The 72,089-nt window shown below is 46.2% G+C and overlaps 2 pseudogenes; both read left to right on the top strand.

The window, feature by feature from the left end:
• The first annotated feature begins 52,108 nt into the window (after window positions 1-52,108).
• Window positions 52,109-53,195, top strand: LOC144139810 (THAP domain-containing protein 2-like; annotated as a pseudogene).
• A 1,235-nt stretch (window positions 53,196-54,430) lies between these two features.
• Window positions 54,431-55,113, top strand: LOC144139562 (uncharacterized; annotated as a pseudogene).
• Window positions 55,114-72,089: the final 16,976 nt, after the last annotated feature.

Here is a 72,089-nt window from a genome sequence, read left to right as displayed (position 1 = left end):
TTGTTTCCGGTTGGATTGGTATGCACAAAAAACTTCTTCACTGCTTTTTGTTCAGTAGAAAGAAACAAGAAGAATGGCAATAAAACGAGGCTTGCGCGCGTGATCTGAGTGCCGTTTACGTAACTGTCGCATATGTAAACGATATTTTTTCTACGCCACTTTGTTATCTACAACACGAAACATGTAGTGATATCAAACTTCTGACCCTGGTAGAAAACTAATGGGCCTAGTAATAGGTCAAGAAAGGATAGAGGATAAACGAGATATGAAGGGGAAGACAAGCAACGAGGTCATTAAAAACAGCAAAACAGCAAACCTTCCTGCTTAACTACAACAACGCCACAGGACAGGCTGCTAACCGGGTTAACCGCTTAGGTCTGCGTCAGTTAGCGTTGTTTTCTGTCTGTTTTTGCGTCGTTCTGTCTTCTTATGCATCTAGGCTTCCTGATCACGTTGCTAGCTCCACTTTATACACTCCTCACGAACTCGTTTTTCTCTTTCTCACATTTTACCGGTCGACCTTCCTATAACGGGTCCGCCGGTAGAAGCGCCAGCCCCTAGGAGCAAAGCTAACGCCTCTAAACAACGAAGGCGGGGTTGTAATCGCGCCTCTAGCGAGACCGAGTGAGACAGAGTTTTTAAAGCAGTAAAGCGAGGGGTGGAAAGACAGAGAGAGGAAGACTGTTTTATAACGTATGGGGCTTATACCTGAAGTGGGAAGACGTGGAGAGGGCCGGAGAGGATGTTGAGAGAGACGGAGAGACAGGTAGAGAAAGAGAGATAGAAGACTTTCATTAGCCGCCTCTGCTCTCTTTAGATTAGCGCAGAAACCAGGCGGCGAAGGCTACCCAAAGGGACATGGGAAGGTCCATGTAGATGGCAGGGCGCGCGGGTGTCTCACGATAAGCCTCTACCAGCATCGAGTCGTTCGATTTAACGAGCGCCTCTTACCTTTCGAGCACTCTCTGTGAGGCGCGAGATTGTGTAACGACGAGGCTAATCATTGCCACTGCGCTCCCGGTGGAGGTTGGTTAGCTCAATCATAATTAGTTGTAATGTGTTCTCTAATATCACAGCAGAAGGAAACAAATAGGGACAGGGAGAAATTGTAGCTTGTAGATTGAGACCAAATAACCTTGGGGAGCAGCTTATCAAAATGCAGTACGGTTGGCTGCCAACTATAGAGGAACACGGTACGAGGATACGAAACGCGGGAGAGAGTGGAGAGGGTTTAAGCAGGGATTGAAACAGAGCGAACCCACGTGCGTTAAGGTAGTTAAGATAGCTGTAGCGGTTTCCTGATTCAGCACCAATAAAATTTGGGAATGGCGATAATGCGCTTTATCTTCCTTTTTTACTCTGGGTGAGAAGAACGCAGGATTAGGACCTCGTTGCCTCAAGGCGGGCGAAAGTTCTACCAGCTAAACGCTATAGACAGCGGTATTTATTTGTGCATCCAACAAATTTCATGACAATGTACACTGACAGATAACGCTGACCTGCAGACAGAGTGAGATGTCGTAGGCAAATCGGAAGCTTCTGTAAGCTTGGAGGCGAGGTCATGTGTGGAAAGGACAGAAATCTAGCTTTTTTACACCATACGTTATACTCTGAAGCCGCATGAGTGTGGATAACTCGAAAGTTAGTAGCAGCATGAAGAAGTGCGTTCTTCATACTGAAGCCGTGGCAGCTCCTATGGTTCCCGCTTCTCAAAAGAAAACACTGCACGTCAAACACTACAAGTGTACTCTTTTACATCGGTCGGCAAAAGATGTTTTGTAAGGTTATGAAATATGCTCTAATAAAGAAACACTTCAAAGAACAAGTCGCAAGTCTTCAGTGTGTTGCTTTTTGTTTTTGACTCGCATCTCGGCTAATTAAAATTTTCGGCATTGCGTAGCGTCTAAACAGGGCAATTGCCGAAATCAGATTATTCCTTCCCCTACCACTTTGAGAGGAAATGTGCATACATTTGCAAAGAAGGGAAAACGACGCCAGCAACGCCGCAACGTTAGAAACTGAAACGGGTCATTTCAGGAACAAAGCCACTCGCTGGCATGACAAAGCACGTCTCGTCCTCGGTAAAAGACGCTTAGTTATGAGACAAAGCAAATCGCTTGTCGAGCAAAGCAGCTTGCAGTTATGAAACAAAGGAGCGCTTAACCAGTGGTAAACACCAAACTTTGCATACGTGCACACTTTATACGCCCATACTTATGCCGAACCTAGGTCTTGCTTGCTTGTTATTTTCGATGACGTCAGAGCTGTCAGGGTAAAGGCTTGTTATGAAAAGGTCCTTTCTATGCCTCACGGGTGCCGTCCATCGTTACGCTGCAAAGCATTGCAGGAAAACCACCTAACGCAAGGAATGCCTATGAAAAAGAAAACCAGGCCATCTCTACTAACTGGAAACCTGAGGAAGGGGCGAATTATGCTGTGTATAAATGTATTTAAAGATTGTATGTCTCTCTTTTGCCACTCGGCGCGCGCTGATGTACGCCACGTCCCAATTACGAAGGCGGAGAAGTGAAATTCGAAGCGGAGAACTGCAATATTTAAAGTTATAGTGAGTACGGAGCGAAATAGAAGCAAGCAAACAAGTGCCAACGAAAAAAGAGTGACCCTCTGTGTATTTTTGTACGCCTTTTTGTCCACGCAGACGAAACGTTCCAGCGAGAGGCGTTAGAAAACGAGTGTCCCGGTGTGTTCTTTTAATGCGCGTTACGTTCAAGCGCGAGGCATTTGAGCATCTCGGTATTTTTTACCCTTACCACTAAGAATACCACAGCGAACGACGACGGTGGCATGAGAAACCGACAGCCCGAGCACTTAAGGTGCTTTGCCCATAAACCCGCTTCCCGTAATCCAAATCCAACTTGGGTTCCTCGCATTATGAAACCGGCATCTATCCGATAGCGTAATGCCCACATGGTGGAAAGTGATTGGATTTTTAACTTTGGCATTGACTCAGGTTGCATGGGAAAAACCGTTTGCGCTTTAATCATCATTCTCTTAAAAAGAGGGCTTTAAGTTTTGTTTCTTCGTTAACCTTTCCCCAACCATCCTCCTTAAGATAATCGCCGCAACGGAGAGCATGCAGAAGTCGTCTTCGGAGGGGAGGCGGGGGGGGGGGGGGGGTGTAGGCGTGCGATTTTTCGAATGGAATCAGATGCGGGTAGGGTGCATTCAAATTGAGCAGTAATTGGCTAAATACGAACAAAAAAGTTTGTTCTTGAATTGATTGAGCGAGCGACGGGCACTTAAAAAACGCGCTGCGAGGTTTCAGCGTGTCCCGCATTCGTGAGCTTTCGGAACCCCAGATATTAAGCGTATTGGCGTTTCAGGCTCATTGAGTCTTTCTCAGCACCACGCTCTAGGCTTCCGCAGCTGTCGTGCTCCAGAGTCCTGCTCCTATACCGTACTAGACATCCGCGGAAACAAAGTCGTCGCTGCGAACTTTAAACGACCACGGAGGGAACGAGAAACGAGCACCCCCACGAAGCTTCCATAGGGTGCAGCGACAACAGTCCTGTGGAAAGAGATTGACGTTCCAGTAAGCTCGGCAGCTACAATAGTTTGTTGACGCATAAGGATACGGGTTTGGGCCCGCGCCGCGCGTGCACAGTAGGGTTTGTTTTCCCCAGTGGGCGCGCACCCCGAGAGTCATTGTTTTGATGTACTGCTGCTATCACCACCCTTTTAGCTGACCTCCAACAGATAGAAAGCATGGAATATGAGTGCAGCAGCTCAATTCCCAAACACGCCCTCAACGAAAATCAAACGCTACCGCTGTCCCGCCCCTTCGTACCTAGAAGTAGAGGTTCTTTGAAACTTTTTAAACGCCTGGAATGTTTTTTTTTCTTCTTTTCTTCCCTACTATCCCTGGTTCTTTTATGTCAATTTTTGTCTTATCTTTATGCTTTTCTGGAAACTGATGAAATGTTTTGTTATCTAACCACCCAAGGTGTTATAAATCAGCTTAATAACAAAAACGCACTACAAACAGAAAACCGACAGTTAATTTTTTGGTCCCTGTCGGAACTCCTCCGGACGTTTTGCAACAAGAAGTCTTTGCTATTCTACTAGTGAATGAAGTCTGGAGAGTAAGTTCCCCACAGCGGGTAGAAAAAAAAAGATGGATAAAACGGTGGTACGCCCGTCATATGTGTATCTTCTGCGACAAACCACAAGCGAAGCTCCGAGGAAGGTCGTGTAATCTTTACCATGCAAAGAGTGCATCTTGTATGCATTGGTGGTCTTAAAAAACAGATAATATACGCCCCGTAGAAGATCTAAGCGAGGTGAAATAAATAGAAAACATGGCGTTATGTGCAAAGTATATAGTTCGAATTTGTTTATTGAAAAGTTCAAAGGCTATAGCGTGAAATATAGTCGTTAGTTTTTTTCCTACCAGACCAAGACCACCTAAACCTGTATGAAGGCAGCATTTGCTAATACCCCGATGAGGATACATATCTACTCCATTAGTGAGGCCCCAGTTTTTTTTTTCTTTTTTTTTCGACTCCACTATATTCAAGCTTTGGTTGCTCAAGCTTAGAAAACCATAGTTAGGAGAAGGTAAGATTCCAAAAACCAGAATTCCACAAAAAACGAGAGGTTTCATAAAAACATAACCAGCTTTCTTTAAACAGAACAAAAATTGTTCGTTTTCTGCTTTTAAAGCGGTACTTTCTATGCCTCACTGATGGCGACGTTTTGCAAAACACAGCACAGAAAAGCCAACTTTCTCTGACGGTAAGGATGATCGTTGGTGAAGTGAAAGATTTTTGAAAAGCGCAGCTTTCCTTCGTAAAAAGCAAGTTCGAAGCCAAAGTACCAAATCCAAATCGTTGCTCCAAAAACGCAAAGCAGGAAAAGCAAATCATGGAATGGGTTTCCAGAAAAGCACATTTAGCGCCTAAAAAAATGGGCACCATGATGGAAATCCAGCCTGCACGTCCCTCGCGTTATGAGACAGACGTCTATCCGATGCACCGTTTCGGCACTGTCGAAGTAGCTTGAATTTTATACTTTCACTTTGACTCAAGTTGCATGGGAGAAAGCTTCGCATTTTAAGTACTGTTATCTTAAGAAGGAGGTTGGTTTTTTGTGCCTGCCGAGCCAAGTGCTTCGATCCCAGAATGTCTTTCTAACGTATCAACATTAACACACATCCACAAAAAAAAAAGACAAAAGTAAAGATGCTTCTGCTTGTATCTGGCTAGCATAAAACTGGATAGCAACTTTTTGGTGGATAGGTGCATACCCAACAAGGAGCACAGTAGAAACACTCCTGCATGCACATCCTAAATGATGGCGTAGAAGGTGCCTCCCCACCACGCAATGGCAATGCGTCTTTATTTAGGGCAAATGGGTGGTATCAAAGCGGCAGCGTCGTATGCCAACAAAATAGGAACGATAAAATTTCGGGCGTTGATTAAAAGTTTGTAGACGTTACGTTACGTACCGGTTACGTCGCGGTTACTTCCCGGTTATTGGGAACCTGGTGTGAACCAGCAGGTGAAGGACAAAATAAAAACATCACTTATGGAAAACAGGGGACAGCTTGCAGCTCCCCGTGAGAGTTGAGGAGTTCCGGTCTTCAGACGCTGCAAAAATAGGAGGCCATTGTATGAGAGCGACGCTTATGGTAACTACTTCTGAAACAGGTATGAAAAATAGTGTGTAATAAACGAATGCACTCAAACGAAAAAATGCGAGCGGAAAGCGGCCTCTCGGCACCAACCATTGCCACCCGAAAAAGCGTTAACGAGATGCTACTGGGAGCATGTCCCGGTTGGGAGCAGAACGCACTTTCGGCTCGCTGGGGATTATACTCAAGCGATTGTTGCGAAACGATGGTAGCAAGTTTTAGTTTTGGTTGAAGGGCTCCATGCGTGTAGTTGGAGAAGACAAAACGGCACTATATTGTGAGCGATTTTTGCACGTCGGGTGATTTTAGGGTAAATAAGTTGAGTTTAATCAATGAAGGGTTCCTGTGTTGCTTGCACTGGATTTTAGGGTATAACAATCTCTTCACGCTAGGCGAAAAGCAGCTAAGGACGTATGCAATACACAAAAGAGGTTGTACGTTAAGTCATACTGATTGCTAGTTACCTGGAATACAGAAACGTGCGGAATTGAGTAGAAAGGAATCTGTGTTAAATACGATATACAGGCGTGTTACGAGCAGCGAATCAGATCAACAACAGCCCATCTCCCAAGTGACCCACTGGCCACACGAATGGCTCCATAGGAGAACCTCTGACGCCGAACGCGTACTCTAATACCTCTGTGTTCTGTTCTAATTCCCGTGACCCTTACCAGAGTAGAGTATGTTGTACTGCAAAGGTTTCGTTTGGGGATGCGGCGCCAGCATCAGACCGCGCGCTTGGATCGTAAAGAAACTACCAATGAAATTATAGATGCCCAACCCGCTCCGATGTACGATCACGGCAGACGTCGACCATCTATTATTGACATGCCCTGGAACCCAAGACATTCGAAGAAACCATGTTACGGTGGCAGGCCTGGGTTTGCGGTGAGATGCTCATTGCCATCGGTGCCTTGAAAGGCTATATCATAGACGCTCAAATATCTTCCTGTATATAGCTCGATCTCGCTGCTTACCTACTAAGCCTTGAGGCTATGAAATAAACGCAAACGTAACAACTTCAAACACGTCTTTCTATTTTTACTTTGCGTCAGCAGAAATTTCGGGTTCAACGCTGTAGAATTGTAAAGAATTGAAAAAAAGCCTTACCTTCTCGAAGGGCGACGGTCCAGGCAACGTATGTTCACGCCGTGTAGTTTGATCAGGGCTACTTCATAAGCCTCTACACGACTGTAAAAGATCAAAGGGAGCACTTGTTTCAGAAAAAAAATTCAACAGTAGACTTTATTTTAAAAACGTCTCTCGGGTCGAGTTTCCTCACCGTCGCCTGTCATCGCAGTGCCTAGTTCTTGATGCTTTTCAAAGTGACCGCCCTTCACGTGTACGTCGGCCATGTTAGATAAATCAGGCGCTGGAAAATGGCATCAAACGCTCCGTTGGCTATTACTTCTCTCCGCCTTCGGCTTGTGTGGAACTTCGCATACTTTCTTCTAAGAACACAACGAAGCCCACTGTTATTTTTAGACGACGCCGAGCGTGTCATCTGGGTACGCGCTCGGTTCAATGGGCTCAGGATTTCCTTAGTGACATTATTATGTCTACAGCGCGAAGTGCAGCTTGATGTGAAGGACATATTGGGTTTTTGGACGGCTTCACCACGCCGCTCCGTGAGCACCACCAGTGCTTTGAACGCGAAAGCTTTCTTAGTTGGACCGATGGCGTCCTGTCAAAAACTAATGCACTTCCCCATACACCGGTTAGAGGAGGATAAAGAGGAGTAACAATTTGTTTAAAACTAATTTAAAGGGAGAGGGGTTGCAAAGGTTGCGAAGTTCTCCGCGACCTGGGCGGCCGGGTTGGTTAGTGCAATCTGCACTTCCGTATCGAACCTCTCCAGGGCCTCCTCCCAGTGTGGTGGAGAGGGGAAAGGAGGTAATAGGTTGTGGGGACACTCGCAGAGGTAATGGTAGCGGGAACCCGGTGTAAAACATTTTGGGCAGATAAGCCAATGGTAGAGAATGGGCTGTTGCGGTGGAGGGTACTGCGGCAGTGGGTTGTATGGGGTCGAAGTAGCCGCCAGTGCCGAGCGTCGTCGTGGGTGAGGGAAGGGTGCCGGGGAGGATATTTGCTGCGGAGCAGACGGAAGCGCTGGGTAATGTCCCGGTACGAGACTATAGCGCCTTGAAACCTGGGGGTGCCGTGGGTTGAACCAAGAGAAGAGCCTCCTCGGGTGACAATTAGAGCTCGAACTGTACGGTGGGCAGCCTGATTGGCTTCGGTTCCAGTGTGGGCCAGGGTGTCAACCAAAGAGCTCTGATAGGATCTCTGGACCCGCAGCGCATGTGGGAAACCAGGCTTCCATTGAGAAAAACGGTTACTGGAAAATCACGAATAAGGAACAGTTCTAGATAAGACATTACACGCATCGATCATGAAGAGGCAGTACAAAACTATACCGTATTTCATTAACCATGCTTGGTAACTACACTTTCATTGTTCTTAGATGCGTTTACTGATCGCACCAAAAAAACATCTCATGAGTTCATTCTTAGTTTTCGATTTGTACCTTTGAAGGCTTGGCAATCGATTGAACGAACATTCAGTGAAGGTTGGACGCATCTTTAGCTTTCGCGTAACTCTCAACTTTCGTTAGGAAGAGATGGTAAATTTTTCTTCGTAACCTTACAACAAAGAACGTGTGTTTAACGCTAGGAACTTTTTAAAATAAATTATTGTTGAGCTTGTTGAGAAACGTGTAAAAAACAAAGCGCGCTTCCTTGACTGCATGCGTTTTTACAGCTAACATGTCAATGGCTGGTTTCTGAAAATTTTTGCTTCCGGAGACAGAGTTCTGGCAAGAAAAAATTTGAAATTCTGCAGCAAAGCAAACATTCTGGTGAATGCTCAGTAGGTGTCAATCTTATGTAGGTATCTTGAAAAAAATTATAACAACAGTATACTAAAGGGCGGCTCTACAATTACGCAGAGTTCCATTTGCTTGGCATAATTAGATCAAACTGAAGTTGTGAACGTTTCAAATTTCGCGTTTGGTGTCATTACATGGTCGTCAACGCATAGAGTATGGTTACAGAAAACCGAAAACGGCTGTGAGTCGTTTTGTGGAAACTACCTAGAAACAAAGTACGGCACTTAGACGCTTAGAGAGCTATAACATTGCGCCGAGTTTGCTGTACTTACAAATAATTAGTTCAGCGTGAAGTTGTAAGGGTTGTGAAATTTTGGTCTGCACTTAATACGCAAACTTCTACGGAAGTGAAACTGAGAACACCCCGTTTTCTCGCTACCACGAAACTGTAGCCATTTCAAATTTCTTTCAGCTAGGAGGTATGCTCAATCACGCTGTAGTGGAAAGTTCCAGGTTAATTTTGACCACCCGGATGCTTGACGCGTGCCGAAACCCCTTCAAGCGGACGTATTCGCTTTCCGCCTCCACCAAAAAAACGACCACCACGGCCGGGATAGAACGTGGTCCGTGGGACCTAAAGCAGAACGTGCACACGCACACGTGCATGTGCACGTGTGCGTATGCGTTTGCGTGCGCGCGCTGGCGTGTTCTTGTGCACGTGTGAGCATGTGCGTGTGTGAGTCTATGTGTGAGTGTCTGTATGCGTCTGTGTTCGTGCTTTTATGTGCGCATGTGTGCCTGTGCGTGTGCGGGTGCATGCATGTGTATGCATGTGTGGGTGGGTGTCCGTGTGCATGCGCATGTGTGCATGTGCGTTTGTGTTTGCGTGTGCTCGTGACTGTGTGTGCATGCGGGAGTGTGTTAGTGTGCGTGTGTACGTCTGCGAGTGAGTGTCTGGGTGTCCGTGTGTTTGTGCGTGAGTGTGCGTGTGTGCGTGCGCGTAGGCGTGCGTGTGTGTGTGTGTTTGTGAATGTGTGTATGTGTGTGTGCGCGTGCGTGTGCGTGTGCATGTGTGTGTGTGTGTGTGTGTGCGTGTGCGTTTGCGTGCATGTGTGTGTGTGTGTGTGTGTGTGTGTGTGTGTGTGTGTGTGTGTGTGTGTGTGTGTGTGTGTGTGTGTGTGTGTGTGTGTGTGTGTGTGTGTGGGTTACTATTGATCAAGGTTCACACTGCACCATATGACTAAAGGAATTGTCCTGAAGACGCTTATACTCGTACTTTGAGAGGGTGATATGACATGTTACACAAAAAGAAATTTCTGGCCTGCGCTTCATACACTCACTGCCTGGAAAGTATTTATCTCCATACGAAAACTTTTGATCCTCGGGTTTCTAATGGAGGCACTCTTTAGTCAAACCCCTGATAGGGACATCGGATACCCATTTTCCCGACCTGTGCGGCTTGTGTCCGCATTTAATTTTTCTGCTCAGTTTCTGTGCATGAACACGCCAGCAACCCGACGTACATAAAACAAATATCAGGGCTGGTTGTACATGACGCCCTTTATTCTTAGTAGAGCTGCTTCGTCTACAGGTCGGTCCTAGCGAAGGTCATGCTGATAGGAAGCGTTGGTTGTCTTTTTGTTGGTTTGGTTATATGCTTGTTTGCTTGCTGGTTTGTTCGTGCGTTCGCGCGGCTGGTTGTGTGTATGTTCAGTCATATCTGCGATGACGGGAATAGGTTAAACATTCATTGCGCCTGAAAAAAATTCGCGTCGTGGGAGACAATAACAGGTGAAGGAAGTCGACGTTTTGCCTTCTCGGCAAATTTCCTGCAGAGACCTTCAAGAGCGGACCGTTCCTTTTAGTACAGACAACATAACAACGGGACCTTCAGAAAAACAGCCTTCCATTGTCAAACAACTCCTCCCATTATCAAGTATATGTCGATCTGCGGCCGGAGCAGGGACAGTTGTTGACAGCCTTTCTCGAGACATTGAGAATGCTCACGACAACGTTTCAATCAGACGGCACTCAGGCGAACGCTGCCTAGAAAGCGCCTACCTTCCCACCGAGGCAGTTGTACTGCTATACAGGGGCTTTGCGCAAGCATAGAGACGGTAGAGTGGCGAGTCGTGTACTTAGAAAGACTAGTGTGCACAGGCATTAGGCGGGCTGTTCGCTGTCTAGGGCGGAGCTTCTCGATTGGATGAAGGGAGCAGTGTATGAGTGGCGTCCGGGCTTCTTATAAAAGAAGGGATGGTCGTGGATCGATAACTCCCAGGTGTCCTCATAGCGAACAACAATATACTTACCAAGCAGTCGGTGACGATCTTAGGGTGATTCTCTGATTGCCCAGTGGCTGAAAGCGAGAACGCTGGAACTGCACCTCGCATGCCCCAAGTGTGCCGATGGAGTGCTTAAAATTTCATGGATCACTTAAATCTATGTACAGCCTTTGCAGGCAAAACACTGCTGTTCTATTTTGACGGGTACCTTTTGTGTATTCATTCTTCGTCGACACAGGAGCCACGCTATTTAGATTTTACCACTCACAATTTTGTTTAACATACAATGCACAGCACATGGGCTCATTGAGTGAGATACCCTTCTCACAATCATATTCGTTATCACCACCATCATAGCCATCTTCATCATCATCATCCTAACCCTTCTGGTTGTGTCCACAGCAGGACGAACGCCTTTCCGAAAGATCTCCACCCACGTCTATCGAGTGCTAGCACAGCCCACCCTAAATTCATTTTGGAAGCAAGCAGCTGATGTTGCCTTCTTATAGATGATAGTCTTTGTTTGGCTGCTTAAAAGCGAAAAATTTAGCGTGGGTGTCTTTCCGTTTCTCCCACGAGTCTGCCTCCCGGCCAAACGTAAAGCAATTTTTAAACGTCGCGTTTAAATGGGAAAAACATTTCGAAACCACAATATTCGGTGTGCAATGTTCATAATTTTTCATATTGTTCAGTAAAAAATATAACATTACGCTTGCTCGAGGCAAAACAACAATATTTACGCGTTAGTTGAAGGGTTCACTGCAACAAAAATGTGTGGCTGCTTGACGTTTGCGATGGCAAATAATCAATGCACCCTGGAAAAGGACGATTTTATCCAAAATTACGAATACCACTCGTTACTCCCTATAGATGCGGCGTTCCAACAATAAAACATACACCAAACGGTTCCAGTAGATGGCGCGCTAGCAGTGGAACGCGGCAAAATTCAATCGACTTGACCAAACTTCAACCGCGTTTATCCCTGGAGAAGCGAGGCGGAAAGAAAAGGGAATCGGAGGTAAAAGGGAAAAGAGAAGAGAGGGGTTTACGTTGCAGAGGCGCCAGATGACTAAGGTTCTTTCGACGGCATTTGCAGCGAAGTGAGCAGCTATGCAGCCATTTTAAGTGCAATGCACTTCTTAAGCGACCCTGAACCTGCGTCCACCGGCGATGTCCGCGCACGTGGAGATGGGCGCGCGCAGCCTGGCCGCTGACATGGCACATACCCACGTGGGGGATTGGCCAAGAATCGGGCGTGAGAAGGGCTAATGCACCTGCTTAAAGGAGTACTGACACGAAATTTCAAAGCTGAGATCCGCTCTAGCAATCAAGTACAACGACAACACAAATAGGTGTCTGTGAATAATTGCATCTTTCTTTCTTTGTAGTTGTGTGTGTGTGTGTGATCTCTCTTTCGCGAACATTACCGAATCGCGCAAATTCAACTCGTGCATTCGCACTTTCACATTCTTCCCCTCGGGGAAATGCGGGGAATTTTTTTATTCAAGTTCTCCACTGAGTTCTCCACTTCTGCCTGCGAAGTACAGTAGTGAGAACTTAGATTAACTGTCTCAATTCAATTCAATTCAATTCAATTCAATTCAATTCAATTTGTTTATGTTTCACCAAAACAATACACCAGGTGAGAAATGGTCAAAAAAATGGCGGCAGAAAAAAAAATGATTACTGAAAATGACCTTATATTTCCTTGTGTTTCCTCGCGCATGAGTTTTTAATCATGGCACCGATACTCGCCGGGCTGCGCCGAAAAATGAGGGCGCCCGGAAAAACGGTGTACTTCGTCACAAGCGCCATTTTCGTGAAGCTACCACTCTCGAAGACGTTAGTTATCTCCCCCTTTCTTTCCCACGCAAGAGTACTCCACAGTCGTTTGCTCGCTGCCAACGAGGGCTGACTTAGGAAGGACATGAACAATATGAACACCGATCGATGGTCTTTAGTTGTAAGACTACCTGAGCACGACTGAAATTACACCAGTGATGTGTGCGTTTTGTGAGAAGAAACCGGTAACCACCGGTTATGCTGGGAGGAGGGTTCGTAGCGCTGATGGAGCTGCGCTCTCTAACTACTCCATGTTTACCATTTCGTGTAAAAAATTGTCGGAAAATTTTAGTTGATATTGAGTATGTAATCGGCAAACGTGCTAGGGGTATAAGAATGTCCTATTTTCTAAAGCTGGTCCAGCTCTAGTATTGCCCGCGTATACACCCTTCACTCCCCACAAGCACCTACAAAACAGGGAGGGAAGGGGCATCCTGTTTTTTTGTGCTTGGTTGGAAATCGGTCAATTGGACATGGCTAGGACTGCATTTTATTGCGCGAAGAAAAGGGCTGTTGTTCATGTAGTGTCGGTTTCAAAAATGAAGGCAGCGAATGGACGAGGCTTGGATTGCATTTTGGATTGAATGGGAAGGGAGGATTGAATGGGATTGTTCTGCTGACTAGCTTCCTTGCACCAGAGCGCCTTGCACCTTATTTCGATGTCAATGTGCACGTATCACGTCAAATTCCGCTCAGGTGTTGGGGGCGGTGATTGTTTATTGTTATCATTGTGTGAGTATTAAGAGCTGTGACAAAAGAAGGTTAGCTGAACTTTGGTTTATTGAGCCTGTATTATGGGGGTTTCAGGGCTATAGTAGGGAAGGAAGACAGCGGTATGACGACTAAGTAATTGTGGGCGCCGATAGATAGCACAAGTGTTCAACAAGTAACTCTTTCTTGCGTAAAGTAACGAACAATGTAGGTAATTGAATGGGATCAGACAACCGATCGCACGAGGTCACAGGTTGGGTGGGTGGCTGGGGCTGCTGCCGTAGCCATTACCGTGTTTTCGGTGCGCGGCGGTGTTAAAGGGGCCATAAAGACAAAATACAAATTAGGTTTATTAAAAAGACTGCTTTCTCGGGATAATAATCACAATTGGAAGCTTATCGCGAACCTGAAAACATAAATGAGACATCAGGGAAACCAATGAAGAAGCGGCGATTACCCGACCACATTCGGGTAACATCTCTATGACGCCACCTAATTTGTGCGATTAACGGCAGCCGACATCAGGCACCGTCAAGTAGTATGAATTGGCGTATGTAGTGGGTCCTCAATCGGTTTGATGTTATTATTCGAATGTTGACGAGTGGTTAACACACTGATATCTGTGTTTAGTGCTGGCTAATACAGCGCAAACATTCATTGCTGTAGTGCGAAATTTTAAAGTGTACAAAAAAATGGCCGCGTATCTGCTCCTTTCGTTGCAAATGTCGACGAAATGCGATAGCGGACTGGCGCCCTTGCCAAGTAAATGCATGCCTTATCTTTCCCGCTAACCTTTCATGCTGTTCCTTTCCCGTCTCCTCCCTCGCAAGATAACACGCTAGAGGTTTGATCAGGTCAATTTAAATTTACCGCTTTACCCTGCTCCAACTGGGGGGCCTCGGTGCAAGCCCTGCTGTACAGCGGAGACATTCGTGAATTGAGGCACCCTACTACAGCGTTTATAAAACCGCGTTGCCCTACTCCATGAGCGTTTCAAGCGGAATGTGGAACCTATCACCTGGAACCTTTCATTGCTGTTGCCATTTGAGTTCTTAAATGCCGCCAGGAGCTGTAGTAGCGCTGACAACAGCAGGTGACTGTTTTCTGCGATTGGTGTAGAATTTCATTTGCAATCGCAGAAACCAAGCATCCATGAATTTTTATTGAAGTAAAACTGCAAAAATCAGTGATGTATTAATTTTCTGCCTTACATTTGCGTAATGCGTTGCCTTTGTTCAACAAGGTTGACAATATAAGCATTGACACCGGACTTAGACGTTTAGATTTGACTATGGGTACATAACGCTACTGCGCAGCTTGTGTCTCACTTTGATCGGGTGGCTGAGTCGAGTCACAGACAGGTACATAGAGAGAAAGACCTTGAAAATTTCTGCGTCTAAGTAGCTCAAGATATCTTTAAGATGTCTTGTGATCTATTGGTTAAAAAACGTTTTTGGCAGCTCGAGTGGAACTGATGGGTTACAAAGGCTAGCACTTTCAAATAAAAAGAATTCCTGTTTGTCTTCGGGACCTTTTTCATACGAAAGCATTATTCGCCTCATTAGCCGAAAATCCGGTGTCGGTCGCAGGATAATCTAATAATAGTTGCAGAAATGGCGAGCGCGAGCACACTGGTAAAAATGTGCCAAGAAATCTCGAATTGACGTCAGATTCTTCAGTGGGGTACCTGTAAACAGAGTGAATTGATGGCTGTGAAAAGATCATTTGGTACATGTTATTCTGCACAGAACTGTAACCCTTGCCTCTGGGGTGCGAGATAAGCTGTCTAGCCATACGCCACACTGGTTCACTGATATTACCCGCGAAGAGACACCTTGCGAACGTACCAGCGTCCTGATGACTAGGCCGGAGCGATGAGTTTGCGTGTCCCGTAGTGCACGCGTCCGCGAGTGTAGCTGCATACGGCCCGGAAAACTTGGCAAAACGGTGAATATATGTATTATTTACGCTGGGAGAACGTGTATACCCCAGAAAATACGAACGTCTCCAAGGTGTTGCGACCGAATGGAAGTTCATACCGTTTATCAGGAAGCAGTCAGCAGAAGGACAACAGCGCTTTGCAGTGAATGACCACATTCATGGCGAGCATGATGACACATCCATAGCGGGAGAAAATTGCTCGATGTCCTGTCCCTGGTGGCTGGGGTGAGCCAGCTGCTCGAGATTTATTTATACATACTGCAGCCCTTCTTAGGGCTATTGGAGGAGTGGACATACAAATTATCAACTGATAAAAAGCAGGAAGAAAAACACGAGCGTATGGCACAGATTGTCTGGCACAGATACGAAACATGGTTCGAGACTTGCGTGAGTAGCGCTTGTTGCACGCATATTAATTTACCCCGTTTTTCGGTCGAATGGATACCAAATAGCGGCATTCTTACACTTAAACTGAGAGTGTTAGTTTGGCGTGTTTCTATAAACTATGTGGAGCTTTTAAAGCATCATTTACCCACCTCATCTCCCTTCTAAATGCCTCGCCTTTTGCTATGTGCTGCGCATGGTCTTCGTATTTCTATAGCCGTGTTCCGCACTTAATGCTACTGCGTTCACTAGCGGTGGGGCACGACACCGAACTAACGGGGTCAATAAAGTAACCTCAGCTGGCTTTGCTGCCCAGTGCGAGAGTCTAAGCACTATGCCTTATGTTTGTCCCCGCATGCTGCTGCTTAGAGAAGTTAGCGTTCGCATACCTGGTCAACTCAGTGAGCTGGTCTACTATCAAGGCTGTCGGCCTATCTAGGCTTTGATGTTAGGCGAAGCGTCGCACCCCTGAAACTGCAACGCAAACACTACACCCACAACGCGCTCTTTCGAACCCTTCAACAACGTCACGTGTTCTGAACGTTAGATTTATTTGAACACGGGCGTTAATCGGAAGCGCCCTGTGTGAATTATTCATTTCCTCTCGCGTCGAAGAGGACCTCCAGTTGAAGCCCTACCCGCTGCAACAGTTCGCGGAATTTATCGTTCCAGTAAAACACTCCGCACGCGCATTCAAAGATGCACCTGTTGGATCGTGCGGAATTTCATTTATCGCTTGAATAATTCCTGCGAAAAGAGGTGCCGTGAGGCGTTACGACGGAATCATCGATCCCACTGAACGCGTAGCGTCGAGCCTAAGCGTCTGCTTTGTATGCTGGTGTCGACGCCCGTGCTTAGCATAAGGTACAAATGTAACGAACCGATGATGTTCCCATGAGGTGCCATTTTCGCATTGCCGTTTCCAATGCTTCGCAAATTCAAATGTGTCCGTGTTATGAAAGCGTTAACCAGAGCACGTTTTTCCGTGCGATGCATTCACATATGCAATTCGAGAAAGAATTGTAAATACAACCCTAGGTGTGGCCTAAATTCGATCCTTCACCACTCTCTCCTTGCTTGTGGGCTGATATGCGCATGCGCAGTGCGTCGCCTCCCCACACCCCTGCTCTCGGTTTACCATGTATATCACAAAGTCATATCATTTTGAATGTTTAACCATGTCTTTAGGTGTGTCCCGGGCAAGGGAGCGCGCTCGTTCCCCCTTCACACGTATTCTCAGTACCCACATTTTACTCCTCCAGACTGACCTGTCGGAGGGCATTATTATCAACTGCCTGCCACTGCGTTACTATATGGCATCAGAAGTACGATCCCAATACGGTCAACACGAGCAATAAATAGGCCTTCGTGAAAAAGTGCGATTTTATAATCAACAAGCGGTTCACCATTGCTGGAAGTTACATACCAAGGGTATTTAAGAACGTTGCAAGGAGCAGAGCGTTAACCAATAGCCTGTGTTATAAAACCATTGAATTATGGAGTCATAAAACTATGCAGTCATCAAGAGAAAGATCAAGATCAAACCCTAGATTACTTAGAGGGTGTTATTATCCTTGTCGGCATCCTTCTTGGGACAATGACAATTTTATCCGTGCCATGCTAGAGACATTTTGTTATGCAGGAAGCCGCAACGGTTAAGGTGTCTCCCTCAGGCACTGCCCTTCCATTTGCGCTTGCATGTGCGTTGGCCACATCCATGTAAATTAAGAAGCTTAGTAGAACCAGTGTCTGCATTAGTATATCCTGCTAAATTCTCTGGATTACGTTGCATAAAATGCGCTTACGTTCATGCCTATCCACGCTAAGCTTAATTCGAAAACGCACCGCACGAACAGCTAATATGACTGTTCAAGTATAAATATTCTTAAAAATCAGCATCTTTTTGTCTACTCCTCAGCCAATACCGTCAGGAAATTCTCGAAGCACTAAGCGAAGTTTCCGCTAGGGAAGCGTTGGCGTTCTTTGGTGAAGGCACATGGTAGAAATCAACGAGCAAAACCAAGTAAAGTTGAGGTACAAGATGCCAGGTGCGGAAGGAATTTCTGAAACACTCTATCATATCCGGTTTCCGAGCTGGTCCTATTTCCAAGCACGTAACCGAACTGTTTTGTCAGGCCGGCGTGAGGATCGTGCACAGAACTATCTCCGCTCGAAAAAAAAACAGTGCCGCCGATCAGTAACTTCTGCACTAAGGGAAAACAGAAACAGATACATGGACGGAAACAAAAAAAAACGGAAGCAACCGGGAAGCAGGATATAGGGACCACCTTTTCGTAACCAGGAGTAAAATAAAATACAACCTTGATTTGACCGCGACGAAGACCCTAGAGAGGGCGCCGGTGACTGCGAAGCTGGAACCCGGCTAGGCAAGCAGCACGGCATTGAGGACATAGTTGTGAAGGGCCGGACGAGCCAGGCGAATCAATACTAAAGCTCGGGTATTCTCCGCCTGATAAGGTTTCATCGAACGTTCCAAGATACATAAGGGTTCTGGCGGAGGGGAAAAAAGGTAGGGAAACGCGTAAACAAACCGTTATCAGCAAGAAAGGTTGCCTGGCTGTGGGTTGCATGGGAGACGGACGAAGCAGAGCGACTACTTCCCAATGGTGAAGAAAAAAAATGAAAAATATAATGTTACATGTTATGAATGCTACATGGAGCACGTCCAGAACAAGGCCAGAAGAAAATCAGTAAGTGGAAAAACGGAGATGACGCTGAAAAAAAGTAGTTATCAGGAAAGTAAACGAAAAAGAAAAAGGCAGAAAGGGGACAAAAACTAGTAAAATAATTGTGTCTCATCCCTCCTGGTTGGTTCAAGCTGGTCTTTTTTGAAACATGCCGTCTGAGTTTCTGCAAAGAAGAATGATTTGTATGTTTGTAGTTGCCTAGATAAGCAAGAAAGAAGAAACCCCTCCGTCCTAAGAGAACATTTTCCGTCTGCTGGTGGATATTTGGGCGTAGTTCCCAGCCAGCAAACAATCCTTTTCTGCAAACAAAGAAACAAAAGAGCATAACGCAAACATCTCAACGTAATTTTTCAACTTCTAGTTTAGCTGTGATGAGCTCTTTTTTTAACATAAACGTCAACATCTTGTTACAAATACCATTGGTTGTTAAATATTGCTATGAAGACATTATTTTTGAGCCTGTAAAGCTTTCCAGCTGAGAATATACCAGTTTGTAAAACTAAAATAAAATTTGGTTGTTACACTTTTTTTCTTCGCATTGGTTATCCGACGTCATTTTTATATATCAACCCAAACGTACACGGCGTCAACCTTGGGATTCACCGGTAAAAGCGCTTCGAAACAAATAGAACAGGACAAGCAAATAACGGAAGCTACGGGATTAGAGTGGTGAGAGCAATGTTTGGAAATGCGCTGGCGGAGCGAATAATTGCCAACAGACTTGGAACTTTCCCATTGTCACGTACGCAAGTTTGTAGGATATATGCCTTCAGTTTCCATGGGAACGGCCCCCGAACCAATGTAAAGGTGGCATATTTATTGAGCGCGAATGGGATTCCATTCGTTGAACTTGGCTAAAACTGTCGCCTGCTCTTTTGCATGCGTTTGTTTTCCGTAAAGCATGTCAGCCTCTTCTCCCGTTTCCCAAACTGCAATTTATTCCACCTTTCTCCGAAGTTACTCATTTGAGGAAAGAAAGTATTTTATGCTTACGGCACCCATTCCCGGCTAAGAAATTTGTGTGTTACACTTTTTTTTCGTCACATTGGTTATCCGACGTCACTTTTATAAATCAAACCAAACTTAAAAAGTGCCAACTTCGGGTTCCACCTGGAAAAGCGCTTCGAAACAAATAAAACAGGACGAGCTACGGGACTACAGTGGTGACAGCGAAATTCGGAACTGCGCTGGTGGAGCGAATAATTGCCAACAGACTAGGAACGTTTCCACTGTCAGGTACGCCAGTTCGGAGAATACATGCGTTCAGTTTCCATGGGAACGGCCCCCTAACCATTCTAAAGGTGGCATCAGTTGAGACAGGAGGGCGAATGGGATTTCATTCGTTGAACTTGGCTAAAACTGTGGCCTGGGCTTTCGCATGCGTTTGTTTCCAGTAAAGAATCTCAGCCTTTTTTCCCACTTCCTTCACTGCAATTGATTCCTCCTCTCTCTGACGCGAGCCATCCTAGGAAAGAAAGTATTTTATGCTAACGGTACCCGTTCCCGGCTACGAAATTCGCCCGCAGTTACTCTTTCCCGTCGTCTGCTTCCTCCCAACAGTTCCTGTCGTCTGCACCGAGGTTCTTTATCGTGTGCTTTGTTTTGTTTACGTCTGATGTGCGGTTCTCTGCCCTTTGGGATGTTGGCGTTCATTTTCCTTCCCTCCCTTGTTTCCTACTCTGTCGCATAAGCTCGTTCTTGCATGGCGGGCCGGGTGGTGCAACAAGGTCGCACTACTTTCGTTTCATCCTTCCAAAGAGACGAAGGGGAAAGGAGGCTTTAGGTGCGCTTGTTTATAACTTGCGCCGGATATTAGCTATGCCTACGCCATTCGCAAGAGGGCGCTTTTTGTACAATTTCTTTCTCTCTGTCCCTGTCCCTGCGACGGGGGCAATAAAGTTCCATCCGGATGCCATTGCATATCCACGTGCATCCGTATCACTTGCCGCGTTTTAATTACCATCGATGGCGTGCTTCGTATCTTCGGATAACTGAGTGAGTGAGTGAGTGAGTGAGTGAGTGAGTGAGTGAGTGAACAAAAAAGTCAGTGAGGGTGCGGGTGAGTGAGTTACGTGCGTGCGTGCGTGCGTGAGTGAGTGAGTGAGTGCGTGAGTGAGCGAGTGAGTGAGTGAGATAGTGAGTGAGTGAGTGAGTGAGTGAGTGAGTGAGTGAGTGAGTGAGTGAGTGAGTGAGTGAGTGAGTGAGTGAGTGAGTGAGTGAGTGAGTGAATGAGTGAGTGAGTGCGTGAGTGAGTGAGTGAGTGAGTGAGTGAGGGTGGTAACTTTAATTAAACTTCCACAATGAAGCTCATTAGCAATGTGCGCGGAATGTGAACGATTACTAAAGCGGTTGTTCGAGAGAAACAGCCCGGGTTGGCCTTATGTCGTGCGCAGGTAAGTGGGGAGATAAGTGAGTACATAAGGTTGGCTTTCTCGATATCACCAAAAGAATAGGCTGTCCATTGAGATATCCGCTGCAGCACCCACAAATCGAAGGGGAGTGGTATTCTCGTGAGTTAGAAGTCCGTCTTTGTGCTGGCGTCACGAGTGTGTTGAGCTACGTTTTCCGAAAGATTTATGCTCGCTCGTATGATTAAGCTTCATGAGGAACAGGGATGTCCGGCATGTTAGCCCGAAGTTGCTTGAGTGTGTATTTCGGATGGCAGATATGCTCTGAACGCGGGATGTCCCGGGCGTAGAGAGACGCCGCACGGGCAAGCGCTTTTATCCGCTTATTTGCAAAGATTCCAACATGCCCGCGGATTCAAAGGAATTTGTAATTTCTTCTTCTTCAATTGTTTAAGAAATAGGCCGTGTTTTGCAGAACGTTGTTGTGGAAAGCTGCCGACGTACGTGCTGAGAGTCCGTGAAGGTGAAGGTGTGGAGGCTAGTCACCAAAACGAGAAGTTGTGGCAGTACTAAATTACACCTGTGATTGTCAGGATCTTGCTATCGGCTACTTTATTGATCCTGTCAAATTAGAGTTCGATAAGAAGCGTTAGTTTGAAGAGTTCGTTTATGCACGCATTTCTACTTAGATTAAGGTCGAGGCCCTATGTGTGTCATTAAACGTTAAGATTGGCCGTAGTCGTCATCATCTGCGTCAGCCCGAATGGTTCGAGAAGGGTCACGGCTGTACATAAAAAATCATTTGGGTTCCTCTGGGATTCAAACTGGGTGGCTTCAGGAGTAGCCAGGTGCTGTAGCCACAGCGCTAAACCACCACCCTGCCTAAAGAGAACACGGATTCCCCGGATTCCTCTTCTGTGACAAACGCATGCGGCGGCATCTGCGTAGAACGAAAGCACTTGAAGAAAATATCTGACTGTGGTGAAAGCTGCAGCTTGAAGTCCACCCACAATGATTGTCGGAGTAATTTGCATCAAGAGACGCAGAAAAGGAGGGAAAAGTCTAGAGCGTGATGCAACAGTACTGAAGTCCTTGAAAATCTCTAGGCTTTCGCATGCAAAACAAGTAAGACGACTTAAGGACTCGTGGAATTTAAACAGCACTGAAGCCCTAAACCTTACTTTTATTACGTTATAGCTGATCCCTGCAACGCACATGAGATACTCGAGGCTTTAGAGTTATACGAGCTACGCAATCGCATCGCACGTCTAACAGTGTGCAAGTATTTTACGAGCCCTGGAAAATCTCGCTGAATGCAATGAAGTGATGATACCTCCACGCCTTGCACATGATACGGAACTGCTAACAATCTCGCTTTCTTCGTAGCCCCTTTAAATTCTTTTCCTTCAATCTGTGTTGAATGTTTTTTTTTGTATTTGTGAGTGTATGTCTGTGTGTTCTCAGCAATATATCTCAGGCATTTGCAGCAGAATAGAATAAAAACGAATTGACCTGGAGCTTTCTTGTCTTATATATAGAAAGAAAAAGAATTATCATTTTAATGCTAGAGGTCGGGGTTAAAAACTGTGAACACGTATTTCTCAATATACACCCTTCTCATGGTCTAAACAGGTCACGAATTATACAATCCCGGTTTTAAAGCACCACTTCGTTCGTTTATTGTGTTTCGCAACTTGCCCTCTGTTTACGCGCGTAAGATTGCTTGGGCAATCGAAATTTTTTGGGCTAAGCTCGGCCTTGATTCCAAAGCAGCGCGGAAGGTTTTTCTTTACTTTATCTTGTCGTCGGCTTTTGATTTTATTTGTGTCTTTTTAAAAACAGCCCCGGTACCAATAAGCTAATAGTGTACTGCGATCTCTCGTTTCGATAGGACCGCCGAACGGGATCGCCTGAGGTGTCCTCTTGCTCCCAGGGCTTTGTAATGTGTTCCCCAAAGGGCTTTCAGTATAGACAAAGCAATGTCGACGCGCTGCTTAATTCAGAAAAAAAAATCCGCAGCACTTTTTTTCTTGCTCATCACAAATTTCTCCCCTTACTTTTGTAGGTTGTGCTGCGCTCCCCGACTTTTTTGCGTAGATAACTCAACTGCAATGCCGGTTTTTAGCTGTAGGAGCCTACGTATGTCGCATCTTTGTCAGGGCACACAGGTTAGGAAAGGACTGAGTAACTCCCACGACGAATCGTCGGGATATGATATCTAAAGTTCGCGTTCAGGTTGTTTCAAGTAAAATTCAATCTATCCAACGTTCCGGCATAGCGCAGTCGGCCTATTCGATGGTGTCGATATCTCGATCACTGGTCGCTTTATACATCTTCAAGAAAATCGTGGAAACTCGCCTAAGCTATTAATGTTTTGTTTGTTGTTGCATTACTTCTTGCGTCCTGGTTCTGCGACCGCAGACTGTTTTACAAGTGGGCATGGGCATTTAGTAAAAACGGGATGATATGGGCTGTATTACACACCAGGAATTTTGTCCGTCTGATAAAAGGTTTGTTTGCGAGTTGCTGTTGTCGAAAAACCTTAGTTTGAATCTGGTGATGTGGAAGTTGTCATACCTTCGAGGAGAATATGGGACCACCATGACATCTTAGTCCTGGAGTGCTGATGTTGACGGGCATCCAAGTCTGCGCTGGTCATGATGTTCTACCACAGATTAGGGATGGTAAGAGGAGGGATAAGATGGGAGTACTGGGTTAAATTCCCAACGCAAGACCAAATAAAATGGGGTACGGTCACGTCCATGAATCGCAATTGTATTTTCGTAATGTCAGACCAACTAGCCCGTCAGAATGATTTGGGGTACAGGCTTGAGGGCATAAATTCACAGGGGGTGGGGTATTGAATGGACACATCTAATGTGACAAGGATGATTTCCCTGAACCAACAAAAGCCTTCGGGTTGATCTAAGCGAACGTCCGTTCCTGCCTTTTTTGATTGATTGATTGAATAAACTTTATTCAAAACAGCAAGCGCGATGTTAGGGCGCTTTTACTGGAAGCCTAAGTACCCTGCTTCTGAAACCGGTGAGACGGTGTCGAAGACTGCAGACCTAGTCGAGCGAATTGAACGCCGGAACAAGGGAGCGAAGTAACGGGGGAGGGGAAATGCTTGAGCCACTCAAGGTCAAATTGGACGCGCCTCTAAAACATTACACAAACAAAAAAGCAACACAACGCTCCTCTCTCATTCGTTTGCAGGAGGAGACCACGTGAATGACTGAAGGCTGCATATTCAAGACACCCCCATATACACGTCCATATCATGCTGCTGATCACGTGAACATCATCGGTCGGGGCGCACTGTAGCAAGCGCAGGGTTAAAACTGAACAATACTTGGCAAAAGGCTTGATATAAACGTGCCTGGTGTGGCACCGTGTCTCGGTCGGCTCAGAGTAATCGACAAGAGAGCCCTTGGAAGGTGGAACAAAATACGCATCTATGCTACACACCGAATAACCCTAAAGCTGGCCACATTGCAAAAACAACAGGCAAACTGCAGTAAATCTAAGCAACAAGCATCACAAATAATAGGCAGGTACGGCCTCTACAAAAAAAAGCCTCCCGACCGCATCTTCCCACGGGAGGAACTCGAGTAAATGCGTCGCATTGGGCTGGTCGTATTGCGTGAAAGTTGCGTAATTGGGTAGTTTGTGGTTACCGTTTGGATGTGGGGAGGGTTTGGAATGCTTAATTATTTCTTTCGTTTTTATTATTCTTATTTAATGTTTTGTGATTTTCGGAAACAGGAAGGACAGGTGAAGGTATTGTCATCATTATTTTCTTTTATTCCTTGGTGCTGTCGTTGTATTGGACGGAGAGAACGACTGCTTTATGGTTGCTAAAGTGGACTGTCAAGGGATCTTTGAGCAGCAGTCGTGTTACCCCGTCGCCTTCAACGAGTAGAGTGACGCTGCTGTTGCATTATGTCGCACTACTTGTTGACGGTACTGTTGCTTCCATCGCTTATACTTCATCTGGAGCCAAACGAAAAACAAGCAAAGACGCACTTGACTGGAGTTCGAACGCGCGCTCCGCCGCTTATATACACTGCGCGCGCTGTCGAGGGATAGGAGTATGGGGGAAAGATGCGCATGCGCGCACTTCCGTACACAAGCGCGCGACCTTTCCACGCCCCCCACCACGCTGTTGTCACGCAGCTGTCACGCCGCTAGCACGTCGCTATCACGTGTACACCTGCCGCTGTTGCTGCTGAGCGTGACGGAGCGCACGGGGAAACCACTGCGCATGCGCGCGCAGGCGCGTTCCCCCCGCACCGCCGCAGCTGTTGTTGAGAGCGACGAGGCGCTCGGAGCACCTACGGCGCATGCGCGCGCAGACGCGCTCCTGCCGCACCGCCGCAGCTGTTGTTGAGAGCGAGGAGGGTACGGGGGAGAGGCGCGCACCTGCGCCTCGAACTGACGTCATAAGCTGCGGACGCCTATGGACGGAGGAATTGGCGAGCATAAGAAATGCTCCGCATTTAAAATTGCGGACGGAACCTCCAACAACTGTCCTACAACTACGTGTCCCGACCCACCCCTGCCAGCGGCATGATGTGATGTCTTTGCGTGGCCGCGATGCAGTGGTCGCCGCAGCCATCCGGAGTGGGGTTTCCGTTCTCACTGCTCGTGGTCGTTGTGGGGTAAGGCATCGGCGGCCCAGGTCAAGACACGGTTCCTCTGTGACTACCTTTGCGCAAAGAGGTTCAGCAGGAGAAGGTCCCTTGGCCTTGGGACCGTCGCTGTCCGTCCAGGAACATACCCGAGGGAGGCCGTTGAAGAGGCGGTCGACGGAGTGTAGACGCTCGACGCACACGCCAGACGGTCATCGCTGGGGCCACCAGTGCGCAGATTGGTGGGGCGACTGGCAGGCTCTACCCGATGCGAAGTAGGCCAGCTGCATCCCAGGCTTGTGTGGTATTTTTGAGGGGTCTGGTCACGTTCCCCTGGCTCCCACCTCCCAGATTGTCCGCCTGTCGTGCTGCTTGATCCTGCTCTATGCTTGCGCTCTATCACTCAGCCCGCTTGTCCCTGGTCTAAATTTTCTCCAACATGAAAGATGCAGCATCCTGTGAAAGGCTTCATTTGCTCAGTCGCGCTTGCCACTCTCCAATTTGCCGCTACCCCACCATTGGTGTTCGCGGCGTTCCGTAATTGGGCAGCTGCTTGGCGGTCAGTTTAAAACTATCGACCCCTTCCTATTCCTATTTTGCCCTTCACTCGTACACGTGATCCCAATACCCTTAGGCGACTGGACGTTGAACAATTACACCCAAGGAGTCTTGCAAGAAACCCGCGTTCCGGAAGCGGTATTTTACTATAATTTCTTTGGTTTTCCTTTTTTGCCCTCTTAGTACACGTGTATTCGGTCGCCGTGTCGTTGGCTCAACGGCCGACATCTATTAATTACCCTTCCGGATTGACGCCTCCTCATAAGGAGTCAAAAATGTCTCGTACGTGACACTACATGCACGCTACATTTTTCCTCAACGCCCGATGCATTAAGCTGGGGCTACATTTTCATTCTGGCCTGATATGCACCCCAAAAAATACTTGAACTTCTAAGGCTCCCGTAAAGAAAAACATGATTTGCATAACTCCGCTTCAAAAGCCACTTTTCGCGTTTCTCCGCCAAGATGAATGAACATTTGAGTGTACAAATCATTTTGAAATGTCATCAGGATATTCTACTTTGATTACTTTCTCCGTATGATAAACAAGCCGTTCGAACTTGATTGCTGTGATTTCTGCCGAAAAGCTTTACTCCATCATCATTACTATTTTAGTCTTCGATATGGCAGTAGTTTGACGACGAAATGAACTAGGCGACCCGAGAAACCAACTTTCATTTTCTCCAACAATATAGTTGAGCATATATTTTATGAAACCTGGTGTGTACTTACCAACAAAATTAGTGCTCCCTCCCACACTTGCCCATAGTCCCAATTTTCCACGCTTTACTAAGATCTCGATTCAGCAATATATTTCGGGTATCCCAACGATTTTCTATACTGAAGGGTCAAAGATAAATTCAGGTACAGCCACAAGTTCAAACCAGTGAAAAAAAGCTATTTCGATGCACAGAAGGTAATTTCTAGCCTCCATAAATTCTCTTTACCTGTTAATAATGTACTTACCCATGGTATTTTCACATCCTTTAGATGATGCCAAATATCATTAGAGACTAGAATTTTAATATGCTTGGGACTCCGCAATGACCCTCCGCGCTATACGGAATCTTATAGCGTCGCCTGAGGACTCGATGTGGGTGTAGGAGAATCGAACATAGTTTCTGTTTTTACATAAACGATGGATGCGGAGAAATTCTCAGATATCAAGTGGTATTGTTCACAAAAAACAGTGGTGCTTATCGGCCGACTGTGCACATGACGTCAAAACTTTGCATCTAACTTTTCAAATTCTAATCAACTTCAGTTTTAGTCTAATCAGCTTCTGACGTCAAAGTACTTCCTGACGTGCTCTCGTCGAGTTAACACCATGAAATATCTGCGGTCGACGTTGACGATACTGGCGCTCATGATAGTGGTTGAACAGTGTCAGACACTTCCGGTGCAGTGCTTACTTCCGCACAGGTTTGTTTGTGATCGTCGGAAGGAAAACAAAATCACGACGACGTCACCTCACCACTTCTCGTACCTTTGTTCTGGAAAGAGAAAGTTTCAACACGTGGAAAAGCTTAGGAAGACAAAGAGAAAACAAACATCTGAGGGACGTTTGACCTCTTCCAAACAATCCCTAGGTTTTATGTCACCACCGGGTGCCCTCAAAAAATTTGAGCCAACGGTTCTAAACTGAAATTGCGCTACCCTCTTCCATCATGACGCACGTTCTCTGTTTTTCCTCATCATGGCCAAGCCTGGCACTTCGTCCCCCATGTTGATTAAGAAGCAAGCTCTGAGACCACGTGGGATACGTTCGCTACATGCATCCAGAACGTCGAACGCTCCATCGCCAATTCTCAGAACACTACTCAAGCACTGTTCTGCGTCAATTTTCCGGAACGGGCTCCAATTTTCTGAGCAATTCTGCGTAACTCACAACGCATTTTTCTAACTCACGCATTTCATGAAACATAAAGAACTCTGACTTTTCTCTTAAAATTTCCTATACACCTGTCAATAGCCAATTGAACGTCCTACCGCTTTAACCATGTCTCAGCCCCACTAACGTCACTGTTCACAATTTGAAGCAGACGTTCGGGGAAAAAATTCGAGGAAAAGAAATCGAGGCCAGTTTTTCAGTCTAATGCTCAGACGTGTAGCGCATCCGTGCACTACACGTTGTCGGACGCGCTTGAGGGCTTGGGAAAAGAGCTTAGAAGAAGGCTATGTGAGAAGACGTAAATTGGGCTATAATTTGACGGTGCAAGAATAGTATATTTAGTAGTGAGAAAACATGGCAGCAGTATGAGCAAACGTGAGGTGTTAACATGTGAGGTGTTAACACCTTCGGAAGGAGTGAGCCCTTCCGAAGGTGGGACGCTCGAAGGAGTACCGGTAACACGCATTCACCGGCAGGCAGGAATTCAATATTTTAAACTCGTGTGACGAGAATCAAATCGCAACCACTGCAACAACAATAAACAACAACAATGCATGCAACAGAGACAGCGACAACGGCCGTGACAACGACCACAGCGATTGCGACGAAGACGGCGACGACAACAACAAAAACAACAAAGACTCGGCTATAAGGAATGGAAGACATATGAAACCCGAAGGAAAAACTTTTCCACGACCACCGTATAACAGGATCGAAGTAGGAATATGAGCTTTATGCGAAGTTCTTGTCTTCTTCCATCCCCTAAATGTAAAAGTAAAACTCCTTCTGGTTTCGAGGCAATAACAAGTGGTGGCTCCTTGAGGAAAGACGGAATGAAAGGTGACTAAAAAATGAATACCACATTGGTATCAGAACAGGTAGCCTGCCCATCGCAGGGTCCACGTGAAATGCAAGTGCAACTGCCGAACAGAAAATTGGACAGGGGTTCCAAGATGCGCTAGAGACGAGCGAATGATGTCTCCTTACTGGGTAGCCCACTCCTCCACAAAATGGGAAGGTGCGCCGTGAATATTGACCGCTTTTGTTGCGGTTACTCCTTCGTCTTCCTCTCATACAATCTGTTTTGAGATTAAAGGCGGTAGATTTAAACTTCTAATCATGATATGGCAACTCTACAAATTAATAATAAAGTGCGCAGCCGGGTTTTTAATTGCTTCAAATGTATTTATAAGAATTTTAGTGTTCGGCTAATAGACCTAGGCGGCATACTCACGCATGAAGCGAACGTTCGCAGCATGGTGGTTTTCTGGAAGCTTGGAGTGTTCGCACCTAACAATTGCACACTTCGCCCCCACGGGGGGCCTTGAACAAATAGAGATCGAGGATTTTTCATCTACGACAGTGTCTCAATCAAACCTGGGTGCCAGGTTGAGGGCCGCCGACTTGTAGTTTCTGGGGGCCTAAGGGGAAACGTTGAGCGTCACTTGCTACTGCGAGATAAAAAAGGAATACGACAAAGAGGGCTTAAATGTGTCGAATTTTTCTTGTGTGCAGTATAGCTACTCAACAGACATTTTACAAAACCAATAAGCATTACTTATCCATTTTTAACATCACTTCATGCTTCAAATGTTCGTTTACACTAATTTAAAAAAATCAATTTTTCTCGAGCGCACACACAAACGTTAAGAACCCATACGATCCTCTCCGGAGCCGAACCGCAAGGGAATGTTTATTTATGGAAGGAAACAGAAACCACAACAAAAACATTTCCTTTCGACGCGCTGGACCGAATGCTAATGGCGGAACAGGAGGCAGGGATGGCGGTTGGGGACGGAGAACCAAAGCAGATTCGTGTAGCTTTTTTAGCATCCGCCATCTTTTTTTCTTGGCCCCTTTGGGGCATTTATGATTTGACAAGTCGAGTAAAAGAGACAGTCTATCTGCACAGGCACACTGCTATAGTCGGCAGTGGAACGTCGATATAAATCACTTTGACACGATATGTGAGACTGAAACGAAGCCGAAAACAATTTGAGTGAACTCTTTTGAAGGGCAGTTTTTCTGTTTGAAGGTTACTGCGCTTGCTATGCGGTTTACCCACGCCCACGCCCAACCCAACCATTTTATTACACGCGAATGTGCTGGAGATTATCACAATGGCCCTCAGCCGCACAAGAAAGCTATTTCTCCAAACTGCAGGGTGGTGCGACGGTACTTGGAACATTGCCAAACTTTTTCCTGGGCGGACCGCTGCTCCGTCTGTTCTCAAACTTCCCACAAAGGTCGAATTTTGGAGTCTCTTTTGTTTGACACCAAGAACAACGACGGCACTTGCCTCTTTATTCTGAAAAAAAATCAAAAAGTTTTCGCCTATGGGAAAATGGCGGCTGGTTTGGACGTGCGAGCCAGCGCAAGTTGACCTTAGAACGGCGGCGCCACCTGGGGTATTGAGAGCGAAACGTACGTTTGGGATTCACAGTAGGAAGGAGCCGTATGGTGCAGCAGGCGATCAAAAAATGCACCTAGGAAAGAACCAAATGACCTAGCAGACGATCAGAAAACCGCATTTCACATTTTCTGATCGTCTGCTACACCATTTGGCTCCTTCCTACCGTGAATTAATACCAAACGTACGTATCAGCATACCCCAGGTGGCGCCGCCGTTCCAAGATCAACTTGCGCGGGCTCGCACGTCCAAATCAGCCGCCATTTTCCCATAGGCGAAAATTGTTTTTATTTATTATCAGATTAAATAGCAAGTGCCGTCGTTTTTCTCGGTGTCAAACACAAAAGACAACAAAATGCGACCTTTGTGGCACGTTTGAGCGCAAACGGAGCAGCGGTTCGCTCAGGAAAAATTTTTGTAGTGTTCCAATTATCGTCGCACTACCTGGTATGTGATTCTATAAAGGATAGAAGCTTCAGGAACGAAAACAAATTTATTTGCCGACAAGCCAAAGTCTGACAAATATAAAGTTTAAAAGATATAAAAGGAGGATAAAAGCGAATGCTAGCACAAAACATGTCGACTCTAGCTGCTTCAGTCACAACGGAAGCAAACGCTCTTGAGAGAAGGCGTGAGAACGGTGTGATGGCAGGGTTATCTGAATTGAAATAAGCAAATCCCTGTTGCATTCATTGCGGGAGGAGCGGTAGGATAGAGGAATACAGGGATTGGAGGAAGAGAATAGTAAGACGGTGCTCCGCGTAAAAGAATGTCGTCTTTCCACGACATTTGTGGGGAAGCCAGGGAGTGCAGGCGACCAATTTTTTGTGCTGCGTGCGATTTGCACCAACGGTAAGCAAGAATACAAGACAACCTCATCGCTGACGTAATTGCGTAATATCATTCATTTACCAAGGAATGCGCTCGATCAAGTGCGATATCGCCGGTGAGACTGCATACCCCGGGAAACGCACTCTTAGATCCACGGGAAGGAACACACTTGTGCCCTCACTGCAACAAATTATTCATGAGCTCGATGGCTGAACATATATTCCGGGATTTTGCGGCAAGCGAAAGGCCCTGTTGTTTGGCCGCTTTGCGCGGAGAACGAAGAGATGTAGCTGAGAAGGGCCTCCTGGCTTTAGATGTAGGGCTGCAGGCGACATCCCGCTTCCAAGTCAACATTCCGTTTAATGAAACGTATCCTCTGGTGTGAACTGCACAGGGTCAGGAGCCCTCGTCAGGGACTCAATATCTTTGGCTCCTGCTTCTTCAGCAAGCATTGTAACACCGTCTGCTGGAGAAAAAAGTCATGGCAAACTTCTGGTACGATGCGAAACTTTGTTTAAACTTAGTGATAGTCCTCGCCACACTTTCTTAACCACCCTTATTTACAAGGAGGAGGCACAGAATTGACCTAAAGAAACGCGTTTCTATTCAAAAGTGTTTGAAATAAAAATGAACCACCCCTTTGATAAGTGTAACCACTGGGTTTGAACAAAAGATGCGACAGTTATTAGCCGCGATGCTAAGTAATTTTTTTCACCTGTCGACCAAAAAGATTGCGGCAGTGCTCAAGTCTAACAATGCCTGTAGTGACATTCAAGTGCGGATGCACGGAAACTGGCGCTTACCACTATTCTTGTTGCTTTCATGTTTCGTTTTATTTCTGCTGCTTGAGTCAAAGATCATTTGTTATAGACAAACTTGTGTCATCTATCCAGCGTTGGTGTGGGGAAAGTATGAGTGGGGCCACAGTGTTCTGAGGGAGCCGATATTCATTTGTAGTACTTTCCCCTCCTGGTGTCGCGTCCTTCAGCAAGTCTGAATAGTGGATGACGTCGCGTCTACCGCGGATGACGTCACGGCACGTCACTTTCATCACTGCCTGGTGCCATTCCTTTCCCATGCGGGAGCGAGGAGTCACAAGAGACACACCACAATCACAACAGCCTCTCCAGATCCTACGAGTTCGAGTCCAGCTCAGCTCCATCCGAGTCAGAGTCAGTCTCTTCTTCCGAAGAAGACTCGTACTCTTCATCGTCGAGATCATCGTCGTTGTAGAAATCATCTCCTGTGCACCTTCTGCCACTCTGAGGCTGAAGCACGAGGGGTGCCCTGAAATAAAAAAATAAGAATTGGAACTTATATCAACATCAATAACATCATTATCATGGTGATGCTCACTTCTCCTTGAAAGGTTTCTCTGATGTCGCTCTACACCGCTATCTATGATTCCTATATATTTTTCACTGCATTATTTATTTGGTTCCGACATCGGGTTGCGTATATATACGCACGCATGCATGAAGAGATTTTTTTTAGAAATAAGGCAAATCCACAAAATAAATCTACGTGACATAAAGTGAAGTGATAAAAACAACTCGGCAACTTTTTCCTACAAAAGAGGTTGCAACGAAATAGGCGAGGTGACGACCGGCAAACGTGTACGCAGATTCTATCTCGTATAGAAAATGAGCCAGATCCTACAGTATCACGAATAAAGTCCAGCCACAACAATTTGCGCAACGCCAGTTTGTTTTTGGCGTGGCTGATGGCGCTTTTTGTGGCTGTTTTCAATAGTTCTTTTGCTTTTAGGAGCTGATTTATTCTAGGTGCGGGCGGCAATAAGATATCAGTGAAAGATCCGTCCCCAGAAGTCATTGATTAAGTCAACATTCGTTTAAGTGAGGAAATGAAACTTAGAGCTCCGAAACAATCATTTCATCCAGTCTCTTCAACCGCTATAGAGAAATCTGGCTATTTCTGTTTTTCTTTGTTTTACTCTCGTATTTAGCATTTTATTAGTTAAATAGCCACCGCTTACGACCGCTTGCAAATCCCCCACGTCGTCTGGGTCTGAGCTGCTTGATTTATTTGAAGGTGAAGAGGAATATATGAGCATCCTTCTCGTGAAGCCTTCTGAAAATTCCTAGAAAGGTACTGAAGAAAGTTTTTTCGTCGTAAGGGCCTTCAGGCCTGCCCAAGAAAGTGATCCTGTACTAGAATTTGAAGAGAACTGCTTATGCTGCCAAAAGGAATCATGTGCTCTTCATGTATAGTTCTAGCGTCTGCTTGCAGTCCTGCTTCATATTTTCAATGTATTTACCGTCAAAAACCCAGCGTGCCGTTCTTGAAAGTCAATTTATATAAAGTTTTCACACGAATTTCGCGTCATCTTGCATATCTCGATTAAATACGAGCCAAACCCAAACATATCATCTCGGAATTGTAATCTGCCGCATATTTTCGAAATACTTGTGGCCGTAATCCCCAGCATAGCTGACGTGTAAAATAGGTCATATAATAGCTCTGACAGCCTTGCATTTAGCTCCGGTAACAAAATTTCCCTTTCGTCTCAAAGTCTCTTTATGTGGATATGACTCATTCCAAAAAAAAAACTCCTCGGGTTCATGTATGTAGATATGTGTGCCGGCGACCCTGTCTGCATATGTTCATATACATACATATCAAATAGCTAGAGTGTAACAATGTTACAAGGCAGGCAAGCGCGAAGAAATAAACGTGTGCCTCGAAATAACTTCAACCCATAGGCTCTAGAGTGCATGCCAGGCGCGAGGGAGACGGCACCAGACTTCCTGCGCACGGGTGAATAATTGCTTCTGCGCGCTGGGCTCGGACTCTTCCGAGGTAAGCGCCGTGTAAAATGATGATTGGGAGCTCAGGCGATGATGGTGATGGGCGTTGCCGTTATGACGATGACGAAGCCACTACAAACATTCGCACACTAGGGTTTATGTATTAACAACTGATATAAAAGTGCGGTTGCATGGCCTTCAGTTTCCTGGTTCATTCATGCTCATGTGAGCGTAGGCTGTGTTTGGGGTAGTAGCCAGTGCCACTATGCCTTGCTCTCCTTTCAAAATACAATATCTTCACTCTCAATATTCTAAGGACGCCTAAGTATTTAAAATGAGAATGCGAAGCCCTATTTGGCACCGCTGAGAGTCTAAATATATGCCCAGGCTAGGGCGTCCCGGCTATCGGTTACTGAAGCGCCGCTGGGAGAGGGGAACAGGAGATGCCAGAACATAAGATGCGCAGTGCGCCATGTGCTGTTATCAAATGTGGTTAGCTAGAGATGTCATTGAGGAGTTTGAAGGCCGTAAAAAAGAACAGAAAGCGATGAAGACGAAACCTATGAACTAAGAAATGAGCGACTAGAAATTTTAGGCAACTGTCGATGGGGGTAGGAGCTTTAGTCGACTTGGCAGAGTACAAGTGCCAAATACCGCACGCATTTAGGTCTGCTTACTCGATTTTAGGGAGAGACCCTGGTAATTACTCTGGTGATTACTGCTGCATGATGTATGCGCCCCTCTCTTCGCTTTCGTGTCTCCGTTTTTTGATGCGAATTACTCCATCAAAGAGACTGGCCTCAATTCATACGCCAGCTTGGCTACTGTCAAACCTTTACCCCGCCTGCACCCGTTGTACGCACGTATCGCCACGGACATCTATTGCGGTGCACATTTCTGGCTAATTCTTTTTCCATTCTGGCAGAATACCGGGTTTACGCTGTGTACAGAGCCCTCACTGGGCTGCTGCTCTGGCAACTCGGGCTCAAATTCCGCAAAAACCCAAATTTACTCTTTTTGTTTTCTCCTTACAGTGGCGGCCACTTTGATGCCCTTGGTGCGCACAGGCGACTACCACTACTGTAACTATTCGCGTTTCAATAGACATCCACAAATTTCGCAATAAAAAAACAAAAGAGCTGCCCCCTTCACCACCAGATGCTTGTATCAATTGGGAAACACCTGCGGAATGAGTAGCAGAAGAGCAGATGCGGCCTCAAAAGACAGGATGTAGAAAAGGACTCTCCAAGACTGGTGTAGAAGAATACAGCCCAGTAAGCCCGTTCACTCCCTACTGGGCTCCGAGGATAAGCGAAGTACCCGAGAAAAGATATCACATTTTAAAATATATTTGTTTCTAGTTGGTATTTTTTCTCAAGAAAGAAAGCGCGTTGTGTTTTACGTGCCTAATATCTTCCAGTAAGAAGAAGAAGCATTGAGAGGGTTGTGACTTCTGAGAACATAAGGGCAAGGAAGTGCACATTACAGCACACATGCTTGACGCGGACAGTAGGATTTGATGCTGAAGATGTAGCAGAAACATGACCTGGCTTTTTAAGAGTAGAGTGCTTTAGAGGACCGGCTTGTCGTCGTGGCTGGTCCGATGTCACGCTATATAGCAACCGCAATCATGCGGCATCACGCACACAGCGTCCCGGGGCGTCCCTCACCAATACAGAGGCTTCCGAAACATACCCGTGTCTCCCTTCATTCAGCCTTCCGCTCCCAAGTGAAGAGGGGACTTGAACAAGAGACTTATACAACCACATTGGTTCAAGAGTCCTGGAGATTTCCATTCCTCTCCCCACTATTTACCGCAAGGAAAACTGCCCGTACATTTCAAACAAAATATATGTATTTAACCTCCAGTTCCAGCATCCATTTAGTTAGGCGTACTCATTGGGTTAGTTTTTACGATAGTAAGCGAAAAAAGGGGGACGCTGAAGAAAATTATGACGTGTTCATAATGGCGCAAAAAAGTTCCAGAACGAGCAAGACGAAAGCAATCACAAAAAGACAAAATTCCTGCTCGCGCTATTGCAGGCAGAACAAGGGATAAACAGAATGGTGTGAACCGTTCCAGAAGCACGCGCGCGAGAAGTGCGAAGGTGGAACACTTCAATTGTATTGAACAAACCTCGGTTCAATTCATTGAGAGGATTGAGCCAGAGAGGGAAATAACGTGACGGGGGGCAGCAAGGAGTGGAGAACAACGCCACAGCCACTCTGGCGAATCACTGTTCTGCACTTCCGACAGCTTCCACGTTGAGTGGTCTGGCTATAATTTTATCGCATCCATTTGACTGAAACAGCCTGATGCAACAGAACGACCTGCACAAAGATTCCCCTTGCAAGAAAGAACACTCAGGCAGAAACTTTATTTGTGTAAAGCGGAAAGGTGATGTTGGGGTTGAGAAGTGAGTGGCGCCGTCTTAACAAGGTGCCAGTTTTGTCTTCCCCGATCTTTGCTCTTTCGATCGGCATCCCCAGGATTATTAGAAGATATTTGCTCTCTCCCCAGCATATCTCAAGCCTGCTTAGTAGACAATTCGTTGCCCCCATCCTCCCCACCACAGCCACAATAGCCATCACTTCGTCATCATTGTCATCCTGACCGTCACCCACCACCACTATCCTCAGTACCATCACTACATGACCTCCATGTCTATTAAGATAGCAAAATAGTATTACCGCCATCATGATCAACGCACCTTGAGCGGCGTAGTGCCTCGTACTCCTCGTCACCCGACAAGTGGTCGAGCGACTCCCGGTGGTGCTCCGGCGCAAGGAAAGACGGAAAGAGCACGTCGCACACGGGACAGCCGAAATGGCGCTTACGCTGCTGGTGCTGCGAGAGCCGCCGCCCAGAGGTGAAAGACCACTCGCACACGTTGCACGTCAGGCTCTCCTCATCCGCAGCATCCAACTCCTCCCCGTCTTCTGCACGAGAAAGAGAAGAGGAAAGACAGGTTACTGATGGGCAGGTGATCTCATGGTTAGTGAGAATTCTGGTAGTCGTGATGAGGATGCTTGTTGCTGTAACCAAGTATCGTCGGAGTTATTTTTCGGAGCCACAGGCACATACAGTTCTACCATAAGCAACAAAAAAATGTATTTTAATGGCGTGTAGGTTAAAACAAATGGTTTTCATTTGATTTCACAGCAGCAGACCAGTTTTGGAGCTGTTCTAGACGCCACTAATAGACAACCAGTACCTTGTTCCCTCAACCGAACAAGTGTTATTCAAGGAATTGCGCATTATTGAACATTTTGCACACTATTGACCATATTGAACATTGAGCGCAGGGGCCGAAGTTGGAAGTTGGACAGTTGGAAGTTGACGCCTGTATGTGTCTTACCTGGTTTTCTTCGTCCACGTCTAGTTTGCGCCACGTTTCGTTCTTTCTTTACGTATGTACTAACTAGCTCAGCAACAAGTTTTGTAAAGACGATTCTACGTCTCGGCGACAGAGAATTTAAAGTGCACTCATGCGTGCAGGTCCTAATTTTAAGGCTTTCTGTCTGCAGATAGCGGATGCTGTAGGTAGAAGTAATAGTCTGACTGCAACATGAAGTATATTTGAAGAAAAGAAGCACAAGGTAATGTAACAAGAATAGTGAGTGCTGCGCGATGCTTTCTTTCATTGCTTATAAAAAGGAGTACTCCGTACGCGGTTTCGAATGTCCGGAAGTGAACCTCTGCGCAGCGAAGGGCATATAAAAGCAGAAAGTGTTGAAGTGATGCAGGTCAGTCTAAAATGGGGGTCCGCGATATTGTGGAACACGGCGAGGAAGATCTTTCAGGAATATGCTTTCTGCAGGTATCGCGGTCTATTTTCACAAAACCGCTCAAATTTCTTGCCGGATAGCTCCCGTGGGAGTGATATCTTTGGTATACGAGAGCCCATTTTAGTGCAAAGGACGTGCGGAAGATTAACAGAGCGCAAGAGAGAGATAGAGAGAGAGAGAGAGAGAAGTTGGAAAGGAGAGAGAGAAGTTGAAAGGAGAGAGAGCGAAGAGACGGGAGAGAGAGACAGAAATACACAGAGAGGGAGAGACAGAAAAAAGTTGAGAGAGACAGAGATATGGCGAGAGAAAGAGGCAAGCGAGGAGACAAAAACAGACAGACAGACAGACAGACAGACAGACAGACAGACAGACAGACAGACAGACAGACAGACAGACAGACAGACAGACAGAGAAAGGGAGACACAAATGCAGAGATAGGGAGAGAGGGAGGGCGAGAGACAGAACATTTTACTGAGCTCGGAAGTGAGATTCGAACCCTATTCCAGGAAAACAAAATCCGAAGGAATGAAACGCGTGAGTATTACCAAGCATAGAGCCCAGATTGAGACCGGCCAGGGGGGAGTGGAATTCATGGGGGTAAAAAAAAGATGGGTAAAGACTCGTGGAACGGGAACACAAAATAATATATTCATTTTACATATCAAACTTTGTCCTCAAAGGGAGGAGCCGGTCCAATTACCTGCCCCGGTGGCTCAGTGGCTAAGGCGTTGTGATGCTGAGCACGAGGACGCGGGTTCGACTCCCGGCCGCGGCAGCCGCTTTTCTGATGGACGCGACAAGCAAAAACACCCGTGCATAGGAGACTTCAGCGCACGTTAAGCAACCCCAGGCGGTCAAAATTAATCCGGAGCCCTCCACTAGGGGGTGCCTCATCGCCTGCATTGCGCCGGAGCGTTAAACCCTACAGTCGATCAATCAGCCATTCCAATTGGCAGATTTTCGGAGTTTAGTACGTAGCAGCAGCAATGGTTCGACATCTGAAGATGGGAGGCAAAAGTCGTCACCCCAAGCTGAGACAAGGGAATTTTTCGGCGATGCTTGTACGAGCTCCTCGGTTCTTATCACTCCCCTAATACTTCATTAAGCGCTGTGTTAGCGCTAAACAAACCTCAGACCCATTAGGTAAGACACGGGCACGTAACCCATGCTAACATCCCTCTTTGAAATGTAAAAAAAAATACACAGAGAGGCCATGCCGAAAACAAAATTAATGCTCCGTATTTTCGTTACGAGAAACTACGTGGAAACGAGGCGAGATAGCTACTCAAAACCAGAGGTGGCATGTGACGTGCTCCACGCAGGAGCGGCACCACTGCGCTGCCGACGTAGCCTCAGGGGCCCCCTTGTGTCCCTTCCAAGAACACTCTCTTTTGAGCGCACACTCCCTACTTACACACGTCCACACACGCACTCGAACACACCAATTCATTTTCCCAGAAAACGCTTTGTATTCACAGACAATCATCAGGGATGACTGCTGCCTTAGTTCTTATTCTCGCTTCAAAAGTTCAGCAACAAACGACATGTACTCTTTAAAAATCGGCAATGCACATTAAAGAACCTTAACGAAAAGCTGCTCGGACGTGACTTGGATGGCTCAAACGATGCTCAAATTGGTTTGAGCTGTCGACTTTTTATAATGGTATATATTCCCATCTTTCCTTGGATATAAGATCCACCCACGTCATCGACAAAAGCAGCTGCCTCTTTTCAGATGCCTGTTGGAATAAAATGTTCTGAAGATATTACGGAACAATTTCCTCGAAAATTGATGGAGGCCGCGGGGTTCAAGGCTTCAACAACCAACCTCGAAGATATAGTTCGCAGAGCCAACTTTCAGGCAACATAGGTGTACAGCAAAACGACGTGTTACCATAAATAGGACCGGTCTAGTTACGGTTTGTACGTGTCCGCATGTGCGCGCGCGCGCGTGTGTCTGTGTGTGTGTGTGTGTGTGTGTGTGTGTGTGTGTGTGTGTGTGTGTGTGTGTGTGTGTGTGTGTGTGTGTGTGTGTGTGCTTGTGTGCGTGTGTGTGTTTGTGTGTGCGCTTGTGTGTGTGTGTGTGCGTGCGTGTGTGTGTGTGCCGGTGTGTGTGGGTGTGCGTGTGCGTGTGCGTGTGCGTGCGCGCGGGGTAGGGGAGACAGAGATTTTCAAATTTCTCCCTAAATGCCAACCACTATACGCAAATGTTCCCTAGTTTTGCTATGAATTTCACAATGTTTTTTGCTGTGTGGACACTCTTGGTATGCTGTGCACAAGAGAAATGACAACTTTACAACAAGGGCGGCCTTAGTCATATTTAGAGTTTTAGAACAAGGTAGTCTTGCGTAGGGTGAATTAGAAATATTGCGCACTTATAATCGGTAGGCTACACAACACCGTTTATCGTCGAGGATTGAATGCCTTGCACTACAAGCATTACAAATATGTTGGCTCAGCTTTCGATGCAGACGCGAAAATAATGTAATGTATCTAAAAACCGGGAGTGAATGTCCTTATAATACGGTAAAACATTTTATACTTCTTACAGGCACTGATGAGGCATGCTTCTTTTTTTATGGTATTATTAGTTCAGAAGGTCTTCCCCACAGAATATCTTCAGCGCCTTGAAATCAGGAAGCATCCACAACTCGGAGAAAAAATGACTGTGGTAACCAACCTAATGATAATAACATTCAGTTTTTTACATTCATATTGTTACTCAAACGTACCACCGAGTTGGTCATCGGTTTTCCCCGCATGGTCACTGGTTCATTTCAATGAATCGGGTTGCGTCCTGATAGGCGCCTTTTTGCCTAACTATAATGTGCATGGGCACATATCTCCCATTCGCAATCGTCTAATACATTAACCCCATTCTCCACCTGGATGCCCTCCAAGTAGAACGTAAGCCGACAGGCATTATTTCAAAAAAAGTTTCATCGGTCTTAGCATTCCTCCGCAGCGGGTAAACGATTGACAGGAGTTTAAATCACGTGTTCATGCAGCAAGTTCGCCTTCACTCAATGAGTAAAACGGCCGTAGAGAAACTAACGACTTCGACCAACTCGAGTGAGGTCGTGGGCTGGACTGAAACTCGGTGTATTTCGTGGTAATTTGAAATCTGCTATTCAGTTTTAAATAACCTGTCCACATGGTAATGGGGCGGCTACAGCGGTGCCTTAAAGCTTGCTGCCCGAATAACTGTCTCTTTCAACATATCTAAGTGTTATTTTGACAAAATTCAAAGCTACTTCTTAATTAAGATAAAGGTGGCGAAAACTCGAAGCTCTCTCCCACGCTACCTGAGTCAAAGTCAAAGTATAAAATCCAAACTGCTTCGACTATATCCGAATGGCGCAATCGGATAGATGTCGGCGTCTTGACCATAGGGACCCAGGTTTCATTCCGACCACAGGAAGAGTCTCATTTCGTTGAGGCGCCTAATGCGCCTAATCATCGTTTTGTGAAACCCATTGTTTAAATTGGGCTTTGCTGCAATGCGTATTGGTGGCGGAACGGTCGCCACGACTGAAGGATAGAAAGCGCCGCTTTTATTAAGATGTCGTAACTGTATTACCGTAACAAAAGCACCAGTGGCCGCTAGTACTTAAGGTCTTACTTCGCCTGACACACCCAAAAAGTAGGTAAAGAATAATTTGCGTGTGGTAATGGACACTATGAAGGCTTTCCTGGACGTTTTGGGATAACTATAAAGTACACAGGGTTAACCTCAGCAAACCACCTTGTGTCTACCCGCAATGAGAGTAAATGAAAAGAGCCGTCCCTACCCCTTTGTTTTTTATGTAAACAAGACGCTCACATTGAAATTTTTATATACCCGGCCCCTACCTATCAGGCACGCCGGCGAACAAAACGTAGATGTTTGGGGTGGTCACACCTTGCGTGCAAAAACATCAAAGTGCGGCATACGACTGGCGGGCTGTTAGGCTTTTCCATTAATTGTAATGCACTATCTTCACTTTAGCGATGAGCGAGGTTGGTTTACATCCTCCACTGTTTAATTTTGACACCGTTTCGGCAAACACCTTCATTGTTAGCAAACAATTTCTCCACTAAATGTACAAACACGCTATAGTCTTGTGGTTTTTGTGCCCGTCCCCACAGTTGCAATTGTCTCCGTGCCTGTAAAGCGTGCTTTCCTGTTAGACAGACGTGTGCAGTTAAGGAGCCAAAATACTACATGAAGGTGCAAGGGAAGAACTCGACGATTCCCTCGAGGTCATCATTAGAGGAGTGAGCTGAAATCAATAGAACACGAGTGGTGGGAGCGTAGAGAGGAGGATCTGTGTAGAAACGGTAGAAGAAGCATATAGTCTCTCGACGATATTTGCAGTGACGGTGTACAGTAAAAATATTCGTCTTGTCTTTATGCCCCCTACGTGGAATTCAGGGCCACATGGTACGGAAGTGCCAGAAAATCCCATTCCTTACCCCAATAATCACCCGACATACGAGCATTGGGCATGCCAGCTGACCAGCACGTACCTCTCAATCTAGTGTAGCCTGGTTGAAAGGGCCGGGGAACCCAGCGCGGACAAGGGCTTCCCGGACTAGAGAAGGTCGCCCACAGGGCGGGTACCCAATCATCGGCACCTTAAGCTCGTCACAATATAGCTTACTCACTCACTTATTTACTCACTCATTTTGTGTAGACAGTGAAGTTTTCTGTTTATTTATGCAAGGATGGCTAATAATTGATAAGATGGCAGGGAGCCACCACGAATGAAAATTTTGGAAATAAAATCCTTCTTACTGGGGGGAAGGAGGGTTCGGATGGAACAAAACATACACTGATAGGTACAAGTGCGTTCACATAACAAAAGCTTACAAAGATGCATGCAGAACAGCCTCCTTACGTCTGCCGCGGCTAAGGCACTGCGATTACAGTGGCATTGCCAATCAAGCCTCCCTCCTCTGTAATCTTCAACAGGTGGGGATTAATGCCATGGCTGAGCATGAGAGAATTTCCGTGGTCGCATCCACTGCCAAAGATAACACTGCTAACCAAAAAAGTAATAATCAACAGCCGAATTCATGCTAACGCAATAGCGTATTGATTTCAACAATGAATTTTGTTTGCGGTACGATAGTTAGAAACGACAAACATGTATCACTGCGTTTTTTGTTTAGTAGAAAGAAAAGAGAAAAAGAGCAATAAAACGAGTTTTCAGCGTCTGATCTGAGTGCCAAAAACGAAACCAAAGCATTAGGTAAACAATTTTTTTTCACCGCACTTCGTTATTCCAACACCCAACAAGCAGTGATATCAAATTCTTGACTCTGGTAGAAACGTCATGGGTCTAATAATCCATCAAGCAAGGATAGAGTAGAAAAAAGATATGAAGTCGGAAAACAAACATTCAGGCCATTGAAAACAGCAAAACAGCAAACCTTCCTGCTTAACTACAAGAACGCCGCATGGCAGGCTGCTTACCGGGTTAACTGCTTGGCCGTGTGTCAGTTAGCCTTGCTTTCTTTCTCTTTTTTTCCCCGTTTTGTCTTCTTACGCTTCTAGGCTTCCTGATTAATTGCTAACTCTCTTTATCTACACTCCTCACGAACCCATTTACTTCTTTCTCACATTTTTCCTGTCGACCTTCCCAAAGCCAATCCGCCGGCACAAGCGCAAACGGCGGAAACCTCGAAACTACAAAGGCAAGGTAGTAATCGCGCCTCTAGAGAGACCGAGTGAGACAAAGTTTTTTTTCAAGCACTAAACTAGGGGTGCAAATAAAAAGAGAGGAAATCTCTTTTATAACGGATGGAGCTAATACCTTACGTGGGAAGACGTGGAGAGGGCGAGATAAGTTGTTGAGAGGGAGAGAGGGAGAGAAGACTTTCATTAGTTGCTTCTGCTCTCGAGAGGATTAGCGCTCAAACCGGGTTTCGAAGGCTACGCCAAGGGACATGGGGAGGTCTATGTAGATGGCAGGGCGCTCGGGAGTCTCACGATAAGGCTTGAAGTGCATCGACGCGTTCGATTTAACGAGCAGCTTCTACGCCTCGAGCACCCCCCGAGAGGCGCGAGATTGTGTTGATGACGGGGCTAATTATTGCCACTGCGCGCCACCGTGGAGGTTGATTAGCTCAATCCTAATTAGTTTTTAATGTATTCTCTTCTATAAAAACATAAGGAAACAAATAGGTACAGGAAGGAATTTTAGCTTTTAGGTGGATACAAAATGACCTTGCGTTGCGGCTTATAAAAATTCAATATGGTTGGCTTCCCAGGTTGGCCTCCTATCTTTAGTGGAACAAGGTACGAGGGTAAGAACCGCGGGACAGAATGAAGAGGTTCTGAGCGGGGGGCGAATCCATGTGCGTTAAAGTGCATATAGCTGTTGGGGTTTCAAGATTCGGCGCCTATAAAATGTGAGAATGGCTAAAATGCTTTTTCTCCATATTTTTCATTTCGGTTGAGAAAACAGCTGTATCTGGATTTGTTGGCCTGAAGGCAGGAGGACATACTAACATGCAAACGAGAGAGATAGCAGTATTTTCTTGTGTATCAGGCAAATTTCTTGGCAATGTGGATTGACAGATAACGCTGAACTCGAATCAGAGTGAGATATCGTAGGCACATTAGAAGGTGCTGTGAGGTTGGAGGCGGGGTCATGTGCGGAAAGAAAATAAGTTAAGCTTTTTCATTCCATACGTTATACTCTGATACCCCGTAAGTGTGAATAACTCGGAAATTGGTGGCGGCATGAAGAAGTTCGTCCTTCAGGCTGAACACGTAGTAGCAACCCATGGTTCCTCCCTCAAAATGAAAACACGGCACGTCAACACTACAAGTGTACGCTTTTGCATGGGTCACCAAAAGATGTTTTATAGGTTTTACAGTACGCTGCAATGTAGAAACACTACAAAGAAGAAGTCGCAAGTCTTCAGCGTGTTGATGTTTGTTTTCGACTAGCGTTTCGGCTAATTACATTTTTCGTTAATGCGTAGCATCTAAACAGGGAAATTAACGAAAGCAGCTTACTTGTCGCCCTCCCACTTTTAGAATAAATGTGCATGCATTTGCAAATGGGAACAAATGACGCCAGCAACGCCGCAACGTTAGAAGCTGAAAGGGGTCATTTTAGGAACAAAGCCACTCACTGGCATGACGACGCCCCTCTTGTTCTCTGCTAACGACGCTTACTTCTGAAACAAAGCAAATTGCTTGTCCAGCAAAGCAGCTTGCAGTAATGGAATGAAGCCACGCTTTAGCAGTGGTAACCGCGCAACTTTGCATACGTGCACTCTTTATACGCCCATGCATATTCCGGACCTGGGTCTTGCCTGCTGGTAATTTTCCATGACGTCAGAGCTGTCAGGGTAAAGGCTTGTTTTCATAGGAACCTTTCTATGCCTCACTGGTGCAATCGATCGTGACGCCACAAAGCACTGTAGGACAGCCAACTTACACAAGGAACGCCTCAACAAAAAAAAAGAAAGGAAGACCGGGCAATCTCCACTAACGGAAGCTTAGGGAGGTGAGATGCAGGCAGTGTATAAGTGTTTTCAAAGATTGTAACTCTCTATGTTGCCACACGGAGAGTGCTGATATGCACGACATCCCAATTACGAAGACGGAGCAAAAGATCAAGTGGAGGAGAAGTTAAAACTAGTACGGAGCGAAATCGAAGCAAGCAAGCAAGTGTGAATAAAAAACGATTGTTCCGGCGTGTTTTTTAGTACGCGTTTTTGCCCAGCGAGGCAAAAAGTTCTAGAGCGAGGCGTTGGAAAACGAGTGTCCCGGTGTTTTATTCCGTGACTGCCTGAGAATACGACGACGAACGAAGATGACGACATGAGGCGCCGACAGCCCAAGCCCCTAAGGTGTTTCGCCCCTAGGAAACGCTTCCTATAATGCGAATCCAACATGGGTACCTCGTGTTATGGAGCCGACGTCCATCCGGTAGCGCCATTCCCACACCGTCGAAGCAGATTGGGTTTTGAACTTTGGCATTGACTCGGGTTTCCCCTTTTAGTCATCCTGCTCTTCAAACGAGGGCTTTGATTTGTGTTATTTGGTCGGCCTTATCCCAATGGTGCAGTCCGTCTGAAGATACCGCTACGGAGAATCCGCAGGACTCATCTTTGGGGGAGGGGGGTATGGTAAGGCGTGCGATTGGACGAATGGAACCAGATTGGGACTGGGTGCTGGCGAGTTAAGCACTAACTGGGAATGGATTAACAAATTTGTCGTTTCAATCACATAGTGAGCTACGGGCACTAAAAAATGCGCGGCGATGATTCAGTTTGTCCCGCATTCGAGACCTCTCGGAGCCCTTGGTATTAAACGTGTTGGAGTAAGTAGGCTCATTGAGTCATTTTCAGTGCCCTCTAAGCGTCTCCAGCTGCCGTGCTCCCGAGTGCCCCTCCTGTACCATCCCAGACGCCCGAAGAAATGACGTCGTCGCTGCCAATTCCTAAACGACGACGGCGGGAGCGAGAAGCGAGCACTCTGGTGCTGCTGGAATTGGTTGCAGCGACAAAAGGTGTGTGGAAAGTGAAAAGGTCGGCGACTACAATTCTAAGACCTGGTGAAGTATGAGACCGAATTTGTGATCAGACTATCTATTAGCTCTGGCTGTGTTCCCAGGCTTTTGCCAATTGTCTTGAAGAACCTCAGCTATTACGTAAGCTGTGAGGGCAAAATCAAATACTTGTTCTAAGCAATGGTGAAATTACGACCGATCTTTCCTTCCCGCTGGATACGTCTCGTTTGAGTTGAATGAGGGCCACATTATATTAGCGCCGCGAGGCTCTTGCGCTGTAACTGCAATTGCGCGCATTGAACCACGAAATTCGACTCTCGTATGCAGCTGTTATTATTGTCCTGCAGGAATAAAGAAATCAGACTTCAATTAAATATTGCCGTAATCCAATATGTAAAGACGTGAGTTACCTGTCGGCAACTTAGCAAGCTAGTCTTGAACCCCGAGGTTTCAATTGTAACTTCTGGCTTTCCATCCCGCATTAAACGATTGTGAAATGAATCCAATCTATGTGACTTTATCGAGTTCACCTTTTATATATTCAGTTTTTTACCGCAGGACCAGAGACGTCGATACTGAATATGCACATATTCGACCGAACTATGCCTTGTTGGGGAAACTTGAGGAAAAAGCAAATACACCAACCTCGAAACACAGTCACCCGCTGTTGGTCGAACAAAATCTTTCCCAGATGAAAGAGCCAAGTACGCTCCAAAACGTAAAAACCACTTTTAATAAAATCCCTTGGTTGTTTTTTGCGTTTCCCTCAACTTTGATATAAAATGAAATGCTTTTCATCGTACGATAAACGCGAAAAACTCAATGATGTTTTCTGAATAGCGGCCACCTTGAGAAGGTTTTCGTCTAACTACTTGCGCCATGAATATGAAGAGCGCTTTGTCTGTACTAGATTCAAAAGTTGTTCGCCGGAATGGGGACTAAGCTAGCAGGGTTGATTTTATTTTGCCGCACACAGACAATGGCTGAGAGAGCTTTGGAGTTGGAGACATATAGCGTTCGCAATACATATTTTCATGGGGCTTTCACACGCTCTGATGGCAACAGTAATTGTGGGGATGCGTGTGCATGCTTGCGTGTGTGCGTGTGAGCGTGTGTGCGTGTGCGTGTGTGTGTCTTTATCCGTATGCGTTTGTGCGTGTGCGTATGTGTGTGTGTGTGTGCCTGTGCGTGTGTGCGAGCGTGTGCGCTTGTGTGTGTGTGTGCGCGCGTGCACGTGCGCGTATGCGCATGCGTTTGCGTGCGCGTGCGGATGTTTGTGTGCGTGTGCGGTGTGCGTCTTCTTGTGAGTGTCTCGATGTCCGTGTGTGTTTGTGCCTGTCTGTGCGCCAGTGTTACTGTCTGGTGTATGCGTGTGCGTGTGTGTGTGTGTGAGAGAGTGTGAGTGCGTATGCGCGTGCGAGTGTATGTGTGCGTGCGTGTGCGTGTGTGTGTGTGAGAGTGTGAGTGCGTATGCGCGTGCGTGTTTATGTATGTGTGTGAGTGCGTGTGTGTGTGTTTGTGAATGGTTGTGTGTGTGCGCGTGTGTGTGCGAGTGTGTGCGCGTGCGTGTACGTGTACGTGTGTGTGTGGGTTACCATTGAACAAGGCTCAGACTGCATCGTATGCCGAAAGAAATCGTTCTTCAACCGCTTATACGCTTACTTTGAAAGAGGCTGATGTCACATGCTACACGAAAATAAATACTGGCGTGCACTTCACGCACTCGTTCTCCTGGAAAATATATATCGCCATACGAAAACTTCTGACCCTCGAGTTTATAATGAAGGCACTCTCTAGTGGAACCCCTGATCGTGACTACGGATACCCATTTTGCCAACCGGTGCGGCTGGTGTTTGTGTTTAATTTTTCTGTTTCTTAAATGTGCATGAACGCTCCAGAAACCCGACGTACAAAAAACAAATAATCAGGACTACTTATACATGACGCCTTTTATGCTTGGTATAGCTGCTTCGTCCACATGTCGGTCCTACGTCATGGTGATTGGAAGCGTTGGCTTTTTTTATTTTTTATTTGGTTTTTGGCTTCTTTGATTGTTTGTTTGTGCGTTCGTGCGGCAACGTGTGTGTATGCTCAGTCACATCTGCAACGATGGGAATAGGTTAAACATCCATTGCCCCTGAAAATATTGGCGTTGTGGGAGATAATACCATGTGAAGGAAGCCCGCGTTTTGCCGTGCCAACAAATCGCGAGCAGAGATTTCCGAGAACGGACAGTTCCTTTTAGTCCAGACAACATAACGTCCGGACACTCAGAAACACGGCCTTATAATGTCATACAGCCTCTCCCATCACCGAGTATATGTCTATCTTCGCCCGGAGAAGGGACACTCATTGACAGCCCCACTCGAGACGTGGAGAATGCTCACGACAACGTTTCGATCAGACGGCACTCAGGCGAACACTGCCTAGAAAGCACCCACCTGCCCACCGAGGCAGCTTTATGGTTATAGAAGAGGTTTGCGCAAGCATAGAGACGGGAGAGTGGCGAGTCGTGTACTTAGGAAGACCAGGGTGCACGGGCATTAGGCGGGCTGATCGTTGTCTCTGGCGGAGCTTGCCAATTGGATGAAGAAAGCAATGTATGAGCGGCGTCCGGTCTTCTTATGAAAGTAAGGACGGTCGTAGATCTATAACTCCCAGGTGTGCTCTTAGCGATCAACAATATGCTTATGAAGGAGTCGGCCAAGATCTTATGGTGATTATCTGATTGCCCAGTGGCTGAAAGCGACAATACTGGTAGTGCACCTTGGTAGTGCACCTTGGAGTGGTAGTGCACCTTGGAGTATCTAAAATTTCTTGGGGCACTTAAGTTAAGACTACGTACGTGCTTTGAAGGCAAAACCCTGCTGTACTATTGTGACGGGTACGTTTTGTGTACACATTCAGCCATTTACACAGAAGCCACGCTATTTTAGCATCCCCATTGTATCTTTTACATACAGTGGCACAAAACATGGGCTCCTGGAGTGAGGTACCACTCTCACATTCATCATTGTCATTATCATTGTCATCGTCGTCATCGTCGTCATCGTCGTCGTGGTCGTCGTCGTCATCACCACCCTGGTTGTGTCCACTGCATGACACTTGCTCCTCCGAAAAATCTCCACACCATGGAGTTTCATTTTAATATACACAGTAGAATCTCGATAAACAGAAATCGCTTAAACGGAATTGCCGCCTAAACGGAACAGTAGCTTGTAAGTTGTTTGGTTTTGTATTCAGATAACGTAAAAACATCTCTGTAATTGGAACTAAAATTTCCACGTTACCGTGTAAACGGAACCAGAAATGGAACTTCTTGTGAAACCTATTGGCATGAGAATAGGCTTTTTACAGTTCCGGTTGTTTTTCTTTCTTTTTTTCTTCCTCTGTGTTTTTTTAGCCTCGTTGGTTTGGTAAGCCTCGTCTCGTTAGTGGTCAGCCATGTTAGAGTAACGAATGCAACATCGCAGTTCTTGTTCCAGTCGTTCAGTCTCGATTCAAGACGCCGAAGTTACAGGGCGAGGCTTCTGCCGCATCGTTCGTGCCATCGTGGTGCTATTCGCGCTCTATTACCGCGTTACCGTCTTTTAAATTGAGTGGCTCGAAGAGCCCTCGCGATTTTAAGGCCTCTAGTCTCCGTGAAGATGCAGTTGCAAGGATTCAAACAAATATAATTGATGCATTGTGCAGTGCACAGCGACTCATTGTTGCCAAATAAACTTTGTGAATGCTGTGCCGAAACCTCTTGTAGTTGTCTTTCTGAAAAACAATCAGCTACATTTACCTTCCACTGCTTAGAGTTCCATGAAATGGTATTGAGAGTCTGCACGCACATAAATTTGCACTTTCACGCATCTATCTCAGTAAACGAAACTCCTGTTAAACGGAACTAATTTTTTCTGTCCGTTGAAGTTCCGTTTATCGAGAGTCTACTGTACTACAAATAAATCTTGTCGCTGCAGTCGCGAGACGCCGTGGAGGGTGCCATTGATGCAAGCAATGTTCCCTGCCTACTTGGCTTAGCTAGACATATGGCTTCTTTTTTGTCTCGAAGTAAAATCAACAGAAAAGGATAACATTTTTTTCCTTGTTCATTGTGCATGCAGCTTCTACATAATCAATGACAAATTATTCTTCTTGAGGTTCAATTTTAGAATAAAAGCAAACTTGATGAAACTTCTACAGTAATTTTGTTGCTTTTGTGCTGCCAGAGCCAATTTCATAGTCTGTTCATGAGCCATGCCAAGGACAAGTGGAACGTGCCGTGCCGTCCCGGTTCATGAAGGAACGCTCCCTGAAACGCGACTTCCTTAGACAGTGACACCAGACTTCCCTCAAGTATATATTAGTACGAAACTCTATGCTCCAGCCAAGCCTATTGAGCGCTAGCTCAGTCAACCCTAAATTACTTGCGAAAGCAAGCAGCTAATGTTGCTTTCTTATAAATGAGAGTCTCTGTGGCTACCTAAAAGCGAAAATTTTACCCTTGCTGTCTGTTAGTGTGTCTCTTCATTCTGCGGCTTTGCCAAAAGTTGAAAAAATTTCTAAACGAGACGTTTATACGGGCAGCACATTTCCAAACCGTTATATTAGGTGGCGGTGTTTATACTTTTTCACGTAGTTCAGCAAAAATAAATCATTTGGCTTACTCAGGGTAGAACAACAATAAATAAGTGATAATTGAAGTGTTCTTATCAAAGTATCAGGCTGCTTGATGTCTGCGATAGGAAATAAAATATACACCCTGGAAAACGTTGGTTTAACCAAAAATTACAAATACCACTCGTGACTTCCTATAGGGGCGGCATTCCAAGACCTATAAGAGAACTCAAACAGTTACAGTGGATGGCGCGCTAGCAGTGGAACGCGGCAAAATCGAATTGATTTGCACAAGCCTCAACCGCGTTAATCGCGGGTGAAGCGAGGCGGGAAGGAAAGAGCATCAGAGGTGAGAGGGAAAGAGAAGAGATGCATTTACTTTCCAGGGGTTGCAGACGACTGCCTTCTTTCGGTGGCATTTGCAGCGAAATGAGCAGATATGCAGGCATTTCTTATAGAAGTTCTCAACTCACTTCTGCTTGCAAAATACCGCCAGAACTGCGATTCACTGTCTAGTGGAAAATTATCTTACTATCGCTTGTGTTTGTTCGCGCACCAGTTTTTTTTTTTTGTTCGTGCCACCGATACTCGCCAGGCTGCGGCACAAAGTCAGGGTGCCCAGGAGGACGGCATACTTTGTCTAAAGTGCCGTTTTCGGGAAGCGACCGATCTCGAAGCAGTTAATTATCACCGCCTTCCTTTTCAACGCTAGGGAATTGGGCAGTCGTTTGGACGATGAAAACGAGAGCTCACTTAAGAACGAAAGTACAATAGTATATTGATTAAGGGCCTTAAGGTGTAGCCTACCAGAATACAACTACGAACACACCAGAGATGTGCGCGTTGTGGGCGGAGAAACCGGAAACCGTCGGCGATGCTGGGAGGCTGTTGAGTACCGCTGATGTCGCTGCGCTCTCCAACTAGCCCGTGTTTACTGTTCCGTGTAAAAGCTGGTCGGGAAATTTGAGTTCCCATTGCGTCTTTGGTCAGAAAAGGTACTAGTGGTATAAGAAGGTCCTAACTATTGCTCAACCTACAGCAGGTCGCATAAACTTGTTCTGCACTGAAGTATCGCATTTGCATTCCAATCAAGGAGGACATAAAGATTTGCTGGAGTGGAAGCGGCTCCCACCAGGTGATGCCAGCGGCCGCCATCTTGCCGGAGGCAGAAAGCGCGCTGCCGGAGCATCGTTTCCACACTTCGTCGCCGGTGTACGCTGTTCTGTTGGAAGTTTTAAATGAGGGCAAGCCTTGCTCTTGGATAATGGTTGCCTCCTGCATTGCCTACGGATGTACAAACAGGCTGAAGAAAGGTTGTGGTTTCACATTTAACCTGTGTGCACATGAAAACATGTTCGATTGAGCTACTCGCGGTCATTTCAGCCGCATTGTAGTTTGATTGCACACCCGTGCATGAAGGAGCAGCAAAATAACATTGCGTATACGTTTGTGCCGCAGTTGATGGTCGTATATTACTTGACAGGTTTCCGAAGAATGCAGAGGTGTGGAGTTTTTGGGAGTGAGCAGTTCGCCGTGAAGGGTGGCGTTCTAAGGATGGAGACCGCCTGTGCTCTGTGCATTTCACTCCTAAGTGCTTCGACCGCACTAGGCAAACGACCCGACTACGGGTGGGAGGTGTGCCCACGGTGTTTCCAGCTTTTCCTCCTCATATGCAGAAACCTGTAAGTATTACTGCCATCGTTGAAGGAGAAGTAAAATGTTTAGCGTGCATTACGTTTGTGGCATTATGACCGCTACATAATTACTTGTTCCACAAAATATTGTTACGGATATGCGCGGCATTTTTTTGTGGACCGAGATTGGCGGTGGAGGAGTAGCTGTTGTTAATTGGTGATCAAGAAACATATAAAGATACATCCGGCTAATTAAAAATTCCACCAGAACGGGTGCCATGTCTTTTTTGCTGGCATACAACTTCTCGCACATAACTATGAAAAAGCTTGTTGCTAATACATCAAGTATTTCTCCATAAAAATGCGTAGCGCAAATGTTGGATCCACAGCATTGATGTGAAGTTTTATTTAGTTTTTGCGCTTGCTGCTTGTTCGACTTGTCTGAGAAATAGAATGGCTTCAACTTCAGGTAAAATGGAAGCGTGCCGACCCCACGTCTCGAGATTTCCTGGCCCGGCCTGGTTCTGAGCGTTCTGGGTTGTGCGACCTGCCTGGAGCTGGCGATCTTCCTGAACACTCGCCCCGCAAACACTTCTACAAAGACAAGGTCCCTTATTCGCAAGAAAAGATTACGCAGTTAAAGAAAGTGCAGCAAACTAAACGAAGGCTGATCAAGAGAAATGAAACAGCTCAAGAAATCATCAAGAAAATTAGAGAGTGAAGACTTTTGTCAGAAGAAGGTTCGAAATGTGCTTACATTCGTTTTCTCAGTTGACATTCAGCAACTACTTAGCAGGGCAGGCAACCAACAGAAGGGCTAGTACCCACCTGAGCTCCGAGCATTTGCGCTCACTATATCTTCATAGCCCAGCCGCGTACGAGTAGGTACGATCAAAGTTCAACGAGGCTCTCCCGTCCCAGCGAACACCTCGGGGCTGAGACAAGTCCATTCAAGGAGCTCCTGGCTTCACAGCGGAAGCATTTTCTTTTCTTGATAAGTTTGCAGAAGCACGTGATGACCCCTTCTACTGCGCTCTAATTGTAGACGACATGGCTATCAGGAAACATGTAGAACTAATTGGAGGTAAGGTTGTTGAAGGTTTTGACTTTGGTAGAGGGCTTGACGATAAAAGTCTTTCTGAAGCTGCAAATGTGTTTGTCTTCATGGTCGTTTGGCGTAAACATCAGATTTAAGATTCCAGTTGGCTACCTCTTAATTGACTCACTCACTGGAGCACAAAGGGCCCAGCTGACCAAACTGTGCATCGAGAAACTTGCGTCAGTGAAGGCTGAAGTTGTCTCTCTTACGTTTGACGGAGCCTCATCGAATATCACCGTGGCCAGGTGTTTATGTGCTGAACTTTGTGTTGATTCTGAGCAGATTTCAACAAGCTTTGTGAAACCGGCTGCTAACGCTAAGAATGTTTACGTTATAATAAATGCCTTCCACTTGATTAATCTTATCCGCAATTCTTTGGTTAAGTTAAGCCGCCTGTTGACACTAAAGGACAGCACATCAAGTGCGCCTACATAGTGACATTGGAGGCATTACAGTGCTCCGAAGCGCTGCGGCTGGGCAACAAACTCGCGAAGGTCCACATGCATTGGGAGAAACAGAAAGTGGAGGTGCGGTATGCAGTGCAAGCTTGAGTTCCTCCGTTGTTAATGCCTTGCACTTCCGTGAAAACATGCTGACGCGACCCCAGTTACGGGCCGCCAGTGCAACGTCGAAGTTCGTGCGAGTTTTCGATCACCTGTTTGACCTCTTGAATTCCAGGAACCCTTTTCCAAGGTCCTAGAAGGCTCCTATGCGGAAGCAGAATGAAGCCTGCTGGAATCCATTCTTTGCTGACAACCAAGCATATATTTATAGTTGACAGATCCAGCTGGACGGCCAGTTTTAGAAGGCTTAAATAAAACTGGTTGTGCAGGCTTTTTGATCTGCATGGCGAGCACAGAAAAACACGCCGACGATATTGTTGGCCAGGGTAAGCTGAAGTGCTATTTGACGCACAAACTGAGCCAGGATTACGCGGAGAACTTCTTTTTATCGGTTCGTGGTTGAGGTGGGTATAAGAACAACCCAACCGCTGCCCATTTTATGACGGCATACATGCGTTTGCTGGAGCAACTAGAAGGGACGTCTTCTAGTTCGGGAAACTGCACCAAAGACATGGTTTTCATCCTGAATACCACTACTGTTGTCGCCCAGGTAGACGCAGTGGGAACACTCCCGGACATGCGCAGGTCCTCTATCTTGGAGCCTCATGACTACTAGGACTACACCCACCCCGAAAACATTCTTGCGTACTTGTCGTGGTGGTGCATTGTATTGCAGGCTTCGTTGTACACGAAGTGTGCAAGACAACCACATGCGAAGAATACATTGCGGCCTTGTACTCAGATGAGTCAGGTCCTCTAGTTGAGCAGAAAAAGAGAGGGGCTTGTGTCCCCATTTCAGGATTGGCTTGTATGAAGTCTTTGAAAAGTGGCTGCAACGGCTACAGATCGAGCGTGGAGAGATTGAAGCAGTCAACTCCCAGTCAAAGCATCTCGTTTTGGGAGTGCTATGGCCGTCTGTAGAGGAGAAATGGTTTCAGAAACGAGAGCAGGACAACCTCGACATTGATCCCTTTGGCAATCATATCTGCAGCTTGTGCAAAAACGTTGCAGAGCCGTATGTGAAAATCCCCATCCACCACATGACAAAATAGAAACCGGGAGATCCTAAAGGACAGGGTAAGGCCCCTTCTTTCGAGAATGATCCCCTTCAAACACCAGTGACTTTCCCCGGAGTGCGTAATTTGGCTATGCTGTCGCATACATTTTTAATGCTTGTGTGATTTTGTAATTTGTGCCGTTTGCCAGTTTTTCTACGAGTTTTGTAGGCCATTTGGCCACATACAAGCGAAACATATATGCTTACAACCTGACGGAACTTGTTTTATTGCTCTGCAGACGCGAGCAACTGAATCTGCAGCTCAAATAGGCGCGAACGCAGCTGCACTCGGCTGTTTCTTACCACTTCCAAGATGGCCGCCGCTCGGTCGGAGCGGTTTCATCCGCTCCCATGGGTACCCATAGGCGGCTTCCACTGCAGCACGTTTTTATGTCCTCCTTGATTCCAATCCCTGGGAGCCGACGTCCGTGTTCTGCGAACGCCGGTGCAGCTCTTCTCTTCAATGTAGGCACCCACCACCCCACTTTCCTCACCAAAGGTCCGCACAAAATGCGGAGGGCGGGGGCAGCGCGGTTCTGGAGTGTTTTATTTGAAAGTGCTCAATTGGACATGTCTAGGAGTCCATTTCGAAGCGAGAAAAATAGAGCCGTTGTTGATGTGGTGTCGGTTTCGAAAATGAAGGCACGGGATGGAGGAAGCTTGGATTGTATTTTCGATTGAATGGGAAGTTTGATTTGAATTGGTCTGCTGACTAGCTCCGACGCACACAACCAGCCTGCACGCTATTTCGACGGGTATATGCGCGCGTTACGTCAAAGTCTGCTGGGGTGTCGGGGGGCGGTTATTGTTTAATCTTGGCATTGTGTGATCGATGAGAGCGTCGACAAACAAAGGTTAGCTGAACTATCATTTATGGAGCCTATATTATAGGATTTCGGGGCGATAGTAGGGAAATAAGGCAGTGGTGTAACGTTTAGGCAATTATGGGCGCAGATAGATAGCGCAAGTGTTCATTAAGTAACGCGTTTTTCGCACGTGAAGTGACGAACCGTGCCAATAAAAGGATCGGGCAACCGAGCACGAGGTCATGGGTTGTGTTGGTGGCTGGGGCTGCAGCCACGGATATGGCCGGGTTGTCGGGCATGGGGTTGTTAAAGGGGTCATAAAAACAAACAACATTCGGTTCAATAAAAAAACTGTATCCCGATAACAATGTTACTGTAATTTTATCGCAAACCTCAAACAAATAACGGAGATATTAAGGAAGACCAATAAAGCAGAGGTGATTGCCCAGCCACTTTGGGGGGACTTTTCTATGACGTCACGGAACTTGCGCGATTGATGGTCACCGACCAAAGGCACGGTCAAGTAACATGAATGGGCGCATGTAGTGGGCCCTCAATCTGTTTGGTCGCAATATTTGTATTTTAGCGCGTATTTCACATAGTGATCACTGTGTTTTAGTGCTTACTTCTATCGCGCCTGCCTTGACCATATTTCGTTCTTTTAGTGCGAAATTTGAAAGTGTGCTAAAAATTTCTTGCGATTAATCGTTAAGTACACGTTTTGGCAGCTCGAACCGAACTGATTGACTTATCAAAGGCTAGCTTTCTAAAATCAAATGAAATTCTATTTGCCTTCGTGGCGTCGGTTGCAGCATCATCCAACAATTGTTCCAAAAATACCGACCGCGAAGAGAGTAATCAAAAAACGCCAAGAAATCTCGGATTGAAGTCACATCCTTCAGTGGCGTCCCAGTAAACAAAGTAAATGGATGGCTCTGAAAATAAAATTTGGTACATTTTAGTCTGCCAAGGATTCGAACCCTTACCTCAGGGGTGGGAGACTATCTCCCTAACCGTACGCCACAGCGGGTCACTAGTATTTTTGCGTCAGGAGACACCTTGTGAACGTACAATCCTCCTTCCGACTAAGCCGGATCGATACATTTGCGTGCCCCGTAGTGCATGCGTCCATGAGTATAGCTGCATATGGCTCGGAAAAGTTAACAATCGCGAGTATTTTTATGACTGTCGCTGAGACAGGATGCGTACCGCAGAAGGTAGGAACGACTTCGAAGCGTCACGACCTAATCAAAGTCCGTGCCGGCTATCAGGAAGAAGTCAGTACAAGAACAACTGCGCCTCCCTGTGAAGGACAGAATTCAGTGCGAGCATGTCCGCTCCCACATAGCGTGAGAAAAGAGCTGAATATCCTGTCGGTGGTGGCGGCGGTTATAACGCCGTTAAGCGCACTAAAGAAAACACAAGACAGGGGAGCAAAAGACCAGCGCTTGTCTCCCCCATCCTGTGTTTTCTTTACTGCGCTTAACGGAGTTGTAATGGAGTACCAACTAGCTCGTACCCATACGTGGCTGCGGTTAGCAAGATGCTCGAGATACCAAACATAGTTTGAGCATGGCGTGAGTGATACTGTTTCGCGCCGATAAACGTGCCCCGTTTATTGTTAGAGTGATTACAGAATAGTGGCAATCTTAAAATCAGAGAGTTTGTTGGATAACTTTCGGTGTGTAAAACACTCGCGTATTTTAATTGAGCTGTGTAGAGCTTTCATGGCATCATTTAGCCACATCCTCTCCTTTCTAATATCCGCCCCATTCGCGGTATCCTGTGCATGGTCTTCGTATTTTTATAGCGATATTTCCCACTTATCCCAACCGCCTTAACAAGCATTGGGGCATGACACCTACCTAACGGGTTCAATAAATAACCTCAGCTTCCTGTGCTGCACAGTGCACGTACCCCTTATATTTGCCCCCGCATGCGAGCCCTTGGAGAAGTTAGTGTTAGCATAGCTGCTGGAGATGGTGAGCTCATTTATTATCAAGGATATCTGCCTTTGAAGGCTGTTATGCTCGGCGAAGTTTCGCACGCATCAAACTGCAAAATAAGCACCACAACACCCACATAGAACGTTTCCGAACCCCCCTACAACGTCACGTGTGTTCGTGCACGTTCGATTTATTTAAACACATCCGTTTATAGAAAGCGACTTGCCTCAATTATGCATTGTCTCTCGCTGTGAAGAGGAGCTCTGGTTGAAGCACTATCCGCCGCAACAGTTCGTGGAATTTATCGCTCGCGGGAAACACTCCTCACGCACCTTCAAATGCGAACCTGTTGGATTGCGCGGGCTTTCTTATACCGTTCTGAATACTTCACGCGAAAACAGGTGCCGTGAGGCGTTCCGACAGAATCATCGATCCGACTGAACGCGTAGCGTTGAGTCTAAGCGTTTATTTTGTATGTTGGTTTTCTACGCCCGTGGTTAACATAAGGTCCAAATGAAACACCATCAATTATGTTCCCATGAATTCCTATTTCCGCTTTTCCGTTTCCACTGTTTCGTAAATTCACAGGTGTCCGTGGTATGAAAGCGTTACCCTGAACATGTTATTCCGTACAAAGCTTTCACGTATCCAAAGGAAATAAGAACTGCGGATACTACCCTAGGTGTGGCCTGAATTCGAATGTGCACCGCAATCACGTTGCTTGTGGGCTGGTACGCGTAGGGCATCACCTTCCCACACCCATACTCTCAGTTTCGTATGTGTGCCACAACGTTAGATCATTTTGAAGATTTTAGCACGTCTTGACGTGGATCCCTGGCCAGGGAGCGTGTTGGTTCCGCCTCCACGTGTATTCTCCGTATCCACATTAACAGTCCTCCCGACGGACCAGTCTTACGGTATTTTTATCAACTGCCTGCAACCTAATCATTACATGGCTTCAGGATCACACTCAAAATACAGTCCAGAAAATGAATAAATAAGCCTTAGTAAATAAATGCGGGTTTATTTATCACCAAGCGGATCAGTGTTCCTCAAAGTCACATAACAAACCTACTAAGGAACGTATCAAAGAACATGCATTTAACTAATAGACTGTGTCATATAACCATTGAGTTATGGGGTCATAAAACAATCCAGTCCTAAATCAAAGGATCAAGGGCAATCCCCATATTCCTTGAAGGGAGGTATGATCCTTCTCGCTGGCCTTTCTTTACCTAGATCAGGATGATAAGCTCCTGCCAAAACACGTGATATTACCAGCACCGAGTACCTAGTTCGCTGGCAAAACTACAGATCGTTTTCTAACGACGTCCGCCATCGATTGGGCCCACCCACAACCAGGCCGGACCACGAGTTAAGACGCAACGACCACCGGCTACCCCAACACGCCGGTGCCGCGGCTAAGCCTTGCTCAGCTGGGATTAGCACCGCCGTGAGTGACGGGCTCCGGCCCGGTTTCCAGATTTCCGTAACATGGCAACACTACCACAGCGTTCTTCCACGACTATGAAATTTGTCCAGCTCAGCGGCCTCACTATCCACAAACCCGGCCCATGGCAACAAATCCTACGGGAGAGGCAAAATCGTCAGCAGCAAGCAGTTTAGCCCACACTTGTCCGCAAGCCCACCCCCCGTGCTTATGTAAAGCCACGCCTTCCCGCCAACGATTTCAAGATCGCATATCGTCCTCAGGCCGGAGTCGGCGTTGTTTCTTGGAGTGAGCGACCGTTCGCACAAGCCATCAGCCAAGCAAGCAAACAACCTCAACGGACATTCTTCTCCAGCGTAATTATCTAAAGCCAAGTTACGGAGAACCTGATCGTCGTGAGCACACCCAATGAAACGCTCTGCGAAGTGACAACCATCCCACTGGGGCCAACGACCCAAGAGCTCACCCCCTACCTCAAACCACTACCGGGCGCGACTAGAGGAGTCTTCATCGGCCTGGACGCTGTGCCTACTGCCCATCCCGTGGCACCTTATAAAACCTGGTATGGGAATGCCAGCAATCCCCGTCTTTATTTCCAATCCCCAACCCCACTTACGAGCAGTGGGTGGACGGGCTAACCAGCTGCGACCTTGCGGCGCAACAAGAAGTCGTCGCTAGAACCCGGGCAGCCAGCCAAGACCAGGCCATGCCGAACTAAGGACGCCTCCAACAGGGCTAGTGCCCCTGCCATCTAGCACCAAATTTGCTCGTATTCATTAAACGTTTAATTCTCTCACTCCTCGTCGCTGTCCTTCGCAGGACTATGACACTTGCCATGCTATGCCATGCTAGAGACATTTTGTAATGCAGGAAGCCCCACTGTGCTACTCGCGGAAGTTGTCTCTATCAGCAGCTGCATTTTCATCTGCGGTTGCGTCTACGTTGGCCGCATTCATGCAGAATGAGAAGCTTGGTAGAACCTCTGTGTCTGAATGAGTATATTTGCTAATTTCTCTAGCTTACGTTGCATAATATGCAATGTAAGCTAGCAATGTAAGCAATGTAAGCTTAAATCGAAAACGCACCGCACGAACAGGTTGGATGATTGTACAAGGAGAAACATTCTGAAAAAGTTTCATCTCTTTTTCTACCCCTTAACCAATAACTTCAGGCAAGTCTCGAAGCACTTCTGATGCACTCTATCGCATTAAATTTCCGGCCTGGTCCAATTCCCTAACACGTACCCGAATGTTTTGTCCCACGGGCGAGATGATGGTCCTCGGAACCATCTCCGCAAAAAAAAAGTGCCGCAGATCAGGAATTTTTAGCGATCGGTATGCAAAAACAGATACAGGGACGGAAATGAAAAGCGGACGCGACCAGCAAGCAGGATATATCTGCCACTTTTTTGTAACCAGAAAGGAAATCAAATATAACTTTATTAGACCGCGACGAACATCCTGGAGAGGACGCCCGGAACTGCGAACGTGAAGCCCGGCTAGGCAAACAACACAGCATCGTGGACGTAGTTGTACAGGGCCTTGCGAGTCAGGCGAATCAATACTAAGACTCGGGTATTCTTCGCCTGATAATATTTCATTGGCCGCTCCAAGATACGCAAAGGTTGTGCGGAGAGGTACAAAGGTAGGCATACTCGTAAATAAAACGTTATCAGAATACAAATGTTGGGTGGTTGTCGGATGAATGAAAGACTGCCAGGGAAGAGTAAATACTTCAGGAGGCAGCAGAAAAAAACAGCAGCTAATGCTACATAAGCCTTACCATATCAAGAACATAACCATATAAAGAAGTGAAAAAAGGGAGATTAAGCTGAAAAAAAAGAAGTTGGTAGGAAAGTAAGGCCAAAAGGAAACGCGATAAAGCGGGGACAAAACACCAACAAAACTAATAGTGTTTCAGCCCTCCTGGTAGGTTGAAGCGGGCCTTTTCTGACGCACGTCGTCTGATTTTGTGCATATCAAAATAATTTGGTTGTTTGTGGTTGCCGAAATAAGTCACGCAGAAAATAAATTTTCCATTTTAAGCGAACGTTTTCCTATACCGAGTGGATATGTTTACGTAATGCTCCGCAAACGATGCTTTTCTCTAAACAACGATACACCAGAGCATAACGAAAAAAAAATCTCGACATATTTTTCAACTTCTGGTTTAACTCAGGTGAGTTCTTTTGTATAATAAACACCAATAGGATGTTAAAAATATCACTGGTTGTTAGGTATTTTCAGGAAGACGTTTTAAGCCTGTCAAGCTTTCTGGCAGAGAATGCACCAGCTTGTAAAACTAAAAGCAAGTTTGTTTTATACACTTTTTTTAGCCACACTTATTATGCGACGTAATTTTTATAGATAAAACCTAACGTAAAAAGCCTCAACGTTGTGTGACACGTGAAAAAGCGCTTCGAAACAAACGAAACAGGATGAGCAATTAACGGAAGCTGCGGGATTAGAGCGGTGACAGCGAAGTTTGGAAATGCGGTGACGGAGCGAATAATTGCCAACCGACTGGGAACTTTCTCATTGTCACGTACGCCAGTTCGGAGAATACATGCCTTAAGTTTTCATGGGAACGGTTCACGAACCAATCTAAAGGTGACACCATTTGATGCAAGAGCGCGAATGGGATTTCATTCGTTGAACTTGGCTACAACTGTCGCCTCCGCTTTCGCATGCGTTTGTTTCCAGTAACGAATGTCAGATGTTTGGGCCATTTGCTTCACTGCAATTTATTCCTCCTCTCTCCGACATAACCCACCCGAGGAAAGAAAGTATTTTATGCTAACAGTACCCGCTTCTGGCTAAGAAATTCGCCGTGAGTTACTCGTTCCGGTCGTCTGCTTCCCCTCAACTGTTCCTGTCGTCTGCGCCGAGCTTCTTTATCGTGTGCTTTGTTTTGTCTTCGTTTTGTTTACGGTCCCCTGCCCTTTCAGATGTTGGCGTTCATCCTGTCTCCTTCACTTTATTGCTTCTCTGGTGCATCTGCTCGTTCTGGCGTGGCGGGCCGGGCTGTGCACCAAGGCCACACTACTTTCTTTTCACCCTCCCGAAGACAGGAATGGGAAAGGAGACTTTAGGTGCGCTTGTCTATACCTAGCGCCGGATATTACATGTGCCTACCTCATTCGCAAGAAAGTGCTTTCTGTACACTTTGTTTTTTTTTCTTTCCTTGCCACAAGGGCAATAAAGTTGTATCCGGGTGTTATTACATAACCATGTGCGTCGGTATCACTTGCCGCGTTTTAATCACCTACGATATCGTGTGTCGTTTCTTTGGGGTCACTGAGTGAGCCAGGTGATGAGTGAGTGAGTGAGTGAGTGAGTGAGTGAGTGAGTGAGTGAGTGAGTGAGTGAGTGAGTGAGTGAGTGAGCCTGTGCTTCAGAGCGTGTGTGATTGGGTGATTTAGTGAAGGAAGGAGTAAGTGAGTGAGTGAGTGACTCGCGAGAGGGTGATTCAGTGAGTGAGTGAGTGAGTGAGTGGGTGAGTGAGTGAGTGAGTGAGTGAGTGAGTGAGTGAGTGAGTGAGTGAGTGAGTGAGTGAGTGAGTGAGTGAGTGAGGAAACTTTATTTGGTTAAACTTGCACGATGACCCTTATTACCAAAGTGCGCCCAATGTGAGCAGTCACTTAAGCGGTTCTTTGAGACGAACATCCGAGGCGGTCATATCTCGTGCCCAGGCAACTGAGGAGAGAAGTGAGTAGGGCAGGTTCAATAGTTGAGAGAGAGAGAGAGAGAGAGAGAGAAAGAGAGAGATAGATAGATAGATAGATAGATAGAGAGAGAGAGAAAGAGAGAGAGAGAGAGAGAGAGAGAGAGAAAGAGAGAGGAAGCTTTAATGAACACTCAAGAGGTTAGCCCCACAAATGGAGGGCCTTGCTACTTCTGTTGGGGATGAATATAGTGAGGCGAAAAAAAAAGAAAAAAAAGTGGGAGAAGTACGCAGCAACATTTATTATAGGGAGATGAAAATATGTTTGGATATTACCGAAAGAAAAGGCTGTCTATTGAGATAACCGAGGCAGTGCCCACTCATTGGAAGAGGGGTCTTATTCACGTCAGGTAAGACTGTGTTTTTGTGCCGGCCTAACCTATGTAGTGAGCTACAATTTCCGGAAGACTCACGCTTGCTCTTGTGATTACGCTTCATGAAGAAGAGGAATGCCATGCCTGTTAGACCGAATTTGATTGAGTATGGGTTTTCTATCCCATAGATGTTCTTAACGCGAGATGTCCCGGGCCTGGAGAGACGCCGCACGGGCTAGCGCTTTTATCCGCTCATTTGAAAACATTCATACATGTCTGCGAATGCAAATTAGTACATATTTTTTTATTTCTGCACGTGTTGGAAAGGTGAGCCGCGTTTTGCTCAACGCTATTGTGGAAGAGCCGCCGACGAGCGCGCTAAGAGTCCGTGAAGGTGAGGGTGTGGAGGCTAGTCATTAAAAGAGAAGTTGTGATTGTACTGGATAACACGGATGATTGCAAGATCTTGATATCGGCTACTTTATTGAGCCTGTCAACTAGAGTTCGATGAGTAGCGTTAGTTTGAAGAATTCGTGTATTGGCTCGTTTCTACCTATATAAACGTGAAAGCCCTGTGGTTCATCAAACGGGAAAATTGATCGTAGTCGGCATCATCTGCGTCAGCCCGAATGGTTCGAGACTGGGCACGCCTGTACATACGGAATTAATTGGGTTACTCTGGAATTACAAATTCGGTGACTTGAGCAGCAGCTAGGTGCTCTTGCCACAGCGCAAACCCACCACCCTGCCAGAAAAAAAAACACGGATTACACGCATGCGTCCGCTGGGACAGGTCCACGCGGCGGTATTTGCGTAGAAAGGCTGCACATACAGGAAATCTCTGTCTGTGTGTTAACCTGCAGCTTGAAGTCCCCCCTCTCTGGTTGTCGGAGTAATTTGCATCAAGAGACGAAGAAAAGGGGGGAAGAGTCGAGAGCGCGATGCAAGAGTACAGAAGTCTTTGGTAATCTCTAGGCTTTCGTCTTAAAAAAACGTAGGAACACTTAAGTACCAGAGGAATTTAGACGGCCCTCAAGCCTTAAACGTAACTTTTACTGGGTTATAGCCTGTCTCTACAACGTATACGAGACACTCGCGGCAATTGGCATACGCGCGCTACACAATCTGATCGCACGTCCAACAGGGTGCAACTATTTTACGAGCCCTGAAAAATCTCGCTGAATGCAATGAGGGGGTGATAACTCCACGCCCTGCACATGATACAGAACTGCTAGCAATCTCGCTTTCTTCGTAGCTCCTCCATATTCCTCTCCTTCGATCTACTGTTGAATGTTTCTTTTTGCATTTTTTTGTGTATGTCTGTGTGTTCCCGGCAATATATTTGAGGCATTTTCAGCGGAATAGAACAAAAACGAATTGACTTAGAGCTTTCTTTTTTATATATAGAAAGAAATGAAACTATCCTTTCACTAGTAGAGGTCGGCGTTAAAAACTGTGAAAACGTAATTATCAATAGAAACCCTTCTAATGGCCTGCAAAGGTCATGAATTATACAATCCCGGCTTCAAAAGACCACTTCCTTCGGCCATTCCCTTTCGCAACTTGCCCCGAAGGTAGTTTCTGTTTAAGCGCGTAAAATGTCTCAGGCCATCGAAATTTTTAGGGCTGCGCTCATCCGTGGTTTCAAAAGACCGGGGAAGCTTTATCTTTAGTTTATCTTGTCGTCTTCTTTTGATTTCATTGGTGCTTTTTTTAGAAACAGCCGAGGTACCAGTAAGCTAATAGCGTACTGTGATCTCTAGGTTCGCTAGGACCGCAGAATGGGATCCGCTCACGTTTCCTCTTGGTCCCAGGGCTCCTTTGTAATGTTTTGCCCAAAGGGGATATCAGTATAGACAAAGAAATATCGACACGCTGCCTAATTCAGAAAAAACTACGCCCACCTTTCTTTCTCGCTCGCCCCAAATTTGTACCCTTACTTTTGTAGTTTGTGCTGCGCTGCCTGATTTCTTTCCGTAGATGGCTCAACTGCAATAGAAATGTTTAGTTGTAGGGGGCCTAGTATCCGTAGTCTTTGTCAAGGCAAACAGGTTATGACAAGACTGAGCAACTTCTACGAAAATCTTCGGGATATCTAAAGTTCGGGTTCAGGTTGTTCGCACTAAAATTGAATATCTCCGACGTTTCGGCATAGCGCAGTCGGCTTTTTTCCTGGTGCCTATATCTTGATCCCTGGTCGCAATATACATCTTCAAGAAATTTGCGGAAACTCGCCTAGGTTATCACAGTTTTTTTAGTTGTTGCCTTACTACTTTCATTTGGGTTCTGGCGTCCGCAGAATGTTTTACAATCCCGCAAGGGGCATTTTCAAAACGGAATGACGTAGGCTTTATAAAAAGACAGGAATTATGTCCTTCTCTTAATACGTTTGCTTGCGAGCTGTTGGTGTTGAAAAACTTTAGTTTGGGCCTGGTGATGTGGGAGTGATCACACCTTCCAGGAGACTGTGGGATGACCGTGATGTCTCCGCCTTGGAAACCAGACGTTGATGACACCCAAGTCTGCACTGGTCATGATGTTCTCCCACAGTTCAGGGATGCGAGGCGGAGTGGATAACGTGCGAGGGCTCAGTTAAATACGCACCACAAAGTCATATTAAGGGAAGTACACACCTGAGGTCATAAATGTACATGTGGCAGGATATTGGGTAGAATTCATCTACTCTAACGAAGCTGGTTTAATTATATTCCTGATTTTGTACGTATTTATGATTGTTATTCTCCTAGGTTTTCGTGTGCCGTTATTTCATTCGTGTTACTTTGAAATTGTTTGTATATATTCGCATATATTGTATATGTTTGTATATATATTAGGATTACTATTTAGAGTATGTACGTTATAGAATACCTTACCCTTTTTTTATACTGCTCAATTATTTGATGTACTGTTGCGCACATTTGCTGCCTTCAAGAATTTATTCGTGAATTCATAATCGAGGGTCCCCTTACTGTCTTTGACTATTGGGCCCTCGTCTCAATAAGAACATGTTTCTATTCTTTTTTATGAAGTAAACTTTCATTTTCTTTCTCACGTTCTTATAAATAATTTTAATTGTGATATTGCTAGAAAGACATTATTTTTGAGCCTGTGAAGCCTTGGAGCAGACAATACACCAGTTTGTCAAATTAAAAGCACATTTTTTTGTAACACTATTTTTCGCGACAGTTGAAATCTCACGCCACTTTTATACATCAAACCAAAAGTAAAAAACGTCAACCATGGGTGTCACATTGAAAAGCCCTTCGAAACACATAAAACAGTACTAGCAAATAATGGAAGATACGGCATTAGAGCGGTGACAGCGAAGTTTGGAAATGCGGTGGCGGAGCGAATAATTGCCAAGAGACTCGGAACTTCCACATTGTCAAGTACGCCAGTTTGAATAATACATGCATTTAGTTTCCATGGGAAGGGCCCCCCAACCAATGTAAAGATGGCATCAGTTGCGACACGAGCGCGAATGGGATTTCATTCGTTGAAGTTGGCTAAAACGGTGGCCTGCGCTTTGGAATACTTTTTTCCCAGTAAAAAATCTCAGCTCTTTTTGCCGTTGCCTTCACTGCAAATTATTCCTCCTCTCTCCGACGTAACCCAGCCGCGAAACGAAAGTATCATCAGCCTACGGTACCCGGTTCCGGGATAAGAAATTCGTATGCACTTACTCGTTCCAGCCGTCTGCTTCCTCTCAACTTTTCCTGTCGTCTGCACCCAGCTTCTGTATCCTATTCTTTGTTTTTCCTTTCTTATAATTTACGGTACTCTGCCCTTTCGGATGTTGGTGTTCATTTCGCATCCTTCTCTTGTTTGCTGTTCTGGTGCATCAGCTCGTTCTTGCGTAGCGGGCCGGGCTATACACCGAGGCCACACTTTTTTCTTTTCTTCTTTGCAAAGGCAGGAAGGCAAAAAGAGACTATTGGTGCGCTCGTCTCGACCTATCGCTGGATATTAGCTGTGCTTACCTCAGTCGCAAGGGGGCGCTTCTTGTATACTTTCGCTCTTCCCTTTGCTTGCGAAAAGGGCATCAAAAATACATCCATTACACAACCATGTGCGTCGGCATCACTATCCGCATTTTAATTACCTACGATGACGTGCATCGTTTTTTTCGGGTCACTGAGTGAATAACTGAGGGGGTGAGCCAGTGAGTGAGTGAAAGCGTGAGTGAGTGAACGAGCGAGTGAGTTTGTGAATCAGTGCGTGACAGAGTGAGTTAGTCAGTGAGTTGACGAGGGAATGGGTGAGTGGATGAGCACGTCAGTTAGTGATAGGGTGAGTGGGTAAACAAGCGAGTGAGTGAGAGAGTGAGTGAGTGAGTGAGTGAGTGAGCGAGTGAGTGAGTGAGTGAGTGAGTGAGTGAGTGAGTGAGTGAGTGAGTGAGTGAGTGAGTGAGTGAGTGAGTGAGTGAGTGAGTGAGTGAGTGAGTGAGTGAGTGCTCGACTGAGTGAGTTAGTCAGTGAGTGCACGAGGGAGTGTGTGAGTGAATGAGCACGTCAGTGAATGAGCAAGTCAGTGAATGAGCGTGTGGGTGCGTGAGCACTGAGCGAGTGAATTAGTGCGTGATTATCTGATTGAGTGCGTTATTTATTCAGTGAGTGAATGAGTGAGTGAGTCTTGTGACTTCATTTGGTTAAAATTGCACGATGACACTCATAACCAATGCATGCCGAATGTGAACGACCGCTAGAAGAGTTATTCGAGACAAACAGCTTGAGTGGGCCATACCTCATGCCCAGATAAGGGGGGAGAGAAGTGTGTACGAGAAGTTTAATTCCTGGATATCACCAATTAAATAGTCTCTCTATTAGGATTTCCGCCGCAGAGCCCATATTATGGAGAAGCGTCATAGTCAAGTGAGTTAGGAGTGTGTTTTTGTGCTGGCGTGCGGCGCGGGTTGAGCTACGTTTTACGAAATATCCATGCTTTCTCTCGCGGTAACGCTTGATGGGGAAGAGATACGTCTTTCCAGTTGGGACGAAGTTGCTTGGGAACGTTTGTTGGCTGGCAGCAATGCTCTGAACGCGGGTTGTCCTGGGCCCGGAGAGACGCCGCACAGTCCAGCGCTTTTATACGCTCATTTGTAAACATTTCAACGTTCCCGCGAATTCGAAAGATATTCACAATTTTCATTTTCGCAAGTGTTGAAGAGATGAGCCGTGTGTTGCTCAACGCTGTTGTGGAAGAGCTGCTGACGAGTGGGCTAATAGTCCGTTAAGGTAAGGGTGTGAAGGCTAGTCACTAAAAAGAGAAGTTGCGATTGTACTGGATAACACGGGTTATTGCAAGATCTTGATATCGGCTACTTTATTGAGCCTACGACTACGTTAAGATTAACCGTAGTCGTCATCCTCGGCGTTAGCACGAATGGTTCGAGTATGGTCCCCACTAAGAAAAAAAAATTAATTGGGTTGCTCGGATATTCTAAACCGGGCGGCCTGAACGGCAGCCAACTGCTCTAGCCTCAGCGCTAACCGGGCACCCTGCCGGGAGAGAACACGGATTACACGGATGCGTCCGCTGTGACAGGTGCACGCGGCTGCATTTGAGTGGAACGGGTGCATGCAGATCACAGCTCTGACTGTGGGGAAAGCTGCAGCTTGATGTCCACCCTCACTGGTTGTCGGAGAAATTTGCATCAAAAAACGAAGAAAAGGGGGCAAGAGTCGAGAGCGCGATGTAACAGTACAGAGGTCACTCGTAATCTCCAGGCTTTCGCCTTTAAATCACGTAAGAACACTTAAGTACAGAAGGAATTCAGACGGCGGTGAAGCTGAAATCCAAACTTTTACTAGGTTATAGCTTATCTCTTGAACGCACGCTAAATATTCGTGGCTATTTGCATACACGCGCTACACAATCGCATCGCACGTCTAAACAGTGTGCTACTATTTTACGAGCCCTGAAAAATCTCGCTGAATACAGTTAGGCGGCGATAACTACACGCCCTGCAGATGACACGGACCTGCTAACAATCTCGCTTTCTTCTTAGAACCTCCAATGTCCTCTCCTCCGATCTAGTGTTGAATGTTTCTTCTTGCATTCGTGTGTGTATGTCTGTGGTCGTAGGAAAGCATGTTGTTGGGCTAGTTGGTGTTGCATAGTTACAGGATAAAAACTACGCAAATGGACGAGACGGAGGAAGGAGGACAACAAGACTGCGCCTGTCTAGTCCTTCGTAATCTGTACTCTCCATTCGCGCAGTTTTTTTTACTTTAAGTATGTCTGTGTGTTCTCAGCAATAAATTTGAGCCATTTTTGTCGGAATAAAATAAAAACGACGTGACCTTAAGTTTTCTTTTTTTAAATGTGGAAAGAAACAGAACTATCATTTCACTAGTAGAGGTCGGGGTTAAAAACAGTGAACACATATGTCTCAATAGAAGCCCTTCTCATGGTCTACAAAGGTCATGAATTATACAATCCAGGTTTCACAAGACAGCTTCGTTGGGCTATTCCGTTTCGCAACTTGCCCCGAAGGTAGTTTCTATTTACGCGCGTAAGATTTCTTGGGCCATCGCACTGATAGGGCTGCGCTCGGCCTTCATTTCAAAAGACCGAGGAAGTTTTTTCTTTACCTTATTTTGCATCTGTTTTTGATTTCATTGGTACCGTTTTTAAAACGAGCCGTGGTACGAGTAAGCTAATATCGTACTGCGATCTCTCGTTTTGCTAGGACCACCAAATAGAATCGGCGTGCACGTTTACTCTTGCTACCCGGACGTCTTTGTAATCTTTTACCCACGGGGCTTCAGTATAGACAAAGCAACGTCGACGCGCTGCTTAATGCAGAAAAAATCCGCCAGCTTTCTTTCTTGCTGGCCACAAATTTGTACCCCCCCTTTTTTAGTTTGCGCTGCGCTACCCGACTTCTTTCCATAGATGTCACAACTGCAGTAGAGGATTTGAGTTGCAAGGGCCTAAGTATCCGTCATCTTTGTCGAGGGAAACAGGTTATGACAGGACTGAGAAAGTTCTACCAAAAATCCCCAGGATATCTAAAGTTCGCGTCCAGGTTGTTCGCAGTAAAATTGCATCTCTCCGAGGTTTCGCCGTAACGCAGTCGGTTTCATTGATGGTCCCGATATCTTGATCACTGGTCGCATTATACATTTTCAAGAAATTCGTGGAAGCTTGCCTAGGCTATTACAGTTTTTTTTAGTTGTTGCCTTACTTCTTGCATCCGGGCTTTGCGTCCGCAGAATGTTTTACAAGTGGGCGCGGGTTAATTTTCATAAAAACGAAATGACATGGGCTTTATAAAAAGCCAGAAATTTCGCCCGTCTCATAAAAGGTTTGCTTACGAGCTGTTGGGGCTAAAAACGTTAGTTTGAGCCTGGTGATGTGGAAGTGGTCACACCTTCCAGGAGACTATAAGGTGACCATGATGTTAGCCCTGGAGACCCGATGTTAATTGGCATCCAAGTCTGCACTGGTCATGATGTTCTCCCACAGCTTAGGGATGGGAAGAGGAAGGGTAATATGACAGCTATGGGTTAAATTCGCAAAACAAGGTCATATGAAATTGGGTAAAGGCTTGAGGGCATAAATTTACATGTGACAGGAGTTTGGGTGGGGCACATCTAATGTAGCAGAGATGATTTCCCCGAATCAACGAAAGCGTTCGGGTTGATCGGTGCCAACGTCCGCTCATGCCTTTTGTACCGGAAGCCTAAGTACCCTGCTTCTGTAGTCGGTGAGATTGTGTCGGAGGCTGCAGAACTAGGCGAGCGAATACGTGTCCCTATTGTACGGGCTCACCCCGGACAGCGGCGTGATGTGACCTAGACGTTGCGCAGCCGCGATGCAGTGGTAGCCGCAATCATCCGGTGCGAGGTTTCCGTCCTCACTGCTCGCGGTCGTTGTGGCGTACGGCATCGGCGCCGCACGTCCAGACGTGGTTCTACTGTGGCTACCTTTGCGCAAAGAGGCTCAGCAGCAGAAGGTCCCTTGGCCTTGAGACCTTCGCTTTCGGTCCAGGAACATAGTCGAGGGGGGCCGTCGAAGAGGCGGTCGACGGAGTGTATACGCTGGACGAACACGCCCGACCGTCAACGCTGGGGCCACCAGTGCACAAACTGGTGGGGTGACTGGCAGGCTCTGCCCGATGCGAGGTAGGCCAGCTGCATCCCAGGCTTGCGTGGTATTTTTCAAGGCCTGGTCTCGTCCCCCTCGCTCGGTCCTCCCAGATAGACCGCCTGTATAGCTGCTTAATCCTGGTGTATTCTTGCGCTTTCTCACACAGCCCGTTTTTCCCTGGTCTACATTTTCTCACACTAAAGACGGAGCATGCTGTGAAAGGCTCATTTGCTCAGTCACGCTTGCCACTCTACAATTTGCCGCTGCCCCACTATTGGTGTTCGCGGCGTTCCGTTGGGCAGCTTCTTGGCAGCCAATTTAAACTCATCGTCCCTTTCCTATTCTTATTTTGCCCTTCGCTCGTACACGTGATCCCAATAACTTAAGGCGATTGGCGATTGAACAATTACACCCAAGGAGTCTTGCAAGAAACCCGTGTTCCGGAAGCGACACTTTACTATAATTTCATTGGTTTTCCTTTTTCACCTTCTTAGTACACGTGTCTGTTGTGTCACCGTGTCGTCTTCTTAATGGCCGACATCCATTATTATATTTTGAAACCTTCCGAAAGCGCACATTGAAAAAAATGCAAGACGAATTATAATTAATTACCCTGCCGGAAGGACGCCGCATTATAAGCAGTCACAATATTTTGTGCGTGACACTTACATACGCACTACATTATCATCACCGTCAGATGCATTAAGC

The sequence above is a fragment of the Haemaphysalis longicornis genome, unplaced genomic scaffold (assembly GCF_048455015.1).
Source record: "Haemaphysalis longicornis isolate Haplotype H1 unplaced genomic scaffold, Haemaphysalis longicornis Haplotype H1 scaffold_5, whole genome shotgun sequence".
Lineage (NCBI taxonomy): Eukaryota > Metazoa > Arthropoda > Arachnida > Ixodida > Ixodidae > Haemaphysalis > Haemaphysalis longicornis.
The sequence above is the reverse complement of the archived record's forward strand: the minus strand, read 5'-3'. Positions and strand labels throughout refer to the sequence as shown.